Here is a 55835-nt window from a genome sequence, read left to right on the forward strand (position 1 = left end):
TATACAAAATAAATACGTTCTGAGCTGTTCCTTTGGTACCTAAAGAAGGTGTAAAGCCAAAACAAAATAAAAGTGCAAGCAACTTTCCAATATACGTTAATTATAAATGTAAATGGTATTGGAACAGCCTGGCATTGCTATTCTTTGCTCTGGTGGGTTCTGAATTTTGAAACAATGTAGCAGGGGACTGCTGATTAAAGGAACAGTAACACCAAAAAATGTTTGTTTTAAAGTAAATGAAATATAATGTACTGTTGCCCTGCACTGGTAAAAGTTGTGTGTTTGCTACAGTAACTCTACTGTAGTTTATATATAATAAGCTGCTGTGTAGCCCCGGGGGCAGCCATTCAATCTGGAAAAAAGGAGAAAAGGCACAGGTTACATAGCAGATAACTGATAAGCTCTGTTGAATACAATAGTGTTTTATCTGTTATCTGCTAAGTGCCTGTGCCTTTTCTCCTTTGAATGGCTGCCCCCATGGCTACATAGCTGCATTCTTTATATAAACCATAGTAGTGTTTCTGAGGCAAAACACCAGTTATACCAGTGAAGGGCAGCAGTACATTATATTGGAATTTCTTTCATACACTTTAATTTTTTGGTGTTACTGTTCCTTTAACAGACTGATGAAGAAGCATGCAAGGCTGATTTCTGCTACATTGTTTGGGAAGTTAGAACCAGCAGGGCAGAAAGGAATAGACAGATACTGATTTCAATAGCAATTACATTCACAATTAATGTTTAAACCATTGAAAAATATGAAATGAATGTATATTGAAGAGTTGTTTCAAATTACATCAAATGACGATTGCTCCCACTGGCCTCAGTAGGTGTCATTATTAAATCTCTGGCTCAGAGACAAGTTCTGGAAGCACAGAGACACAGTTTTACCCCAAGCAGAGCCCCCAGCAGGCCAGCAGCCCACATGGGGAAACCAAATAGCCAATCGCAGTCCTTATCTGGCACCCCCAAAGAACTTTTTCATGCTTGTGTGGCTCCCCAACACTTTTTACATCTGAGTGTTGCTCACGAGTAAAAAGGTGGTGGATCCCTGTATTAGAGGTTTAAAAACTGCTAAAATTAAAATTGCTAAAGTGCAGAGCATTTTAATTTCACATTTATGTGTCTTATGTTTCCTTTAAAGAAACACCCAGACACCCCCCCCCCCTTAAAATCCATCTCAAACCGGCCCAATCTAAATCTACTGGTATCAGTGATTTCAGGACTGTCCACCTATTGGAAGTATGTTGGGTTTTTCCCAATATACCACTTAATACCAACATCTGTTTGCCATGATAGTTTCTTTTAGTTTCTCTGTTCAGTGTTATGGTCTGATTTGTGCTCATTTCCCCCTTTTATGGAAACACAACTTACATGCTCCTTGCAAATGGCAAGATAGGGACTGGGTGCTTCAAGCCACCTTTCATAACTGCAGATCCGGAACAATGGTTCTGGTATTAACACTGCTGGAATGCTAATAATTTAACCTTAACGCTAGAACATTGCAATTCACTTGCTATATTTACAACTTACTTCTTTGGGATAAGCAAGAACTTTGATAACATTAGTGTTACGCGTAAAGCAATGTTGAACCCACCACAACTGCACCCAGTATGTCAAAATGGACACAATTATGTTTGGGTTCTGATGCGAATTGGGTAAATGTTGTATCTGGCATTTTCGGAGTGGGGGGTTACTCTTTTAAAGAATGAATTTCTCCTATTTACACTAAAAAAGAGCATCCATTAAATATTTGTTGAACTGTATCCTCTCCAGGTCAGTGAGTCTGAGCGCAGTCACAGCCTCGGTGCTTATTGCCATGACTCAGTGGGTCTTTAGTTTTATTCCTCAATCTGAGCAAACAAACACTGGAGAGACTTAATGAGGCATGGGTTAAGCAGCCAGTTAATGGGAGCCTCTGGCAGCACATTCATACTCATTCTGCTATCGAATATGTGACAGTTATCCTCACCCATTTTATTATCCTATATTTAAATAAAGGAATGGAGGATGTGGCAGAATTATTACACAACCCCAGGTAGCCAGGTGAAAATATACAATTTGTAAAGAAATAAACCTTCAAAGACGTCAAAGTCAGCCTGGTTCCAGCCTGCTCAACGTCAGCAAAACTAAGGAGCTCATTGTGGATTACAGGAGACTGCAGGGAGGAGGCCATACCCCCATTCACATTGAGGGAGCAGAGGTGGAGAGAGTCAGCGGCTTCAGATTCCTTGGCATCAATATCAGTGAGGATCTGAGTTGGTCTCACCATGTTGGTGTGATCACAAAAGCTGCAAGACAGCGGCTCTTCTTTCTGCGGCGCCTGCGAAGGTTCGGCATGGACTCCAGAATACTCACAAACTTCTATCGATGCACCATTGAGAGTATTCTGTCTGGCTGTATCATCACCTGGTATGGCAGCTGTAATGCCTTGGACCGCAAAGCTCTGCAGAGGGTGGTGAGATCAGCAGAGCGCATCACCAGGACTGAACTGCCGGCCATGCAGGACCTGTACAGACAGCGCTGTAGGAGGAAGATGCAGCGGATCCTCTCTGACCCCAGCCACAGACTTTTCACGCTCCTACCATCAGGCAGGCGGTACAGGAGCATCCAGACCCGCACCAGCAGATACAGAGACAGTTTCTACCCACAAGCCATCAGGCTTCTGAACTGCTGACATTCTACCCAAACCAACACACACTCCCCATAACTACTGGACTCTTCCCAGTGTCACTTTAAGCAAAGCCACTTTAAATCCTCACTGCACAATTTCAAATACTGCATTGCATTTTATTATTGTAAATACTTGTACCTTTATTGCACACTTTTATTATATTTAATATTTGTATTTTTTTTTTTTGTTTGTTTTGTTTGTCTATGTAAAGTTGGGAGGAACACGGGTCAAAAAAATTTCATTACAGTAATGATGCTTCATTGTTATTTGTATATGACAATAAACTTGAAACTTGAAACTTGAAAGAAAAGCAAAGTAACAATGTGTTGGTGGTGAAGGACATTACTGTGAGGGGCTAAATGGCTTTAGAGAAGGTGCAGAGAACATTGTGCAAACCAATTTCTAGTAACAAGCTTTATAAAGCTTATAGATAATAATCAAGGATATTCTTTTTCTTTATATAATAATGTGTAAATAACATAAGGCATGGCAGCGTCACTTTTTTTAGTTCAAGTTTCCCCAGAAGGTCCAACCCTCGGTCAGGGTTCCCCGTAGCAAATAAAAGATATAGGAAATAGTGGTGTAGTAGTCATATATATCCAGGACAGAAAATTCATAGTTAACCCATAGTTCACCATTACCTGACCTTAAAGATGGGCTTCCAGATGTATCTAGGAAAGCAAATGGCCATTTTCATCAACAAATCACAAAGCTGTTTCAAACCTCAGATATTAAATTCATTGGTACCAAGACCCTGGATACATCTGGGAACATATGAAGTAGTAAGATAAGAACAGACCACTCAACCGTGCAAGTGGTACAAACTGAACATTATCAGTTCAGCTTCACAACCCAAGCAAAGCATGATGTACATTGAAGTATTTCAGTACTTATAGTATTTATAGTTTTTAATAGTTTAGGATCCTCAGCCCACCAGCACTGTTTAACTGAACTTGGGCTTTTTCTAGAGGCCCCTGTCACTGCATATAAATCATCTGGGAACAAAGGTGCCTTTTCCCTTTAACCATTGATACCATCACTGATTATTATGTAATGTCGCAGAGGTACACAGAATATAAATAAATATTTATAGGACTATTTTTAAATCATGCTTGTGAGTAGTATTTTAATGAATAAAGGATTTTTTAAATGTCTTTTTTAATCTACACTATTGGTGCCACTATTGGCCAATTCACCTCGCCAAGTAGTTTTGACCCGGACAGCCCTACCTAAAAACTGGGCTGTCCAGGTCAATACTGGACAGGTTGCAACCCTAGTGCCACTTGTTTTTTTTTTTGTTTACTTTCTAGAAAACAGCTGAAAACCAAATTATGGATCTTGAAGGACAGAGGTGCTTGTAATGAGTGGATGTTCTGTATGGAAGCAATAATGGAGGGAACAAGCATATAGAGAGATGGAAACTGGAGTTCATGGGCATTATTAGGGTGAAAATAGTGGAAAGAGACATTTAAAATGTATAAGCACTTGACAATGATATAATACAAACAGACTGCATTGCTACAAAATGTCACAGTGGCCACAACAGTGAGGATGTGAATGCTGGATGATAACACTAACCCCATCAGACAGCCATAGCTGTAACTGCTACAAACTATACAAACTAGCAGTATATAGAAACACTGCTCCCCAGCATTACAATGGAGTGTTTATTCACTGTCGCAATGTCTCTGCCCTGACTGCATGCATATTTACAAAGCAACTTGAATCAGAAAAACTTGATAATTCCCCACATAAATCTCTACCACCACGAAAATCACATTGTTTTTTTTTAATTCTGCAGATGCTCGCTTTCGATGACCAAAAAAAGAAATATTTTTGAATTCAAGTATTCCAAAATAAAGTTTTAGATGCAAAATAACACATAAAAAAGGTCGCTGAACAGAAAGGCAAAGATTTATTTTTATATAAGGGCTAGAAACATGAGATTCCCAATAAACCAAGGCCAGGAGTTGCTAACATCACAAACAATGGCAGAGCTGTATCTGACTATGTCTATGGTTTACGTTTATGCATCTCTGGTTTCCATTTCAGCATTCAGTGATCTTGGGTCTCACTGGCTCACCCATCAAGTTGCACTTGTAAAGCCTTAGTCAACTGTCCTCGTCAAGAGGTTAAGGTGGCCATACACATTAAGATCCGCTCGCCTGGCGAAGTCACCAAGCGAGCGGATCTTCTCCCGATATCCGCCACCTACGGGTGGGCGATATCAGGTGAATTCATGAGCTGATGCGGTCCCCGATCCGACTACATTTTTTAACCTGTCCGATCGATATCTGCCTGATTTCAGGCCAGATGTCAGTCAGGCAGGCCCGTCGTTTGTGCCCATACATGGGCCGATAAGCTGCTAAATCGGTCTAAGGGGCTAATATTGGCAGCTTCAATCGGCCCCTGTATGGCCATCTTTACTCTGTATAAGTTACATTCAGCTGTCACGTATGGAAGTGAACAATTGGTAATAATTGTGGTGTGATCTTCCAATGACATTTTGCCATTTACACCCGCCATTCTTTGACTTTAACAGTTACCTTCAGCCCAGCTCATTGTGTAGTAGCCTTAGGCATAGTATCTATCTACTGTATCTATCTATCTTGCAACATCTTTCTTGTTATATAAATATATAGTGCTGCCTTAGACTGTAACCGTTATGGCACCCCTTCCAAAACGATGATGTTCTCACATCTAGCATCAACACTGCATATGAATAAATGATGACATTCATTAAGAACCAAGTGCATTCAAGTCTGCAAACAGTGAGGCTTTTGATAATGTTACGTAATGCCACCAGTTCTATTCTTTTATGTTTTTGCATTAGCAATTTCGCAGCCAGGCCTCTGGAGGAGCCGTCTAGTTCCAATGACCTACGTCATGGTTAGTTTTTAGACCAACATCAGCTTTTCCAGTAAATGCCTTTGTAAAGCAGAAGTGAAGTGCAAAATGCCAGCCTCCAAATGAACTAAGCATGCTGACATTTGCCGAGTGTATGTTTGGGGGGGTTGTACCCTGGCATGCCTAACAAAATGAGAAGCGCTACTATGCCGAGCTCATAAGGTTGGTTTATTTTTTTCAGGCTTTGAAATGTCACCACAGCTATGGCATGCACATTCAGTATAATTCATTGTAATTCAGTGTTGAAAGCTATGTGATTATTCCCTTCAACAAATTCCAACTTTGAAGTGTTTACCATAAAGCATTTAACTGTTTGCGCTTACAGATTCGACTGTATTTCAATGATTTTCTTTTCCATGTACATGATTTTATTTCTCCTCTGAATTGTGCTCCGCAAATGGACACGTACAAACTCAAGAGAGCATCACGGAGCTGGCTACATATGGGCATTTTTAAGCTGTCGATTTGCGAACTTCAGACCAACCTGTTTACCAAAAATCGAACAGATTTTTTGTAAATGACCCCCTAGAGAGTCAGCAACCCTAGGGTTAAATGATTAAGGAAATGCATAGATAGTTTGGGTTGCTGACACACTAACCTTCAAAGAGGTTAGCGGTCTAAAACTACTACTATCGCAGAAACCATTAAAACCAGAAACATTAAATTAACTTTTAGCATAATGTACAGATATCTATTGTGAGACAATTTGCAAGTGGTCTTCATTTTTTATGGTTTTTTAATTATTTAGATTTTTGTTCAGCAGCTCTTTCCGCAGCGATCTGGTTGCTAGGGTCCAATTTAACCTAGCAATCAGGCAGTGGCTTGAAAGAGAGACAGGAATATGAGAAGAGCTTAAATATAAACATAACTAATAAAAAGTAACATTAACAAAACAATTGTGGCCTCACAGAGGAATATTATTTTGGCTTCTGGGGTCAGTGAAGGCAAATAATTCAAAAACTATAACAAATAAAAAATAAAGACCAGTTGAAAAGTTGCTAAGAATAAGCCATTCTATAACATACTGAAAGTTAAATAAACTGAAGGGGAATTACCCCTTTAATGAAACTTGCTCAGAAAACCACATCAGTTTATTTATTTATCTTTTAATCACACCAACATTTCACTTGGGGGACTCGCTCCTGACTCGTTCACAAAGCTATTGGCACAAGAAGCCTGCAGCTAGCTGGCTTTTATATTTTATATATGTGCTTTCCAGCACAGCAAATAACACGGCTACTGTATAATTTATTAGTAAAGAGATGCAGACTGGGAACTTTTCTCTGCGTGTGAAAGTATCACTAAACATCATGAAATGATCTTGGTAGTCCTTGCTTGCAGAATTGACAGTCAGTGCTAATAAAAGCAGGCATGTCCATCATACAGTACATGTCCCTTAGCATGAAAGCCCCTGTTACCTTGTGGAATTGATATTGGAGTGACTGGTAGGAAGGTCAGTGTGGTCCTGTAAATAAACTGAGCTGTTCTGTTACTGCTGTACATGTATTATTACCTGCAATGATCACCGTTAATATAACACCTTATATACTATTATAGGCATATTCATGCCCCTGACCCATGCTGGGCACTGATCTTTGCCCTGAAGATGATTCCCACTGTGCTGCAGCTGATTTAACGTGACCATGAGCTTCTGACTACTGATGAAGACCATGCTGTATATTCTTTAAAAGGCATTCAGTTATTGGGCAGCCATATAAACTAAAGGGAAATGTGTTAGGATATACAGTATATTCAAGAACTGATGATGGCTCAAAGTCTTCATATCCAAACATGAAAGCTCAGCTATGTGTGTGTTGCTGCTGGCTGACCCGCTGCTGTAAATGCCATATATTAGTGATTGCATTTGACAGGTGACTATCTGAATCTGTTCATACAAAAAGAAATGCTCAGACGACTTTGACTGATCTATGGGACACTTTCGCAGTTTTTAAAGGGCTCTTGGCACCTGTCTGTATAAATCACAGCAAATGACATTACTGGATGGCACTGTGACTGTGTAGAAGGACTCTTCAGTAGATTTTCTTTACTCCAGTCTTTTAATTCCATAACAGGATTATGTGATTGTGGTCTAAATTATCCGGTTTAAAACATAGAGACACAAATTTATTTAAGATTAGTGTTCTAAAATGGATCTTGTATGTTAAGTCACATCATTTTCCCTGGGATTGCCTGCTCAACCAACACTGTTACTGGGCTTTTCTTCCCTCTAACAAAGATGCTTTTTATTCTCCAATTCCGTGTAAATGTCATTGGGGGGAGTGAGAGAGGGGACTTATTTCTTATTATTATCCTTGCACTCCAGTATTAATGGGCATAATGATAGCACAGTGTTCCCTAGACATCTGACTTAGGGGCCTATTCATGAAAGCACTAATTTCCGCTGGTTAAAAGCATGGTTGGAAAAAATTCGGAGTAACCACGATAATTTCTGGTGTGCGAAAATTGTGCGAAAATAGTTGTCACAGTCGTACGTAAATATCGTGGTTGCGATCTGAAAGTCACTAAATTTTCGAATCCGAACAATCGCAAACGGCGCGAAAACCTTTCTGGCTTTGAAACTTCAATGTATCATTTTGGAAGCCTTCCATAAGACTTAATGGCACTCTACAGATCCAACCTGGCCATGATACCAAAGCTTGAATGAATTCCGAAATGGTCATAGTGTTTGTGAAAAATATAACTTTTTTGTGGAAGTTAACGCAAACCATGAAAAAGACACGCAATTTTAACGATATTATTGTGGTCATTACGAAAAGTTCTATAAATTAGAAAAAATACGATTGGCCCTGAGTAGGACAACATTGTTAGACAATAGGAACTTCAGTAACCTGATTCACCTTGTCACATCTGTGGTTGAAAATAAAAGTCTAAAGGTGGCCAATACTGTAAGATCCGCTCTTTTGTCAAAGTCGCCACGGTTGAGTGGATCTTCTCCTGACATGCCCTCCTACGGGTGGGCGATATCAGGCTAATTCAGTCATTTGGCCATAGGGCTAAACGATCAATGCCTGTCAATTGAGCTACTGAAAGAAGGGCAGAAAAGTGGACAAGAGCCTAAGAGCCAAATAATTTGGTTTGATTGCAAGTTCCTATTCTCTAACATAGTGGGAGACGGGAGGCCTATGTGCCACCCCCCTGCCAAACGCAGGCAGCACTGTATTCAGGAGGGATCACAAGTCTCTGCACTCTGTTTTACTTCATGCAGGGCAGGGTGCAAAGTGTAATAAACATGACAGACTGGGCTCGTTACTGATACAGGAAGCATGGTCGTAACAGTCACACTTATCTAGCTCCAATCATTTAGCCTAATTGTCCTCCCAGCTGAGCCCCCCTGAAACTGATTTGACCCTCCTATTGGCGCAATGAGCAGTGGCTAAATGCTAATTAGTATATGAAAAATCCAAGCTCAAGGAAGCAGTAGGAACTCCTATAAGAGTTTATACTGGGTTAAAAAGGATAGAATAAAAGTAATTCCAATATAGATTCATTTCTTAATATAAATACACGCACATAGCCATCATGCAGCCAGCTGCTAAGGCGAAGGTGAAAATATAAAACATCAACATCTCACCAGGATAGAATATTCAGCTCAAGTTCATATTTCAATACAAATATGAAATAAAGTTCTTTGTGTGCATTAAACCATGGCCTAACTCAATGCTATTTGTATAAAATGAATTGAATATAAATTCCATATATAGATGGGTTACATAATCACAGTATAATATAAAAGAGGGAGCATTTTGATATGAAACACTTGGCTTAGATCTGACTGATTTAACAGATGAAAAGCCAATAAATGCATCAGCTTGGGCTGTTTCATCTCAGTTCATGGTTAAGCAGTAGTTCCCATTTGTTTTGTTTGTTCCTGGATCAGAATGAACAAGTACATACCAGGTATGTGAAGGTGCTCTAAGGGTGTGATACCAACCCTCTCATTTTGCACAGCACAACACCCAGCAGATGTCCACTAATTATATATGGGTGCCCAAGTATATATACTTTGTGTGTTTGCATGGCTATGATAAAAATGGAGACCAGCCCATGGTATGAGCAAATATAACACAGTAAGTAAGGAGACCAGTCAGTCAAAAGCATGGAGTGCACCTCTGCTTGTGCATAATGAACTACTGCACGTATACTAACTGGCTACCCCAACATTAATAGCTTAGCTGTTTCTAACTGGACACAACTTCAATACTGGCCTGACATTTGTGTGCAGGGTGCTGGCATTTATTTGGTCAATACTGTGTTGACAAGCTTTTGGTCGATACATTACCTGCCTATAAAACGATAAATTAACACACTAGGCCCTTTTTTTACCAAAAGCAGGGACAGGTTTCTGTGCCCTTACCCATAAATAGGACTTTAGTAAATGATTAGTCAACCTCCAGTTCTTCTCAAGGTCAACGGCACACATGGTAATACTTCCTTCAGGGTATCCAAGAAATCCTTGCCTGGCAGGGCCAGCATCTAATATAGGTGGTTTGTTTACTATTTTCTTGAATGGGAAGCCATTGTGGGTGCAATAAATCTAATAACGACACAATATGCAGGGGTTACAGGCGGTTCAAAATATCATTCCATTTATTTAAGAAAAAAAGTTGATGTATACCCTTGCAAGATACAAAGTGATATAATGTACTAATAAATGTAATAATAATAATCCAAGATATTAGATTTGTTATATGCAGATGTGCAACAGTACCAACCTCTATATCCCAGAAGTAGTAGGCCCTCAATGTTTACCTAAAAAAGGCTCAAAAATATATCTTACTTGATTGCAAACATGTCATATTTTATAGATGATGGATGATTTCATTATTTTTATATATAGATTGCATGTTGGTGATGAATAAATGTAGCTCATGATATCAATACCTATCATATGTGTAGCAGTCTGGGAAGCATGAAGGACACTCAGTAGTATATATACAGTTTTTGCCATGCCTGCAGGTGTAGTTTTGAGCAGAATAAGCACTTTGCTGTCCTTGTCTGTTGCTTATGGACCCTTTCTATTTACTCCCTGATGGACTTGTTTGCTATACATACTGACATACAGCATGCTTCAGTTGTTTGGGTATAACATTGTTAGGTTGAGGTGGCCAATACACTACTGTATATCTCAAGTGTAATGAACAAAAGTAAAACCTATTCGGCAAAAGGAACTATTAGGCATCAACACTTATATTAACGACAGTTCCATTTTAATAGAGCCATAAATACATTTGGTGCTTAATTGCATGTAAAGTTTTACAGAACAGGGAACTTCTTAATTTCTTTCTTGTTGAGTCTACATTTGACTAATGATGTTAATTTATTATTAATGTAACTCAATCCTCTTTCTCATTTGCTGTTAGAATGTATTCTTGGTATTGTCCCTGTAAAAATAAGCAGAAGCTGCAACTGTCCAGGATGGGGTAGAAGGTTGGGCATATATACTGAATATCATCCAGTACACGTCCATTTGTACTTCACTGGGCTTCATGTTTATTCCTTTTTTGAATAAAATTGCTATTTATAAAATTCTGTGACCCAGACCCTTGACTGATGGAAAAGTTACATTTTGTACATTTAGCTTTCGATTCAGACCCTCTGCTATTGAATTCAAACCACTGCCTTGTCGCTAAGTGGGAGCTGCAGAACAAAGAAATAATTCAAAACCATAACAAATAGACCAATTGCAACTTATCTTTGAATATCACCATCTACAGTTTGGTAACTAGATGAATGCTAACAAAGCAATGGTATTGGACAAACACCCCAGAGTGAGATGTATCAAAATTCAAATCTTTTTTAATTAAAAAAAAAAAAAAAAAAAATCCGGAATTTATCACAATTATTTATGAGAAAAATCAACCCCAAGGGGCAATTTTATTAAAGTATGAAATCAGAGCTCACTACAGAAAAACTGGCCCACTATTTTTTCATTTCTGTGGGATTTTTAGAAGCATATTTAGCAGTGGGTAAAAGTTTCATAATTATGCTTTTAAAAATCCCATAGGAATGAATAAAAGGTGGAATAAAGGTCCCCATACACGGGCCGATTATAGCTGCTGATATCGGTCCCTTGGACCGATTCGGCAGCTTATCGGCCCGTGTAGGGGCAGAACCGAGGGGCCTGGCCGACCGATGTCTGGCCTGAAATTGGCCAGATATCGATCGCTCGGGTAAAAAAATCCAGTCGGATCGGGACCGCATCGGCTCGTTGATGCGGCCCCCAAAGCGACTGCCCCATTGCCGCGTGTAGAATTCGATCGTTTGGCCGCAGGGCCAAACGATCAAATTTGCCTACATGCCTCCCCGATATCGCCCACCCGTAGGTGGGGATATCAGGTGAAGATCCGCTCGCTTGGCGACATCGCCAAGCGAGCGGATCTGCCTGTGTTTGGCCAGCTTTAGAGTTCTTTCTGTGGTGAGCTCTAATTTCACACTTTGATATATCTACCCCAAAGTCTTGATTACAGTGGCATAACTAAGCACAAGCGCCCCCCCCCTCCACTCCTCTTTGCTCTAGTCCCCCCTTCCCTCCGCTCCTGTACCGCTTCCCTCCACTCATCAGCCCCTAATTAAACTGCAAATGGCAGAGATGGGGAGAGGCGAGCTGCAGTAAGCCAACCATGAGAAGGCAGAGCCATATTAGAATTTATTTATAGGCACTATTTATAATAATACACAGTAAGTCATGTGACACAAATGACATCACTAAACACAGATGACATCACTAAGCAAGGTTTCGAAGGATATATTTCACACGATATTCATGGAGCAGCTCTTGAATATCTCAATGGTAAGCCAGATATCCAGATCTGTGAAGCTTAAGGATATGAGCACTTAAGCATGTGTAGTGCTCAGAGGTTGTGTGAAGGCTGCAAAAGGAGCAAGGCAAGGCCCAATGAATAACCAGCCACATCCAAATCAATGTACTTTAAAATAAAAAGTGCTATAAGCAGTAGCAGCTGTAGATAGAGAACTAGGATGCACCATGATACTCCCAGTTAACCTGGCAGGCCAGAACAACCCTGGATACAAAGGATAATTATATATTTGGTGTCCCCTTTGCAAACTGACTGCTTCTCCATTTATTTTATTTCTACAGGGCTGTCATCGATTATCTTTATTATTACTATTATTATTAAAATACCACATCCACTTTCTCCTGTCTGCTACACTGAAAAGGGCAAGCTCCGAAAGCCAAGTGATAATTAATTGAATGTCCTTTTTATGGGCAATTCAAAGCCAAAGGAACCCATAAATTAACTTTTACAACTTTCTGGATTTGCTTTTAATAATGGCTATAAAATTTAGGAATCAAGACTGGGAGTGTATCACAGACTGAAAATAAAGTGCAGAGAGATATAAAATATTTATCCCTCCCGCATCACCTCTGTTGAACTGCAACTCATGTCATATTCAGTCTGGGCATGTCTCCTGTCGGACAGTGCATAGAGTGATATATATTGCACCGGTTATGCAAAATATTTTCTCTCGACTACAAGAAGAAGCAGAGTTATCGAACGGTAATGGCACCCTGTCTCTTGAAGTGCTGCTATAAATATGATATGTGGATCTAGACCCCTCATCGAAATTCATCGCAGCATCTCTTTGATTTTCAATACATCCATTGTATGGGAACATTTCTTTGCAACAGACGGTAACAAGTTGTTGAATGTAGTTTAGAGAGTGCATAGAGGGGGGAAAAAAAAGAAAAATGTTCTGTCAAGGGTTTTCATTAGGATTTTTGCTGACGGTGGGGAACACAAGGCTGTATAGTATTATTACACAGCATCCCAGTCAGAGTTTGGCTTCCATTTTCTCTCTTTCTTTGTAGCCCTCTTATAATCAAGCCCTTCTAAATACAGACCATTCACCCCACTTACTGGATTTCTAGACTAATTGATTTACCTTTATAACATCGATGGCTATTAATGCGGTAGAATATTAGTACAACGTGGGCCCATAGTGCTTGTAAAGTCTGCAGGGAGATACCTTTTTATTCAAAGCCAGATGAGAACATTTATTAGAAAAATAACCTTTTTCCCCCTATGCATTTCAACTTAATTCTGTTAATAAACACCTGTACATGTACCCATTTCTTTGACTTGATTAGCTTTCTTATTGTAAGAGTGAAGACACACAGAGCTACTGGTAGCAGCTACTTGTCACGGCTACAAATATTGACAATGCTGATAATTACTGATAATTGTCTCTATAAAGTAGCTGCTACTAAGTAGCTCTGTGTGTCTTCACCCTAATAATTCTGCTAATCAGTAAAGTAAGGCCTAGTTAGGCACCCCTCAGTGATAATAATTAGTTGAGACCCCACTCTGATAGTCCGGTTAGCTGAAAACAGCACTGGGTTAATATTCTAGAAGCACCATGTTGTCATCTTCTGTCTCTTAGGGAACCTGGTATGGTCTGGGCTGGGTGTGTATGTGCGACAGAACAAAAATTCCTTCAAATGGAATACCTCTGTAAGGAGTCTTGGGTTGTAACCATGGTATTGTTCTCCTTTAATAATAAAGCTGGCCATACACAGGCAGAACTCCCTGAGATGAATTTGTCAGCTTTTCTGCCCATGTATGGCCCAATATACTGTATATCTGGCTGGAAATGGGGCAGATATCTATCAGGAAGATTTAAAAATCCCATTTGGGGAAGAAGGCCACCAGCGCGTTGATGCAGACCTTTACCAACAGCCTGCAGTGGCTTCTGTAATGATCCAAGGTCCAAGTGACTGAATTAGCCAGATATGGCTCAGCACATAGGTGGCCTTTTGAGTAACGGCCATTTTGCAAATAATATTTACCAGCATATTGTACTGGAAGGGCATAAAGAGTGCAAGGATTCCCTAGACATGCATATATTTTCTATTTGTTCAATACGGAAGGGCCCCATGTAGGAATAATTGTGTGATTTTCACACTGAGTTACATAAAATAGATGTCAAAAAATCAAATAAAGCCATAATGCTCTACAAGGCATTGGGACTTTGCATTTTTCATTTAGGTCAAGATAATTTACTTAGGAGACAACAACAAAGCATTGGCAATAAAAAGCAGGACTAAATTCTGTTACAAATGTACCACAGGGTGCACGGCAACCTTGTGACATTTCATTATTTCAGCTGCTAGAACATGTTATAAACATGAATAACTGATATTAGCCTCCTAAAGTATATAGCAAGGGCAAACCCAGCTTAGCTGCCAACCCCAATAAAATGAATATTTCAAGAAACATCGCTTTGTTTACCCTTTTCCATTACGTACTGCCTTCTGGAAACTCCAACCTGAGTTATAGTTTAAGATAACGTACCTCTGCCCATCTTGCTTTACAAAGGAAATTGACCACTAAAGCCATAAACATTAGGAAAGCATCTGATGGATGTAATGAGGTTTAATCCCAATAATATAAGAGATGTCAACCAGGTTAAAAAAAGAATGGAGAATAATCTAAAAAGCTCCCGAAAGCCTTAGGTCATTGTGAAACTGTTCTTTCCACAATTAGTAAACACACACAGGAAAATGATTTTCTACAGTTCTCCTTTTGTATTTTGAAATAATTAAAGAGACAATTCACAAGAGATCCAGGAGGTGCCTAATATGGAGTTATAAACAGATAAAATAAATTATTTCCGTGTAATTTTTTATTATTTATATATTACCATCTATCCAATAAAACTGTCACCTCCCAAAACATTTTTTTTAGTTGTCAGGGTCAGTGACCCCCATTTGAAAAGACAGAAGAAAGAGGAACAATGATTTCTTAATGCAGGTATGGGATCCGTTATCCAGAAAGCTTCAAAGCACAGACCCCATTTTAAACAAATGATTCAAGATTTTTAAAAATGGATTTCCTTTTCCTCTGTAATAATAAAACAGTACCTTGTACTTGATCCCAACTAAGATATAATTACCCTTTATTAGGGGGAGGAACATGCCTATTGGGTTTATTTCATGTTTAAATGATTCCCTTTTCTCTGTAATAATAAAACAGTACCTGTACTTGATCCCAACTAATATATAATTACCCCTTATTGGGGCAGAACAGTCCTATTGGGTTTATTTAATGGTTAAATGATTCCCTTTTCTCTGTAATAATAAAACAGTGTACCTTGTACTTGATCCCAACTAAGATATAATTACCCCTTATTGGGAGCAGAACAGCCCTATTGGGTTTATTTAATGGTTAAATGATTCCCTTTTCTCTGTAATAATAAAACAGTACCTGTACTTGATCCCAACTAAGATATAATTACCCCTTATTGAGGGCAGAACAGCCCTATTTGGTTTATTTAATGGTTAAATGATTCCCTTTTCTCTGTAATAATAAAACAGTACCTGTACTTGATCCCAACTAAGATATAATTACCCCTTATTGGGAGCAGAACAGCCCTATTGGGTTTATTTAATGGTTAAATGATTCCCTTTTCTCTGTAATAATAAAACAGTACCTGTACTTGATCCCAACTAAGATATAATTACCCCTTATTGGGGGCAGAACAGCCCTATTGGGTTTATTTAATGTTTAAATGATTCCCTTTTCTCTGTAATAATAAAACAGTACCTGTACTTGATCCCAACTAAGATATAATTACCCCTTATTGGGGGCAGAACAGCCCTATTGGGTTTATTTAATGGTTAAATGATTCCCTTTTCTCTGTAATAATAAAACAGTACCTGTACTTGATCCCAACTAAGATATAATTACCCCTTATTGGAGGCAAAACAATCCTATTGGGTTTAATTAATAGTTAATAGTTTTTTAGTAGACTTAATATTGAAAGGACCCTTGTCTACAAACCCAAGCTTTCTGGATAACAAAACAGGTCCCATACTTGTAAAATTCTTCCTTTTAACAAAAATTTGTGAAGAAAAAAAGGGAGAATATTGTAACACTCCCAAAACCCGTAGGTCATTATCAAACTGTATATTCTACAGTCTTTCTTTTGTATTCTGAAAGCAATTTAAATAGTACTGATAAGCAAAATTTTTCAGCGGCATGGATTCGCTGCGAATTTCTGCATTTCGCCATGGGAATATTTTTTTTGCGAAACAGGGGCAAATATTTGCAGCAGAGAAATTTGGCATGCGATAAAAGAAAAGTTGCGTGTGTCAAAAAAAATTACACATGTCAAAAAAAAAATCGAGGCACTCGTCATTTTCTGCATTTCACAAAATTTTTGGTGAAGCAAAATGGGACAGATTCACTCATCACTATTAAAGAGCAATTAACGAGGGATTTAGGAGGAGCCTAATATGGAGTAATAAACAGATAAAATAAATGTGTATTTACAAGTAATATTTAATACTTAGATTATATATCGACATCTATCCTGGCACATATATGTAAACTCTGTTAAATAAAACAAGGGATCCGTCAGAAACAAACTGTACGGTTGCAAGAAAAACACTGAAGTCCTAAATGTAAAGACAAAAGAAAATAGTGGCTGATTGCTATAAAAAACAAGAATTTAGGGCCTGCTCCTTCCCAGTATTCCATAAATACGACTGCTATATATCCAGGCTGTTCTGAATGTCTATGAAATGTAGGCAGCATATTACATATACAATACATCATCTATTTTTACCTACTGCTTCATCTTAAAGGGATTCTGTCATGATTTTTATGGTATACTTTTTATTTTTAAATTACACCATTTACATAGCAAATAATTCACTCTGCCATTTAAAATATTATTTTCAAACCTACAAATGTGTTTTTAGCTGTAATATTGGTGTGTAGGCGCCATCTCAGTGGATTGTGCCTGAGTCTGAGCTTTCAGCCAGCGCTACACATTAGAACTGCTTTCAGCTAACCTATTGTTTCTCCTACTCGCTGGAGGAGTCCCAAGCCGGACTTGGATTTCTTACTGTTGAGTGCTATTCTGATACCTACTGGTAGCTGCTATCTTGCTCCCTTCCCATTGTTCTGCTGATTGGCTGCTGGGGATGAGGGGGGGGGATATCACTCCAACTTGCAGTGCAGCAGTAAAGTGTGCCTGAGTCTGAGCTTTCAGAAGGAGCCAGCGCTACACATGAGAACTGCTTTCAAGTAGCCTATTGTTTCTCCTACTCCCATGTAACTGGAGGAGTCCCAAGCTGGACTTGGATTTCTTACTATTGAGTGCTATTTTGATACCTACTAGGAGCTGCTATCTTGCTCCCTTCCCATTGCTCTGCTGATCGGCTGCTGGGAGGGAAGGGATATCCCTCCAACTTGCAGCTCAGCAGTAAAGTGTGACTGAAGTTTATCAGAGCACAAGTCACATGGTCATGGGCACCTGGAAAACTAAAATTATGGCTAGCCTGATTTAAAATTTTAAAATGAAATATAAAAAAAATCTGTTTGCTCTTTTGAAAATGGATTTCAATGCAGGATTCTGTTGGAGAAGCTCTATTAACTGAAGCATTTTGTACAAAACCATGTTTCCCCAAGAACTTACTATATTAGTATTTTCCTGCTTTGCTTTACATAGGAACTACAGTTGCCATTGACTTTCTGCCAACCTTCCTTATTACCTCCTAGAGCAGTGCTGTCCAACTGGCGGCCCGCGGCCCTCTCTGTGGCCCCCCACCTGTCTGGCTGCTTTGATGGCTTACTCTTGTGTAAGCTTTAAATGGTATCAGTACTGTGATTAACTGCCCCCCTGCATGGTTCCACCTCAAATTCAGGCTGTAATCAGGCTGTATTGTTTAATTATGTAATCCCCTGTGTTGTTCACACTTTTTAATCCCTGCATTGTTTTCCCCCTGCAGTGTTCACACCTCAGGCTCAGGCTGTAATCACCCCCATTGTTCCCCTGTTCACACCTCAGAGCAGTAGAAACCCACAAATAATCCCTGCATACTACAAAAAGAACATATACTGAGGTGGTACTGCAATTAAAAAGTTTTTTAATATATAGTTATTGTGCAGACTGTAGGAGCAGTGCCAGCATTGTGTCACTGTATGCTGCCTGTGTGTGCCATACAGAGTATGGCACACACAGGCAGGGTAGGGAAGGCAGAGTATGGCACACACAGGCAGAGTAGGGCAGGCAGAGTATGGCACACACAGGCCAAGTTTGGCACAAACCAGCCAAGAATGGCACACACAGGCTGGGTAGGGAAGGCAGAGTATGGCACACACAGGCAGAGTAGGGCAGGCAGAGTATGGCACACACAGGCCAAGTATGGCACACACAGTGAAAGTATGGCACACAGGCAGGGTAGGGCAGGCAGAGTATGGCACACACAGGCAGGGTAGGGAAGGCAGAGTATGGCACACACAAAGGCAGGGTAGGGCAGGCAGAGTATGGCACACACAGGCAGGGTAGGGCAGGCAGAGTATGGCAGGTTTTTGCTGTACTACAACCATTAAAATGGGTATGGTCATGTGATAACATGGGTTTGGTTTCAAGTGGGTGCGGTTTCAAAAAGGGGAGTGGTCAAAACTGGCTTCCATTATCGGCCCTCCACCACGTAGGTCGGAAAAATTCCGGCCCTCGGTACAACAGAAGTTGGACAGCACTGTCCTAGAGGATCCTTTTTATTTCTAATCTATTAACAAGCAGCAAGCAAGGAGCCTGGCTTAGTGGGCAAGAAGGGGTGGTCAATATAACAGCAAAATATGAAAAGTTTAGCAATAGCAGGAATAAGTTGCACCTGATAGCTGATACAGAAAAAAACCTTAAGGGTGAAGACACGGAGCTACTTAGTAGCAGCTACTTGTCATGGCTACTAAATGCCAGAAAATCCCCTGCCATAGACAGTACTGAGAATTGCCTCTGGTAAAACAGAGACGATTATCAGTAAATGATCAGCATTGTCTATTTTAGTAGCTGTCTTCACCCTATTCCAGCACATATCCTAAGCACAATTGTTCAGGAAAAGTTAAGGAAATAATAGCCCTTTAATCCCTTAAACGACAATTACCCATGTCTAGGGACCTAGCTAAACAGCCATTCCTTCACTTTCTGCAAAGGGAATTCATGTGGGTCCTTCAGGACAAATCTGATGTTGTGTTATTTTAATTTTTGTATTATATAAATTTGGGCACCCTGTCATAAATAGTGTGAGTATGACAGCATTTTAAATTTAAACCAATGAAATTCAATTGATGAAATCTGATTGCCTGTTAGTGGCCCAACCTACTTTTCTTATTTTTGAACTTAGAAAAGCACAAGCAACCTGCTCCGCTATAGGGCGAAGAAGTGTGGGGAGTCTGGGTGTTGTACCCTTAAAACTGTAGGAGTAGCGTTTAGAAATTTTTTTTTTCAAACCAACATAATAAGTAAGGGCATCCCTTCAGTGGTCTTCAGTGGTCCCCAACCAGTGGCTCGGGGGCAACATGTTGCTCACCAACCCCTTGGGTGTTGCTCCCAGTGACCTCAAATGTGTTTATTTTTGTATTTCTGGCTTGGCTGCATAAACTTTCTACCCATGTGAACACTTTCAGGCAGCCATCATTGCAATAAATGGCATTAATAAAGGAGTAGATAGTGGCTTTTCCTCACTGAGAGAGACCATGTGTGATAATAGCCCCGCCCACTTATAGCCACTGAGGCCTCCAAATATTCATGTGTGGGTTGACCCAAAACCCACAGGTTTACCCTTAGGTTAGCGTTATAATTTGGGTGACCATTGTGGTTTCGGACTGGGGAAGTGAACTTTCCCTGTCTTGGAACCTAAGGACTTTTCTTCTCCTTTGAACTGATTCGAGTAGAAGGCGCAAATAATTTTACAGAAACTGGCCAACTGGGTTGCTTACCCTACCATCTACTTGTCTTAAATATATTTGTTCAAAGTGTTGATTCAAGTATAGGCCACGGTGACTAATTTTACATTGCGATAAGACAAAACAGAGGCGCCAAAAGGATAAAATTAGCTAAAAACACTTAAAAACCCAATGGGTAATTCAGAGGAGGTAGTAGTAAGCTTACCTCCTCCAGGCAGACACCAACAAAAGTGGTAATTTTCAGTAATAGTTTATTCACAACAATGTGAATTATATATAACTTTTACCGAGTCCACCCCGAGTGGAGGGGTGTCATCCCCATTTTTCTTCCGTCTACAGAGAGCGACTCCTTATTCCTGAGTGGGGTCAGGACAATCTCCCCACCTGCCTATACAGTGGTTGCCTATTGGTAACCCTGGCTTGTGAGTATTTATTTGTTTATTCTACCATTACTCCTTGTAAAAACATATTACACTATTGGGGCTCTTGGTGTTCCTTTTTGTCTTAATTTTACATTGCGTTTCTACTATTTTTTATTGTCTACACCTTCTGACAGTCACATGTGATTGGCAGTTGGTGGGTGTGCCCACTTTTCTAACCATAAATCAAAGTCACCCAGTAACAAACTGTGCAAAGTTTGGGCACCCTGGCTTAAATAGTGTGAGAATGGGAGTGTTTCAAATTTAAACCAATTCAATTTAATGGGGGGGAATCTGACAGGCTGTTGGTGGCTCTGCCCACTTTTTCTAACCTTGAACCATAGTTGCCCAGTGACTAACTCAGTTTGAGGACCCTGTGATAAATATTTAGACAATGGAAGCAGCTTCCAAGCAGCTTAAAACCAATGAAACCCAGTTGGTGAAATCCATTTTCCCTAACCATCAACTGGTGATTAACTGTTAGGTTTGGGGCCCCTGATGATAAACACGTGAGAAAGGCAGCAGTTAAAATTTCCCTACTGAAATCAATGACACAAATGTGATTTTCTAACCTTGAATACATAGTTACCCAGTGACTGACTGTGCAACATTTGGGCACCCTGGCATAAACAGTGTGAGAATGGGAGTGTTTCAAATTTAAACCAATTCAATTAAATGGGGGGGAATCGGACAGGCTGTTGGTGGCTCTGCCCACTTTTTCTAAACTTGAACCATAGTTGCCCAGTGACTAACTCAGTTTGAGGACCCTGTGATAAATATTTAGAGAATGGAAGCAGCTTCCAACAGCTGAAAACCAATGAAACCCAGTTGGTGAAATCCACTTTCCCTAACCATCAACTGGTGATTAACTGTGAGGTTTGGGGACCGTAATGATAAACACATGAGAATGGCAGCAGTTAAAATTTCCCTACTGAAATCAATGAAAGAAATGTGATTTTCTAACCCAGAACGTTTGGGCACCCTGGCATAAACAGTGTGAGAATGGGAGTGTTTTAAATGTAAAACAATGTATTTCAATAGATGAAATCTGATTAGCTGTTGGTGGCTCCCTCCACTTTTACTAACTTTGACCTGCAGATCACCAGTGACAAACCGTGATGAGTTTTGGGACCCTGGGGTTAATACTATGAAAATGGCAGCAGATTACATTCTCACATCTGATTGGCTGTTTGTAGCTCTGCCCATGTTTGGCCATCCAATAAATATCATCTTTTCATTCAGGCAGACCCCATGACTTAAGTTTGGTGAGGGCGGCCTCAAAGCTGTAAGATTGGCAGCAGTTTAAATTTCCCCATTGAAAGTCAATGGGTGAAATTTGATTGGCTGTTGTTGGCTCCTTCCACTTTTGGGTGTCCAACAAATATTGCCTTTCATTTGGGGTGACCCCATGATTATGTGATTCAAGTTTGGGGGGTGTAGCTTCAAAGCTGTAAGAGTAGCAGCAGTTTGAAAATTTTCCCTGTCAAAGTCAATGGGAAACTGGGGTGTTCGGAGCGGCGCCACAAAAAAACGGGGGGCGGGATCGCTTAGAAAAGAACAAGCAACCTGCTCCGCTATAGGGTGAAGAAGTGTGGGGAGTTTGGGTGTTGTACCCCTAAAACTGTAGGAGGAGAAGTGTTTAGAATATGGGGGGCGCTATATAAGAAAAAAAGATTAAGAAGTGGAAGAATAAGCTGAAGAACAGTAGGTTCGTTTTTCAAACCAATATAATATATTAGAAATATCTTGAATATACATTACAAATGTTTTAAAATAAATGGTTCAGATTTTGGTCAACTATAAATAGATTAAATCAGGGTAGGGAACCTGTGAGCTCTATGATGTCATAGCACTGCCAAGGGAAGGGAGTTGTGTCTCTATAGCAACCACTGGGCACTCATTGTGATGTCATGTTATGTTTAAGGGCATTGCTTTAGCCAAGTAAACACAAATCATTTTGCATTTCAACCTCAATGAGAATGGAGTGCAAAATGTTCCTTCGGTAAGTTAGTGCTATAGGGCCCCTTACCCTATATATCTATACTTTGTACATATATATGCATATATACATGTACTTTTTAAGCATTTAACTTTATTTAATGAAACCAATTTTGGGGCCTGTTAGATGTTTGCTCTGCAGGGCCAGAGCGGGTAGTATTATAAATTGCTACTTGACTATTATGGGTTCTTTCATGTATCTGAGGCCAAAGCTGTTATTTCTTGGCTAAATGGGTTATTCTGCTGGTGTGTACTAAATGGATTTAAGCAAAGCATGGCCTTTAGTTATTATTTTTAAGTCCTGAAAATTCATGTTGATATGAATTGAGTGGTCACATTAAAGGAAAACTATTCCCCCCGAATAATGTAGGTCTCTCTATATATAAAATAATATTGCATAAAACAGCTCATATGTAAAACCCGCACTTCACTGAAAAAAATAATTTTCATAGAAATATAGTTTTTTTATACTAGTATGTGCCATTGGGTAATGATAGAGAATTGCCATATTAACCAATATAACCCCAATTAACCAATACAGTGCTATTATACCATATCCCAAACATTGGCCTAAACACACCCTTATTACAAGCATACATTTCATTCTGTGGATGTAAGGGTTATGTATCAGTAGGGTTTCCTTTTTTTAGTGAAAATTATTTATTTCTAATATCACTTCTCTTATGTTTGCAGTTTTCTACAATTTTTACTTTACTTATTCACATATCCTTACTATGCTCTAAAAAGAATTATCAATGGTCCAGTAAACAAAGAGCATATTAATGATGATATTGATATTGAAAAAAACACTGAGAGACAAGAAGAAATAAAGGAAGAAAAGAACAACAAATACTGCGCTATCATAGTTATCATAGTTCTAGGAATCCTTATGATAGTTAATACGACCAGTGATGTCATCTTTATCGGTAAGGTTGAACTTAATTACAAACTACTTTTCCATCTAAGACTGGATATCATAGCGTAATCAGAAACTTTTTTCTAGAAATTTTTAGAAATGTCAGTGTATTTAAATCTTTCAAAATGTCTGTTACTTCTGCAATATATGAAAAATATTCACAATTGTAATTCTGAAAGGTAATTGAGCTGTTTAACTAACTATTATTTTTTCCATAGGTTTCTTACCCGAAATTAGAAATAACTCTGACATCAACACTCAAAAAGCATGGATATTCAACGGCAGTATGTATCATTTTTTTGCATTGTTTTTATTCTTTGCATGTCATTATCTGTCATTTAAAGGAAAACTATACCCTCCAAACAATGAACGTCTCTATAAAAATATATTGCATACACATATGTAAAACCCTGCTTCATCTAAACAAACCATTTGCATACAAATATTCATTTTTTTAGTAGTCCCATTACTAAATGGCGGCTCAAGGGAAAGGATGTAAAAGGGCAATATTTACTGATATATATATATATATATATATATTTCAGTTTGGCGAGATTCTTTAATAGGCCACTTAACATGATATAAACTATCTGTTGGTTAAGTATTCATTCTTGGGGTATAGTTTTTCTTTAAGTAGCTATAATAATATCTGCCTTTAGGGCAAGGGCACACAGGGCGGATTGTGCCGACAAGCACAGGCTGCCAATCCTCCCCTATGATTAAAAAGTCTTCTAGTTGGGCCTGTACCCAGAAGCACTGAATCTTCCCGGGTGCAGACACACCCAGCCAGTACCTACCAATGGTGGAGAGACTTGCCGTTTGTGGGCGGATATCGGCTGGGTATGCCTGTACCCCGGCAGATGCAGTGCTTCTGGGTGCAGGCACAACTAGAAGATTTTTTTAATCATAGGGAAGGATTGTCAGGCAGCGCTTATCCACACAACCCGCCCCGTGTGCCCTTGCCCTTATTTCTCACTGTTGATTAAATCAGGTTACCTTCTGTTCTTAACTGTTTTGTTAGTAACTAACAATTCGCCTCACAAACTTCTTTTTTTCTATCTCAACAGTATGTATTTTGCTCGGTATAGGAATTGCATCCCTGTTTGCATTTTTATGGGGTGCATACTCTAGTATACACATAATATGTGGAGCTGTTACTGCGCGGACGATATTCTCCACTGTCAGTTCATTACTGCCAGCAAAGGTAAAATTTTATTTCCTATTTGTTCTTTGAGCAAATGCCAGTAGTGCCATTTCCCTAATCTTATAATACCAGTAACCTGCACTACACTGAGTATTGTTCATTCTGAATCCTATCGATGCATTAAATGTTTGGTATCTTTCTGATCCTTTAGAGTTTCGGATTTTGGACCTTACTCTGCTTGCAAAGCTCATTAAACTCAGTAAGAACCAGTTATATAACTGCTGCTCCTCTGATGATCGCGGATCTTTTTGATAGCAGAGATCGGATTAAAATGCAGTGCATATTTTACATCCTTTATTCTATTGGATGGTAAGTTCCCATTCCTTTGTGTTAGTGTGATATGGTTCATTGTGTGTGTGTCTTCATATCAACATGGCAACTTGGAATTTCCAAATTGTAATATTAATTTGTTTGAAGCACATTTTCCGAGACCCATGTGTTTATTCCTTGCACTTATTTCTATTACAGTGTCGTGGGGACCATTTTTGGACCAATTCTGATTGGCTTTTACGGTTCCCTGTGGCGAATGGCACTACGGGTAAGTGAAACATATATGAAAATAATAAAGGCCGGTGGGAAGACAAAAGCATCACTTTCTGAAGTGGCTTGAAGTTGCCTAGAGAGGAAATTTCAGACTGCTAGACGCCGCATATGTCTTCCCATTGGTGATTTACATTCCTGCCAGTTGGAAGGAACATAGGGATATTTTGCTGCCCGAGGTAGCCCAGATTTACAACGGGTGACAAAACATCTTATGTGCCATCACCCTAATAGATTAAGGGGGCAGAGTATGAGCAGAGTATTCCTATACAACCACACCTTGTTGTGCTAGCTCTAGGTTCAATGGGAATATTACTGCTCATTGCTAAGGAAATACTTGCAATTAAGCCAGATAACTGACAGCTATCTTTTTTTGTGGAAACAGGTAGACACCGTGTTTGACCTGTTTGCACTGGTAGTCATTTTTAGAATGGCAAAGATACCAGGCGTAGGTGGCTTGGTATTTAATTCTAAAATTGACAAGAAGAAAAGAAGCCTTAAATTGGATATTTTGAGCATGATTTTCAAGTGAGTAGCTATCTTGTATAGTAGATTGCTAGACATGTTTTAACATTAGGGAACTTTAAAATTTGACAAAAGGGACTAGTAACACCCCCAAGATGGCAATGCTACATATGCACCTATGTACAGCTGTTATTTAGCCTTTATTGCCACAAACTAGGCATCATAGCTATGCATGATGAGAGATCCTTATTTCAATTAATCTCATTTTACTTACTGTTTAATTACTCCTGACCCCACTCATGGACATTAACTCAGTTATCCAATCAGTTATAATAATTACATTGCTATAAAGTGGGTTAAGAAATAGCTTTTGCAAGATATTAAAGGTTTTAGGATGCGTATAAGCAAACCAATGAAATTCGACTAAAGATTTCCATTTCGGAGGAAGCATTATTACACGTTCTAGATTGAAATAACTCAAAAGAGCCATCTTTAACATTGAAAGGGTTACTGGTCGTCTAATGAGAAACAAAAATCAAGAGAAAGAAATATGTTGTTTTATTCACACATTTGATTTATAATCTATCCTATTTCAGCCGTAGCTTGAATTTCTCTGTTATCGGATTTGGAGCTGCTTCTTTTGCTACTAAAGGTGTATTTCACTGGATTCCCACCCTAATGGAGAGAGTCAACACAGAGCAACAGCCAAATGGCATCCTTGGTATCAGTTTGGATCACAAGTAGGTCCCTATTTCATCCTCTACTTGGCTTATCCTTTCTCTTTTCACACTAAAGTATATGAAATTTGCTGATTATTCCTGTGTTTACAAGTACTGTATATACTCAAGTATAAGCCTAGTTTTTCAGCACCCAAAATGTGCTGAAAAAGTCCCCCTCGGCTTATACTCGAGTCGGTTGCCAAGGGTCCCTCCAAACTAGCACCCTCTGTCCTTTGTGTGCAAATTAGGCCACCCACAACCAGACCCTCCAGAGCCCTGGCCTAGGCTCCCACTAGCAATACTTATTCCCACTTACATCTCCTCCGGGACTGGGTCTGCTGCCAGTTTGCCAATGTGCAATGAGCGTGGGGTAGTACTCATATTGTTTTTGTTGACCCTCTTCTCCACTTACAGAGCTAGTTTACTGTATTTCTTTGAAATAAATATTTAAAAACATATACACCACTGATGCCTCAATTAATGTAATTTTATTGGTATTTATTTTGATTATTGAAACTTAGCAGTAGCGGCTGCATTTCCCACCCTAGGCTTATACTCGAGTCAATACGTTTTTCCAGTTTTCTTAGGTAAAATTAGGTACCTCGGCTTATATTCGGATCGGCTTATACTCGAGTATATACGGTAACTATTTATTATTGGGTGAAGCTTTCTTTAAATCATGGCTGACAAACCCTAAACATTTACTGATAATCAGAAAATACGCTCAGATGTATAACACAATAATTGTAACTTTATAAAAAATAAGTCTAATATTATTATCTGTCCATGATATTTCTAGTTAGTAGGTATATGTAAGAGCTAATTCTCACTACCTATTGACTTTTCCTCATAACCTTTAAAAAGAGCACAAAAACTGATTATAATTGTTACATGCTTAAACAATATATCAGATTGCACTTTATGTTTATTTCATCAATGTGTCTATTTAATCTCTATTGTTTTTTATAGCATGCTATATGAATTAGGCAAATGCCTGTCTGTTGTGATTGGAATTATGTTGGGCACAGTGATCTGTTCTAATCGTCGAAAAGCGAATCCACGAGCAGATCCGAAACTGTGCACCATTGTACTTCTGCTGGCTGTTCCCCTTCTCTACTTGAGCATTTTCCTTATAAGGATAAATCTCATTGCAGCCCAAGTGAGTATTATGCAATCAGGTTAATACTTTATAGAAAATTTTAGTACGTATGTAATAGTTTACCTCTATAAAACAAACATTATCTAACCCAACTGTTCTCCCATCTTTTTCTCCACAGGTTTTGCTCTTTTTAAGTGGGATTTGTCTGTCTGTGAACCAGGTCCCTATAAACGAAATCATACTGGTAACGTATTCAGCTTCCTTTCCTGTGCTTGTAATGTCTCATACAGATAGTTGCATAAGTTCCAGTGCTACTGCATTGGTTTTATATCTTATACCTTCGCCTTGACTTGAGTTCAATGAATTGGCTTGTGCTGGACATACTTTTTTTTAGTTTACAGTCTGTGTTGGTTCTTGGGGTGGGCATACGCTGTAAAGTTCGCTTGTTTGGCGAGGTCGCCAAGCAAGCGGATATTTTCCCGATAAGCCCACCTACAGGTGGGCGATATTAGACTACTTCAAAAACAGCTGTCCTAGGCACTGTCGGTTCGGGGGCCGCATTAACGTGCCGATGTGGTCCCTGATCCGATGGAAAAATCAAACCTGCCTGAACAAGATCCGGCTGATTTCAAGCCAGATGCTGGTTGGGTAGGCCCGTCACTGGTTCCCATACAGGGGCAGATAAGCTGCTGAATCTGTCTAAAGGTGGCCACACATGTGGCGATCTGACAATGTTTCAGATCCGCCACACACCGTTCAGGGCTGAAACAGCAGATAAGGAGGTAGAAACAATAGATTTCTACCTCCTTCTGCCGATTCAGCCCTGATGGCAGATTTTGGTCAGGCGCCTTCTATGGCGCCCGATCAAAATTTTCTAACCTGGGCGATCGGCGAGTCGACCGATTTCAGCAGCTTCCTGCGATATCGGTCGACTCGCCGACATGCCATACACGCACCGAATATCGTACGAAACAAGGTTTTGTACGATATTATCAGTGCGTGTATGGCCAGCTTTAAGGACTGTTATCGGCAGCTTAAATCAGCCTGTGTATGGCCACCTTAAGATACACAAACAAAGAGGAAAATTGGAGCTATTCTGTGTTAGGGTTTTGTGAAGTATTTGTGAGTTATTTACCCATTTCTGACACTGTTTAATAAGCAGGAGTCCATTATCTAGAGGGATTATTTGTGCAAGTGCACAGATCTAATCTAATGATCTACCTTCCAATAATTAAACACGAAGTAGCTTCAACAGAGTGTGAATAGTTATGGAATAGCAATAGCCATATATTGTGATTAAAACAATAGATAAAAAGTATGTTTTGTACAGGCCCTTTAGGCTAGTGCCACATGGGGCTGATTCTGAGATTTAGTCCCTACACTGGCACCAGGCTACCTTGGCTGCACGCGGAAGCACTGTCTCCACCCGGGTGCAGGCAGACATGGCGAATATCGGCTGTGAAATGCAAACTCACGCTTTTTTTGGCTGATATCTGCCACTTATGCCTGCACCCGGGTGGAGACAAAGTTTCTGCATGTAGGCAAGGTAGGAAACTGGTCCCAGCGTAGGGGCTGGTCCTCTGCATTTTTCAGCAGGCCGAGAATCAGCTGCGTGTGGCACTAGCCTTAGGGTACTGCTAAGTGGAAGATTTGTCCCTTGCTGTGGGCAAGGAATCTCCCCTTGTGCCAGTACCCTGTTGTGTGGACTTAATTAGAATGCCAATGCATGAAGCAACATTTTGCTACAGGGCTCCTGTACATGATAACATGCAGACCTTCATAGTTCCACATGTATATTGCAAAATATCTCAGATAGAACAGCCCCTAATTTAATTATAATTGCCAAAATCCTTACATCTCAAAATTCTGTTCTCTTTTTCCAGACGACAGCACTTCCAACCCGCTTTGGTTGGGCATTTTCTGAAAAGTCAACTGTGGAATCGGTAATGGCAGATAAAGGGGTTAAATACCTCATGCAATGGGTAAGTACTATCTTTTTACCTTTAGAAACTATACAATAAGGAGGGATAATGCATTTGACATTTGCTCTTTGTTGTAATGGGCCACAGTATTAACCTGTTTATGAAAAGGCAGTGTTTCATTTCTACTGTTTTCATTTGTCCAACAGATTTTTGAAAGACTAAATAGAGCCAGACCATACATGTCCCAGTACAGTACAGAGATAGTTCTCATGATTTGCTCATCCGTGGCTTTGATCGGAGTTGTCTTGTTTGTAATGACAACTAAATATATTGAAGAAGATGAGAAAAAAGTGAAGCAAATTATGGATACACCAAATCCTGTGCAACCTTAGAAGATACAATCTTATCTTAATCTTAGAAGATACAGAAGAAGTACAGGCTGATGGATACAGATATAGTTGACAGCACCTTCTCCTTCAACGTCAGATTGTATCCCGACAGCACAAATAATTCCCAGGTGCACCTTCTCCGCCAACGTCAGACTGTATCCCGACAGCACAAATAATTCCCAGGTGCACCTTCTCCGCCAACGTCAGATTGTATCCCGACAGCACAAATAATTCCCAGGTGCACCTTCTCCGCCAATGTCAGACTGTATCCCGACAGCACAAAAAAGTTGGCATCTCAAGAAGTTTCTATATATTGCCATGCAACTTGAAGCCTTCTCCCTGACCATGTGCTTTTGAAAAGTATTCAATAAATGATAATAATGGTTTTTATAAAAAATAATAATTATGTCTGGTGTAAAAGGTGGTGTAAAGGTGGCCACACACGTGGCAATTTCCGATCAATCGGCCACTAACCTTCAGGGCTGAAACGGCAGATAAGGAGGTAGAAACAATAGGATTTCTACCTCCTTCTCCCGATTTAGCCCTGACGGCAAAATTTTGATCAGGCGCCTTCTATGGCGCCCGATCAAAATCTTTTAACCTGGCCGATCAGCGAGTCGACCGATATCAGCAACCTCCTGCGATATTGGTCGACTCGCCGACTTGCTATACATGCACCGAATATCGGACGAAATAAGGTTTCGTACGATATTATCGGTGCGTGTATGGCCAGCTTGAGATCAATAGGCTCTTGGCTTCTGCGGTATAGTGACGGCTTAATTATACTGCATTTTGGTACAAAAACATGTATAAATTTATATCTACCTTTAACATCTTCCTCAATTGTAAGAAGTCCTTCTGCTGGGTTTCCGGGTAAAACTCATTGCTATTCTCAGTATTCTGCTCATTGAACCAAAAGACCTTATGATACACTGCAATGATGACATATAAGATTATTAATATATCTTTGCTAAATAAAGAAGCTTTTGAATATCATTGGAATATCTTGAAATACATCTCTGCATCTGGATAGCCACAATACTTTCTGGATAGCAAAATAGTAATGACAATCATGGCAGCAGCAGCAAATATGTCTCAAAATAAAACCCATTGTGCAAATGAAGTCTCTATAATGCAAGTGAAGGGCAGGAGATTCTATAATATACTCAAAGTTAAAGATGAACTACACCTTTGATAAGTCAATTCTGACATTAAGATTGATAAGTGATTACGCATGTTGCAACCAATAAATCTGACTAAGGGTGAAGGTGGAGCTATATTTGCAATTAGATTCTGCAGCCCCACTAGCAGCCGCGCCATCCACACCTACAGAGTATAGAGAATATTTGTAGAACTTACGGATAACCGTAGCCATGCCAGAAAGCAAAGAGGTGCAATACACGCGGAGGCTTATTAATCAAAATTAGTGTCATTTTTATATTAAATTTCAAATTTAAAAACTGCAAATGTTAACTTGTTTATTAAAAAATCAGAATTAAAAAAAAACCACTATTGATTAAACCAATTAAAAAACTGAATACCTCAAATTCATACACTTCTGCATACTTTCTAATTCAAATAAACATAGTAGTTCCCACTGACTTCCAACTGACCTTGCAGGCTTTTAGATGCCAAAGTTTTCTATTCACGTTTTTTCACTTATCAAAAATTTGCTGTTTTTTAAATAATGATTCAAATTCATGATTTTTTAACACAAATTTAAAAAAACTTGAATCACAGATAAAAACCCTGAACGTTGATAACTCGGCCCCTTAGGATTTGACGAGAATGATGATTAGGGTTAGAGAATTCATATCATTTGGTGCTGCAGCATGATGGTCATTATTGAATTGCTGAATCCTTGGTTGCGGGGGGTTGGGCATCCGAATAGATTTTCTAACCTGCCCGATCGAGATCTGGTCGATTTCAGGCCAGATATCGGTCGGGCAGGCCCATCGGTAGTGCCCCTACATGGGGCGATAATTGCCGAATCGGTCTAAGGGACTCAGATTTTTAACAATAGTAAAAAATCTTTTCACATGCACACTCAGGCCTCTCCTTTTTCCAACCGGTGCTCAGTAATTATGGGGGATGGCACCCCCAACCAATAGGGATTCACAACAAAATTACTGGCACAACATGGCGATTCTGTGCAGGGTAACCACCGTTGCAGCTTTATTGTAGAATAAATGTAACATTTTGGGGGTTGTCCCCCTTCGTCAGACATAACCATTCAGTGAAGCAGTGAATTAATTTACAACACACAGGTAGTGACATCACTAAAACAATTAGCATGTCACTACCTGTGTGTCATAAATTAATTTACTGCTTCACTGAATGGTTATGTCTGACGACAATTGGTGAATGTGGTAATTATTGGTGAATGTGGTTGCGTTACAGAAAAATTGTGTGCATTTTAATATTTAGAATTTGAATTCCTAAACTATCTAGATGAGGGCAAAGAGCATTAGGCTTGAAATATTATCTGACACTTGTTCTACAGTTAAAGGACAAGGAAAATGTAATAGACTGGGGCTGCCAATGTTAGGCACCCTCCAGTGTATCAAATCACTAACTGTCCCTTTCTTACCAAGCCCCAAAACCTTACCTATATTTTCCAAGACTTTCCGCAGCTTCCTTAGACCCCCATACTTGCACATGGCACAACAGTAACATTTCCAATATTACTAATACTACACATGACAAGAAAGCCATAAGGGAGCCTTGGAAAATTCTACATGAAGGCAACGCTATTGGCACAGTGGTGTGGGGTACAGTTTATTGCTGTAAATCAGGTATCTCTGAACTTTGAAGACCCATACACCCTCTTTATGCAGCCAACGATTGGTCAGACTCATAAGCAGGTTAAAAGTTATAAAGGTATGAGACTAGTTAACGGGAATGCTTGGGACCTGGGTCTTCCAGATAAGCCGTAATTTGGATCTCCATATCTCTACTAAAAAAAATCATTTAAACGTTAAATAAACCCAATAGGGCTGTTCTGCCCCCAATAAGGGGTAATTATATCTTAGTTGGGATCAAGTACAGGTACTGTTTTATTATTACAGAGAAAAGGGAATCATTTAACCATGAAATAAACCCAATAGGATTGTTCTGCCCCCAATAAGGGGTAATTATATCTTAGTTGGGATCAAGTACAGGTACTGTTTTATTATTACAGAGAAAAGGGAATCATTTAACCATTAAATAAACCCAATAGGGCTGTTCTGCCCCCAATAAGGGGTAATTATATCTTAGTAAGGGGTAATTATATCTTAGTTGGGATCAAGTACAGGTACTGTTTTATTATTACAGAGAAAAGGGAATCATTTAACCATTAAATAAACCCAATAGGGCTGTTCTGCCCCCAATAAGGGGTAATTATATCTTAGTTGGGATCAAGTACAGGTACTGTTTTATTATTACAGAGAAAAGGGAATCATTTAACCATGAAATAAACCCAATAGGGCTGTTCTGCCCCCAATAAGGGGTAATTATATCTTGGTTGGGATCAAGTACATGGTACCGGTTTATTTATTATTTGATTAAAATTATGCCTTTGGGGTATGTCCTTCCCATAATTCAAAGCTTTCTGGATAACAGATCCAAAACCTGTATTACACACTGTTGGGGGCCTCAACCCATTATAAACAGCAAATAAATCACATCCTTAACAACACGCTTAATACCGCTCAGGTTTTGCCACCCCATCCCATACCCATAGTTGTTAAACCTCAACCCTATTGGGTTTAGACACATTTTTGCCAAAGGAGTAAACTGCCAAGTGATTCTATATATGTCCAACAGGGCCTCCACTATTCCACCTTATTCTGTTTGAATGCACCAATCAGGAAGGACAAGACACCGCTATATAAGAGCACCTCATATAACTAGCATTGTAGAAAGGATTGGTTACACCAACACTACTAAAAACAATAAAAAATACAAGTATTGCCAAACAAGAGGATCTTCATATGTTTTAGTTATATAGAATCAAGACTTGCTGCAAGTTTTAATTATGGGAAATATTAATTGAAGGGAGTCATGGTACTGTGAGCACATTTAATGAAAGTTTTTAAAGGGATCCTCTCATGCTTTTTATGGTATACTTTTTATTTCTAAATTACACTGTTTACATAGCAAATAATTCACTCTGCCATTTAAAATTTTATTCTTGAACCAACAAATATATTTTTTTTTTTTTAGCTGTAATTAGAATTAGAACTGCTTTCAGGTAACCTATTGCTTCCTACTCCCATGTAACTGGAGGAGTCCCAAGCCAGACTTGGATTTCTTACTATTGAGTGCTATTCTGATACCTACTGGGAGCTGCTATCTTGCTCCCTTCTCATTGTTCTGCTGATCGGCTGCTGGGAGGGGGGGGATATCACTCCAACTTGCAGCGCAGCAGTAAAGTGAGACTGAAGTTTATCAGGGCACAGTTCCCATGGCTGTGGCACCCTGAGAAATGAAGAATATGGCTAGCCTCTTGTGAAATTTTAAATATATAAAAAAAAGTTTGGTTTTTTGAAAAACAGATTACAATGTAGGATTCTGCTGGAGAAGCTCTATTAACTGATGGGTTTTGAAACCCCATGACAGTATTCCTTTAAAATACTTTAATGATAAATTCTCGTCATAGATTGCTCAGGACGCACCCAGAAATGTTGGTGACAATCAGAACCAGATGAGCGCTAGACGACAGGAGGCCTGGACTGGGAGTCAAAATAGGCCCTTACATTTCAAGTACACAGAGGCCCAAACAGCCTCCCACAGGCCCAATAAATAGCAACTGTCTATGGCATCTTACAGCAGCCCCTCTGGCATTTGCCAGAAGCCACAGATTGCCAGTCCGGCTGGTGACAGAGCAATGAAGGGTCTCGGGGCTGCAAATCTATTTGGATTTGTGACTAAAGAAATATTGTGTTTGTTTCTCGACCCTGGGTTTTCTTTAAACTACTCAGGGACATGGCATATTACTGGCATCCAAACACTATTTTCTGCTGCCAAGTTAGGATGTCTTTTTTCATGGAAATCTGTGGCAGCTGCTGATGAATATAATACCACAGATCGTTCAATTTACAGGCTTAATTATTTAGTTGCTATGACAAGGAGTTCAAATTAAATATCCCTGTCCAAAAAAGTGGAAGATCTCCCATTAAAATGCAAGAGAATTTCAGCTGTAGTTCTTATTAAGGGCAAAGCCATTTAAAATATTAGATTAAATTAAACACACACAAATGATCTATAGTACTTTAATAAATACCCGAAGCTGCATACTAACAACAGTGCCCCTTTTTGTTTTGAAAACTGCACTGGCCTGGGGTACTATTGCACGCCATCTGGCTTCTGCTCCCTGTGATCCTCGCTGCTGCACTGGGCAGTGTGTGAGCACAATAGAGCATAATCAGGATATACAAACTAAAAGATTACTTATTTGCTTTATTACGTGTGCAGCAGTGTGTATGAAGAAGCCTGACTCTAGCGTGGCGCTCCCTACAATACTAGTACTAGTAATAGTATCTATGGGATCTGACTATTCATATGACATGGGATTAACCTTTTCTGGCAAACTGTACGGGCTGTTTGGGGCCTTTTTTAATTAATTTTAATTTATTTTTATTATAATCTAATTTGCTAAAAGTCACCACTATATTGTGCTCCTTCTGGTCCTTGCAGCTGCATGGACATAAAAAGGTGCACTCACTGCTGACAGTTGCGCTCCCGCCCTTTTCCCCGCAGTAAAATGCACAGTAAAAGGCAGGGGCGATTCTGGACATATCGCCGCCTGAGGCGGCTCCTGGATGCCCCCCCCCCCCGGGTAACTGGGGCGCTTCTGCCGCCTGAGGCGAGTTTCTCAATTCGCCTAATGGCAAAAGCGCCCCTGGCCTCAGGAGCAACAACCCCCTTGCAGTCTCAATGATGCTGGAATTCTGGGGAAAAATGCTGCAGTTAGATTCAGATGAGGGCAGGGTACTGTCTGCATGGGATCAGTATATGCTTCCCATGTACTTGGATTTTTACAAGGTACTCAGGTTTGTGCCCACAGGCCAAATGCTGGCATCTGATTCAATTGGCCCTAGGGAAATTAATGGGCAGGGACTAATGTGAATGATTCAGCACTTTTGGTACATATGTCTGCATGGCTTTCCCCAGGGTACTACCACAGGCAGGTTAATTGGCTCTTGAGAAAATTGACCCTAGTGTGTGTTTGAATGTGATAGGGACCCTAGGTTGTAAGCTCCACTGGGTCAGGGACTGATGTAAATGATGAGCAATCTCTTTAATATTAATAAATAACAGAATAAATAAAATAAGAAACAAAAGGCTGGGTAGCATGCTGCTGTTACATAAATAAGGGTAATAATAAAGTATGAATGATGGAGTCTGTTCTTCCATAGAACATACCTTTCAGCAGGGTCATTTTTTGCTTGTAATGGCAAGGCAGCTTTGTCACAGCTCCCCCTAGTGGGTATAATAAAAAGAGCTCAGCCAATTGACCACACCAAATAAAAGAGTTCTATTGCACAGATGCTATACAGATACATATATATCAGACTAACAATAGGTTAATAGCAAACTGGTTGCACTTTCATGTTCTGTCATTTACTATCATGACTGTAAAATGCAGTTCTGTCGATGGGCAATTATTACAGAATTTGACTAAATGCAATTTTCACAATGGCTTTAATCTGGCAGCTTCGCCCCATCAATACTATTGATATTAACAATCAATCGGAAACATCCCTTTCAGCTTGCGTGCTAATGAAGGTACCAATCTATCAGAGTTTGTGGGATAAGCCTGTGCACAGCAAAATGAGCGACTGTAAAAACAATCATGTTATAGTTAAACAGTATTTGCTTTCTAACCTTGGCTGCCACATAATTCTTAAATCATCCATTATCTGTCGTCCAAACTACCGAGCAATGTTACAATAGGGAGCACTGAAACTACGTATTGGTTTGTACTCATAGCATCATCATAATTATTTACTTATATAGGGTGAGCAAGTTACACAGCCCTTTACATTTATTTAACAACGGTTTTAAAATAATTAAGCAAACAAGGGTTTGAGAGACAGGAATAAGGAGAGGGTCTGAATAGAAAGATAAGGGGGGAAAGTTACAATAAAATTGAAGCCTCACAGGGCAATAGTTTGTAGCTGTTGGGGTCAGTGACCCCCTTTGAAAGCTGAAAAAAATAAATAATGAAGACCAGTTGAAAAGTTGCTTAGAACTGGCTATCTTATGACATACTAAAACTTAATTTAAAGGGACACTGTCATGATTCCTATGATATACTCTCTGTAAAGCACTGTGCAAATGTGTCAGCCCTATATAAATACCCCATAATAATACTTGATAGCGGCAGATGCAATTACACTGGAATTTTGCATTGTGGGCAAACACTGTGGCTACTTGCCCCAAGTTTTGCGCACTTTTCTTTAGTAAACAAGCTTTGTATACATGAACATGATTGCATACCATTATATTTGATACTTAACATTTGGCACTATATTTTTATGTTACTCTCTGTTAAAGATATATGGTGGAATAGATGCTAGATGTCTGCCTGTTTCAGGGGCTTCATTTTCTCATTTAATATGATCAAGCACAAAGTGAAGCCACACCTCCAAATCAAAAAATAAAATAAAATATATATATATAGAGAGAGAGCTTAAATTTAATGTTTATTTGTGGCTATTAAAATGTACCCAAGGAGTCAGGTGCATATTAGCCCAACGTGTTTCGGACCAACCTTTGCCCTTAGTCATAATGACTAAGGGCCAAGGTTGGTCTTAAGGACGGGAGCCCAAAACTGCACTGCATACGCAAGGTTACCAGAGAGGTTGGTTCGAAGCACGTCAGGCTGATATGCACCGGACTCCTTGGATACATTTTAATAGCCAAAAATAAAGATGAAGTTGTACATACATATTTTTGGAGGTGTGGCTTCACTTGATGGGATTATCTGTTTGCGGACAGCCATCACTGCTATGCAAAAAGATTTTACCAGAAGTGGGGTAGAGAGAGTCTGCATGGAAGGTGTGGCTGGAGCAGTCTGTTTGTTCTTATTTAATATGACCTGTTTCTGAGGTTGAATACACAGGCTGTAAGAGAACAACTGTATTGCTTTAAATTGAGTGACAAGAAAAAGCTCTGCTGGCTCAAGCCTGACCTCTGGTGGGCATATTCCTAGCCTGCATGTAAAATAGAATAAAAAAGTGACAATATGCCCATTGGGATATTTACATTGTGCACGACAGCCATTGTTTTCAGATTTTTCAGGGTATATGTGCACTTCCTTTGTGGTGCAGCATTTGGTCAAGGTCTCTTAATAAATATCATGGTTATGACTATATTAAAATATGGTGCATATTAGCGGCTCCATTTTTATATAGCATATTAAATATTCAGTGCAGCAGCTGTGAGGCCACAAATACAAATGAAGAAAGAAAAAATGTTATTTACATTTAAACCCATGGCACAATCAGCAATGTCTCTCAGCAGAGAAATGCCTCACACAACTTGCCCTGCGTGCTACAGATGGCAGCTGCCTGTCACCATGGTGCTTAGTGCGTCCACAATAAAAATGATTTCCTGGTTCTCATGGGGCCACCTCTACTTCCTTTCTAAATAAACAGATTATTGCCAAAAGAACATCGCCTTCCAAGCCACTATCCTTCTATTAAACTAACTGGAGGGATCCAGAATAAGAAGAGACCCATAAGTGCAACACAGAGTTTGCCCAAAGGTTTGACAGGCAGCTAATGAAGTGAGGAGTAACTAGTAAGAATATAATAGTAACGGCACACAGGGAGAGTTGACGCCTACAGTTAAACCTGGGATACTGTGGGCAACAAATCTCCCTTGAATGCTTTCCCCACAGGTGAAGAATAAATTGGTAAACTGGTTCCAAAAAACACACGTCACTTTGTTTCCAAAGTTTCCCTATATTTTCTTAATTTATGGCTGTGGGAAAACATTCAGGGGAGATCAGTTGCCTGCAATAGCCCAGATTTAGGGTGAAGACACACAGAGTTACTAGTAGCAGCTACTTGTCACCGCTACAGGAATAGACAATGCTGATTATTTACTGATAATTGTCTTTAGGCTGATGCCACACCAGGCGTAGGGCTGATTTTTTCGGCAAGCGGAAAAACGCTTGCCGAAAATTCAGCCCTACACCTGCTACTTGTGCCTGCACCCGAATGAATGAGATACGCTCGGGTGCAGGCACATGTAGCCGATATACGCATGAAAACGCGAGACTTTGCACTCTCACGCGTTTTCATGCGTATATCGGCTACATGTGCCTGCGCCCGAGCGTATCCCATTCATTCGGGTGCAGGCACAAGTAGCAGGCGTAGGGCTGAATTTTCGGCAAGCGTTTTTCCGCTTGCCGAAAAAAATCAGACCTACGCCTGGTGTGGCATCAGCCTTACATGTGTAGCAGAGGCAATTCTCACTATTGTCTATGGCAGGGGATTTTCTTAACTGTGTCTCCTCTGTGTGCCATTAACCTAACCCAGTGATCCCCAACCAGTGGCTCGTAAACATGTTGCTCACCAGTGGCCTCAAAGCAGGTGCTTATTTTTGAATTTCTGGTTTGGAGGCAAGTTTTGGTTGCATAAAAACCCAGTGTAATTGCCAAACGGAGCCTTCTGTAGGCTTTCAAGTCCACATAGGGGCTACCAAATAGCCAATTATAGCTCTCATTGGCACCTCCAGGAACTTTTTTCCTGCCCTAACTAAAAGCATGGTATCCAAAAAAGAGGGCGAGTCAGAGCCAAACAGGCTGGGTCAGAGGCAGACTCTAGATTAGGGGTGGCCAGACTTTTTTCGTCCGCGATCGACCGGACTGATGTGGAAGTGAGGCATGAATGCATACATACGCAATGCAGCTTCATCGCGATCCACCAGAAATCCCCGGGGGATCGACTGGTGGACCGTGATCGACGTATTGGCCACCCCTGCTCTAGATGCTAGTCTGTTTCAGGGGCTCCATTTTTTCCAAGGGTTCTTGGCCTTAACAAACACTACGATTTAATAGCTCAAATTCAGTTACATACACATTTATTGCTGAATCTTATTTAATATGTCCTGTTTTCTACAATTGCCAGTGGTGGATTAATGAGATGTGAGACCCCTAGGCCAGTGTTTTTCAACCTTTTTTGGGCAAAGGCACACTTGTTTCATGAAAAAAATCACGAGGCACACCACCATTAGAAAATGTTAAAAAATTTAACTCTGTGCCCAGCAGCAGTGCCCCCCTAGTACATTGGTGCCCAGCAGCAGTGCCCCCTAGTACATTGGTGCCAAGAGCAGTGCCCCCCTAGTACATTGGTGCCCAGCATCAGTGCCCCCCTAGTACATTGGTGCCAAGAGCAGTGCCCCCCTAGTACATTGGTGCCCTGCCTACGGCACACCAGGCAACATCTCGCGGCACACTAGTGTGCCGCGGAACAGTGGTTGAAAAACGCTGCCCTAGGCTACTTTTTTCCAAAGGGCCCCGTTCTAGGCTACTCCCCTTACTAAAAGTTTAGAAATATACAATTATCTTTCAAATTATTATTAGTAACAGTAAAATAATTTCTAAAAAGTCCATCAAAATATCATGCGGTATCAACCCACATCAGAAAAACAACCAAGCGGTAAGCTTATACTGCACATGCAACAAGAAAGACCTGGTTGAATGAATGCATATAAAAGCAGCAACCTTAAAACATTGTACTTTGACAGTGTGTCAACTGCACTATCACTGCACAAAAACAATAACAACTAGAGAGGTACATTTCCTGAAGAAAATGTGAGTGGTGCTTGCCGTGGCAAAACTCGTACCCCAATATTACAATGTTTCCTTCAGTTTGGTTAATTGCCCCCTGCTGGGGCAATTAACTGCCCACCCCTCAGAAAAGTCATAGCACCCCATTCCCGAATAAGCCGCACGGTTTGACACCTCATTCATGGGTCTATGACAAACGGTGGTTAATTGCCCCCTGCTGGGGCAATTAACTGCCCACCCCTCAGAAAAGTCATAGCACCCCATTCCCGAATAAGCCACACGGTTTGACACCTCATTCATGGGTCTATGACAAACGGTGGTTAATTGCCCCCTGCTGGGGCAATTAACCACCCACCCCCTAGAAAAGGCATAGCACCCCATTCCCGAATAGGCCGCACGATTTGACACCTCACTCATGGGGCTACGACAAACGGTGTGGGACTAGTTACGCGCTGAACTTTTGTACGGAAGAATAATAAAAATAAGCCTGTGAGTGACTCTTTGCTTCACAAGCCCCACTAATAATAAGAAGAAGAAGCGGAAGAATGAGCCAAAGTGGCAGAACAGTCTATGGGGTTTCAGCCCAACACAATAAGAAATCACATGACTGGCCGTATGGCCAACTGTCACTTATACTAACGGCTTTATCACTTCATTTCTGGGATCAGAGGTAAGTGCAGCGCTGGGGGGCAGGGGGGGCATTTACAGGAAAATAGTGGTATAAATGCTTCAAATCGCTATGTAATCGCGCCACTAGGGGGCGCCTGGGATACTGGCGTTGGTTTTGCACATATTCTGCCATGTTGCTAAATATAAAATGTGATTATGGGAGAGTTGGGCTCGGGGAGCAGGGAGGCTACGAGCCTCTCTGGGAAATACAAGTAACACATAATATTTGGGGCTCAGATTCATCTTCTAATATTAATATTCACATTTCCCTGGATTTTTATATGTATTTTATAAAGTTTAAAGCTTATTGGGGAAAAGTCTGAAATGTCCCATTTGTCCCAACGGTCGCTCTGGGTGACAGTTGGGCACTTGGTGTTTAGGTTTCTCTTCTAATGCTCTAATTAATGTTCATATTTCTCTCTGTATCTAACTTTATTTATAAAATTGCCGTATCTAAAAGCTTTTTATGGAAAAAATTGCCACTTCCCAGCTGCTAATGGGCTGCCTGAGGCTGGTGACAGTTACTGACAGGCAGCCATTGCTTTCCTCAGCATCTCCTATCAGAGCTGCAGCCTGTAGTCCTATAACTGTCACTGGCCTACATGTCCCAGCATCCCCTATCAGTGCTGCAGCCTGTAGTCCTATAACTGTCACTGGCCTACGTGTCCCAGCATCCCCTATCAGAGCTGCAGGCTGTAGTCCTATAACTGTCACTGGCCTACGTGTCCCAGCATCCCCTATCAGAGCTGCAGTCTGTAGTCCTATAACTGTCACTGGCCTACGTGTCCCAGCATCCCCTATCAGAGCTGCAGTCTGTAGTCCTATAACTGTCACTGGCCTACGTGTCCCAGCATCCCCTATCAGAGCTGCAGCCTCTAGTCCTATAACTGTCACTGGCCTACGTGTCCCAGCATCCCCTAACAGAGCTGCAGCCTCTAGTCCTATAACTGTCACTGGCCTACGTGTCCCAGCATCCCCTAACAGAGCTGCAGCCTGTAGTCCTATAACGGTCACTGGCCTACATGTCCCAGCATCCCCTATCAGAGCTGCAGCCTGTAGTCCTATAACTGTCACTGGCCTACGTGTCCCAGCATCCCCTATCAGAGCTGCAGCCTGTAGTCCTATAACTGTCACTGGCCTACATGTCCCAGCATCCCCTATCAGAGCTGCAGTCTGTAGTCCTATAACTGTCACTGGCCTACATGTCCCAGCATCCCCTATCAGAGCTGCAGTCTGTAGTCCTATAACTGTCACTGGCCTACATGTCCCAGCATCCCCTATCAGAGCTGCAGCCTCTAGTCCTATAACTGTCACTGGCCTACATGTCCCAGCATCCCCTATCAGATCTGCAGCCTGTAGTCCTATAACTGTCACTGGCCTACATGTCCCAGCATCCCCTATCAGAGCTGCAGCCTGTAGTCCTATAACTGTCACTGGCCTACATGTCCCAGCATCCCCTATCAGAGCTGCAGCCTGTAGTCCTATAACTGTCACTGGCCTACATGTCCCAGCATCCCCTATCAGAGCTGCAGCCTGTAGTCCTATAACTGTCACTGGCCTACGTGTCCCAGCATCCCCTATCAGAGCTGCAGCCTGTAGTCCTATAACTGTCACTGGCCTAGGTGTCCCAGCATCCCCTATCAGAGCTGCAGCCTGTAGTCCTATAACTGTCACTGGCCTACGTGTCCCAGCATCCCCTATCAGAGCTGCAGCCTGTAGTCCTATAACTGTCACTGGCCTACGTGTCCCAGCATCCCCTATCAGAGCTGCAGCCTGTAGTCCTATAACTGTCACTGGCCTACGTGTCCCAGCATCCCCTATCAGAGCTGCAGCCTGTAGTCCTATAACTGTCACTGGCCTACGTGTCCCAGCATCCCCTATCAAAGCTGCAGCCTGTAGTTCTATAACTGTCACTGGCCTACATTTCCCAGCATCCCCTATCAGAGCTGCAGTCTGTAGTCCTATAACTGTCACTGACCTACGTGTCCCAGCATCCCCTATCAGAGCTGCAGTCTGTAGTCCTATAACTGTCACTGGCCTACGTGTCCCAGCATCCCCTATCAGAGCTGCAGCCTGTAGTCCTATAACTGTCACTGGCCTACATGTCCCAGCATCCCCTATCAGAGCTGCAGTCTGTAGTCCTATAACTGTCACTGGCCTACATGTCCCAGCATCCCCTATCAGAGCTGCAGTCTGTAGTCCTATAACTGTCACTGGCCTACATGTCCCAGCATCCCCTATCAGAGCTGCAGTCTGTAGTCCTATAACTGTCACTGGCCTACATTTCCCAGCATCCCCTATCAAAGCTGCAGTCTGTAGTCCTATAACTGTCACTGGCCTACATGTCCCAGCATCCCCTATCAGAGCTGCAGCCTGTAGTCCTATAACTGTCACTGACCTACGTGTCCCAGCATCCCCTATTAGAGCTGCAGCCTGTAGTCCTATAACTGTCACTGGCCTACATGTCCCAGCATCCCCTATCAGAGCTGCAGTCTGTAGTCCTATAACTGTCACTGGCCTACGTGTCCCAGCATCCCCTATCAGAGCTGCAGTCTGTAGTCCTATAACTGTCACTGGCCTACATGTCCCAGCATCCCCTATCAGAGCTGCAGCCTGTAGTCCTATAACTGTCACTGGCCTACATGTCCCAGCATCCCCTATCAGAGCTGCAGCCTGTAGTCCTATAACTGTCACTGGCCTACGTGTCCCAGCATCCCCTATCAGAGCTGCAGCCTGTAGTCCTATAACTGTCACTGGCCTACGTGTCCCAGCATCCCCTATCAGAGCTGCAGCCTGTAGTCCTATAACTGTCACTGGCCTACGTGTCCCAGCATCCCCTATCAGAGCTGCAGCCTGTAGTCCTATAACTGTCACTGGCCTACGTGTCCCAGCATCACCTATCAGAGCTGCAGCCTGTAGTCCTATAACTGTCACTGGCCTACGTGTCCCACCATCCCCTATCAGAGCTGCAGCCTGTAGTCCTATAACTGTCACTGGCCTACGTGTCCCAGCATCCCCTATCAGAGCTGCAGCCTGTAGTCCTATAACTGTCACTGACCTACGTGTCCCAGCATCCCCTATCAGAGCTGCAGGCTGTAGTCCTATAACTGTCACTGGCCTACATGTCCCAGCATCCCCTATCAGAGCTGCAGTCTGTAGTCCTATAACTGTCACTGGCCTACGTGTCCCAGCATCCCCTATCAGAGCTGCAGTCTGTAGTCCTATAACTGTCACTGGCCTACGTGTCCCATCATCCCCTATCAGAGCTGCAGTCTGTAGTCCTATAACTGTCACTGGCCTACATTTCCCAGCATCCCCTATCAAAGCTGCAGCCTGTAGTCCTATAACTGTCACTGGCCTACGTGTCCCAGCATCCCCTATCAGAGCTGCAGCCTGTAGTCCTATAACTCTCACTGGCCTACGTGTCCCAGCATCCCCTATCAGAGCTGCAGCCTGTAGTCCTATAACTGTCACTGGCCTACGTGTCCCAGCATCCCCTATCAGAGCTGCAGTCTGTAGTCCTATAACTGTCACTGGCCTACATGTCCCAGCATCCCCTATCAGAGCTGCAGCCTGTAGTCCTATAACTGTCACTGGCCTACGTGTCCCAGCATCCCCTATCAGAGCTGCAGCCTGTAGTCCTATAACTGTCACTGGCCTACATGTCCCAGTATCCCCTATCAGAGCTGCAGTCTGTAGTCCTATAACTGTCACTGGCCTACATGTCCCAGCATCCCCTATCAGAGCTGCAGTCTGTAGTCCTATAACTGTCACTGGCCTACGTGTCCCAGCATCCCCTATCAGAGCTGCAGTCTGTAGTCCTATAACTGTCACTGGCCTACGTGTCCCAGCATCCCCTATCAGAGCTGCAGCCTGTAGTCCTATAACTGTCACTGGCCTACATGTCCCTTTATATTCCATGAAATCCAAATAAGTGCCTGTAACCCTCCCCTTGCTTTCTATGGGATCCCCTCTATTTGGGAGCTGCCATTCTTGCTACTCCCCCTATGTGCAGATTGATACCCCCCCCCGGCCCATGTATTGGTACATTCAGTCAGACTCTCAGTATCTCTTGCTAGTAATGATGGCATGGACTGGAGCAAGGGATTGTGGGAGTTCTAGTAACAGCTGAGCGCTTCATGTTATGTAGCCATGATCTGTAACAGGAGGGCCCCCACCAATCACAACTGGTATATACCAGTACCCAAAGGCTCGGCTTTATCTGTGCCCATTCTCATGGGAAACCCTAACAGCTGGGGGGGTTTAAAGGGGCAAATGATCAGATATTATTTTACAGACAGGTGAGATTTAGATGGGAACAGATCAGCAGGTCCCTCACTATCCGCCTTCAGTTTATAGGCCCGGCCATTGGTTCCCTAGAAGTTCTGCCCTGCCCAGAGATTTGCCCACAGTTATTTTGCGCCTATATATATATATATATATTAGGAAACATAGGTATGAGTCAGTACAAGATGGCACATCTGCCCCCATTGGCTGCTCCTGGGGTGCCATGTATAATGCCAGGCATGACAGGAGCGCATTGGAGTATAACAGTGTCAGTTCCCCAACCTGTGGCCCCCCAGCTGTTGCTGAACTACAGTTCCCAGCATCCCCCTCCAACCTATGGCGCTCAGTTGTTTGTGACCAATAAAGTTTGGTGGGGATATGGTGCTGCTGTGAGGCTGCTCCTCATCAGCAGGGACTGGGCCTCATGTTATAATAGAAGGGAGGAGGGATACAACCTGTTTCACTCTCATTTCAAGGGGAACTTCACCTTATATGCTGTTATTGCACAGATTTTGTTAAGATGCTAACCTGAGAAAAATCTCATTTCACAATTTTGACGGAACAACATATTCATTTAGGGTCTGTTTGTAACATGGGAGAACTGGTTGAGGGTGTGAATAATTATACAGGTATGGGATCCCTTATCCAGAAAGCTCTGAATTACGGAAAGCCTGTCACCCATAGACTCCATTTTACTCAAATAATTTAGAATTTTAAAACTGATTTCCTTTTTCTCTGTAGTAATAAAACAGTACCTTGTAATCCTTATTGGGTGCAAAACAATCCTATTGGGTTTAATTAACGTTTTGTTGATTTTTTAGTAGAGTTAAGGTATGGAGATCCAAATTACGGAAAGACCCCTTATCCGTAATACCCTTGGTCCCAAGCATTCTGAATAATGGGTCCTATACCTGTATAAGGAAATGTGTAGCAGAGAGGGCCGGCGCATGTGAGCTCACAGTTTCTTTTGTCCCTCTCCCCATAAAGTGAAATTTCCGAGCGATATTGAGCGATTACGAGAGATTCCGAGCGACTCAGAGCGAGAGAGAGAGATTTTTTTGAGATTTTTGAGATATTCAGCGAGTTTCCAACTCATTTTTGACGTTTCTTAGGAAATAACATCTTCCATAGACGTCTGCTGATATCTCTTTTTTTTTATACCCAACTGCTCTTTTAAGAGCAAGAAGATCGAGGCGCAATGCCATCCTGCGCCCCCTGGAGGAAGGTAAGGGAGCTGCTACGGTTCCATTTGAATGAAGGGTCTGGATGTACAGAGTATAGAACATAACAGAATCTTTCTCTTTTCCCTCAGCGAGAGGCAGGATCCAGACCCCTCTCCGAGATTTATAAGGTGAGTAGGAAAGAGGGTAAAACTGGGCCCCACTCACTGCTACTGCTGTAGGGGCTGCAGGTTTTGTACCCTGGGGAATATTATGTTATTGATAAAATCCCCCTTTTATTCTATTTTCCAGCCTCCTGATGGTCGGCTGACCAAGGGTGTGCTCCTCGGAAAGGGCGGCGCTGCAGCCGTTTATAAGGTAAGGGCCCCAGCAAATTCCTAGAGGGGTGAAAGTGCTGCCCCTGCTGTGCCCAGGATCCCATTCCCTAACACCGGCTCATCACACATTGGGCTGCTTTAGGCAGACATATCAGACTGCTGTTTTGGGGCCACATGGGGCCCTTTCTTTCCTACTTGAATGTAAGTGACAGCTTTGTGTCTGTGTTACAGGGTCTCCACCATCGCAGAGGAGTGGTTGCAGTGAAGATGGCGAACATCACCTGGGTAGGGTATCTTTCTAGTTCCATTCTCCATATCATTCCTATTGGTGGGGTTGCCTATGTGAGCTGAAGGGTTTCTATTATTCCACCCCAGAGTGAGGAGTCGGTGCGCAGGGAGCTGAAGTTCCTCCAGCAGTTCGGCGGCCACAAGAACGTCGCCGATTTCTACGGAGCCTATTACCGGGCTCCACTGAAGAAGAACTCATCGGAGCTCCTGGAAGTAAGGAATTATTTGCTGTATCTTGTTTCTCCCTCTTGTGCCAAAGAGATCTCCATCGGAGGAGATATAATCCCCGGCCTGACACCATTTCTTTCTATTGCAGATTGTTCTTGAGATCTGTGACGGCGGCTGCCTCCAGGACCTCATCAAGAGCAACAGCCAATCCCTGAAGGAGCCCTGGATTGGCTACATCTGCAGGGAAGTATTAAAGGTAAGGCCACAATAACCCCTTATGGAGTCCTCTATGATTTTGCATTACATATATATATATATTTATTATAGATCATCATTCTGCTAAAATGTGTTACACTCTTGGGAATATTTAGACTTATGTCTGTTTTTATTCTTATAACCTACATCTCAATCCCCCCAGGGGCTCCACCACATCCACCAGCACCGGGCCGTACATAGGGACATCAAGAGCCCAAACATCATGCTGACAAAGGAGGGGAGAGTGAAGCTGAGTGAGTAAAACTTCATCATTCAGGTTTTTATTGTATTGCATTTAAAAAGTCATTTTTCATTGATAAATATAATCTGGCATTTCAGTCGACTTTGGACTCTGCTGGGACTTGGACCCAAAGACTGGACTGTGCAAGGAGCCTGAAGGGACTCCACACTGGATGGCACCCGAGGCCATAAGGAGGAAGGACAAGGATCCGGCGTATGACACCAAAGTGAGTTGTACTTATAATACTTGGCACAACAGGGTGCATTTACCTATCAATGTTAATGGGACATAGAAGCAGTGGGGGGAGCCGATGGCACTTTTCTTCAGCCTCTCCCATCCTCTCTACACAAATGGGTGCTGCATTCAGTTAGGGGGAGTTCAGGTTGCAAGGGAACTAAACATAAAGCCATCGGGGCCATTTCTTCCATCAGTGCTAAGCAGGCCCTGACGGGGGTTCACAATAGGCCCTGGTATTCCAAGGGCACAGGGGTCCAAACAGCCCCCCAGCAGCCCAATAAATAGTGACTGTCTATGGCATCTTACAGCAGCCCCTCTGGTATTTGCCAGAACCCACAGATTGCCAGTCTGGGCCTGGTGCTAAGTGGCCCAGTTCTAATAGATTCTATATTTTCCATTCATTGTATGCAGGCACTGATGGAAGAACCACCCCAGTAACAACTGAATCACCCACTAACCCAGTTCCCTCCTTCTAATGCTCTTTGGTGTCTCTTTTCCAGTGTGACATCTGGTCGCTGGGGATAACCGCCATCGAAATGGCCGAGGGAGAGCCACGTAAGTAAATCTCAACAATTTGTGGATATTTATTCTATACTTTGGAGCAGCAGATATTCTGTAGCAGAATGGGAAGAACTGGGACTTATTTGCTATTTTCAGCAAAAAAATACCCACTTTTTTCTTTAGATGAAATAAATAGTACAGTATATAGACATGGATGGATCTGATATATGTGTTTTTGTCTTTCAGCCTACTACAAGGAAAAACGGGTGGAGGACATCATAATCCAGAGCCCACCACCGAAGCTTCATGCCAACACCTGGTGAGTCCTTCCCAGCTCGTGTCACTAGATGCTCCCACAGCTCAGAGCTGAACTGAATGAAATGGGCTCTATTTTCACCAAATAATGCTAAAAGCTCTTTTTCCTTTTTTTCCAGGTCACAACAATTCCATTCCTTCTTGGAGTTGTGTCTGAAGAAGGATCCTGCGGAGCGATGGAGCGCCAAGGAACTCCTGCAGCACCCCTTCATCGCTGGACTGCCGCCCAAGAAGATCATCAGGGCTGAGATTCAAAAACACCTTCAGGCTCAGCAGAGGCAGCCGGCCAAGAGAGGTGAGGGGATCCATTGTATCTGGTACGACTGCGCCATCATGAACACTAAACTGAGAAGCTGTTGGGCTTATTATAGTGGCGCTAGGGATAATGAACATATTTTGAGGGCTACATCACCTTAATATTACATTTTAGTATAATAGTAACAATTTAGGATAGGAAAAAATAGGAATTAAATTTCACTTCTGATTTTGTTTATCTACACAGGAGTGAAGGAAGCAGCTCTCTGGGCCAGGGAACGGCTGCATCGCGGCGCTTGTGCCTTCTGCCGCTGCGTACACAAGACCTCAGCAGAAGAAACAGCGGCTCAGCAAATGGCACTGGAGGGCTTTCCTTGTTATTGATCCTGTGGCCAATAACATCTAAAGCCCAGGATGAGTCTCCGCAATAACATCCTAGGAGAAACACCCACAGGGAAAGGTACGGTCTCCATTAAATATCCCTATACATTGGGCCTACAGAGCCTTAGGCCAACACTTTTTTACAGTATATATCTCAAATGGTTCATTTTAGGCCCTCCTGTCCTATAATTAATTTAAATGCTGATTGTATACACAGTTGAAATAAGACACTTAGGCTTAGACATACACATGAATCTGTGTTATAATTTTTTCCCTGCCTGCACCCCTTGTACTGTTCAATGCAAAGGAGAATTCAGTGTGAGCATAAAATCCTTTGTAATGCCATTGTTCTTAATGAATACTCATAATGACACATTACTTATTGGTTTTCATTCTATTTTACAGCTCCACCAGCAGAACCTGCGCCTCCATCTGAAACTCCAGGAGAATCCGCTTTTCAGACACCCATAACTCCACCAGTGGCGTCTCCTCTCCCAATTACAGCTACACCCCCAGCATTGCAGGTAACACTCTATACACAACCTCCACCCACCATCTTTATCTCCCCTTCAGCCATAGTTCCACCAGTGGCCCTTTTTCTCCAACATCTACACCAGCACAGACTTTACATTCCAATAGTGGGATCCAGTTTTAATATGTGCAGCTCCACCAGTTGGATTCCTGCTTTTAGAGAGCCCAATTCCAGCAGTGGCACCTCACTCTGTAGCTCTCATTCTCTGTTTCTTTCTTTGGCTCCACCACCAGCCCCTCTTTCTTTTCCTGCTGCTCCTCTACCAACAGACCACCATACTAATACATCATACAGTATTTGCACTTTCACCAACCTCATCACAAACAGTGCATCCACTGCCATCAGTCTTAGCCTCCAACATCTACATTTCAGACAAGCACAGCTCCAACACCCCCTTACAGCACCCTACAGAGGCTTCTCCCTTCATAATCCACTAAAAATACTGCCCGTACATTAGATAGCTTTAACAAAGGGTTACATGCCTTTTAGCAAGGTAAAAATACAGGGACACTGACATAAACCCTTAGTAGAAGTTGATCCAGGGACTTGTCCGATTGCCCTTTGGGAGTCAGGAAGGAATTTTTTCCCCCTGAGGCAAATTGGCTCCGGCTTCAGATGGGGTTTTCGCCTTCCTCTGGATCAACTATTAAATAGGAACCTTCCAGCTACACTAAAACTTAATGTAAATGAGAACTTTCATATATATCATATCTAAATTATAAATAAATATTTTAATACATATTTGAATGGTGTTTTGCATTTTTATAGTATTGCCAGGGAAGTTTACAGAGGGTGGAGACCTGTGGTGCAAGGGAAAAGGGTAACTAAGAAGAGAAGGTGGAATCAGGGGGCAGGGGTGGGAGAAATGGGTGAGGGGAGATCAGACCTATAAACATGTCTCTGCCAATAGAACCCTTTGGGCCTAGGAAAAAGAACCCAGAAAAAGTATCAAGCTCAGGTGTATAGTAAAATCAAAATTATTTTATTAACATATACACATAAATGCTATAAAGCATTTATGTGGGGGGGTCATGTCCTTGATCTGCATTGGCTTTCCATCATTAGCAGTCACCCCATAAATTTTAATGTAGAGTCTGGAGACTGTTAGTGGTATTGCATTAATGGATAAAAGGGTGTTGGGGCAATTTGTTAGGCACCATTTTTGAATGCAAAAGTGTCATTGGTTGGAAAGGCAATTGGGCCTGTTTCCTGTGTTGGCTGGTAAACCAATCAGGTCTGCAGGCAAACTAAGCTCAGCACCCTTAAGAATCACTATGGACGTTATATGGTCTCTCCTTTGTAACAATAGGCTGCTAAATAGTTGTACGATGCTATGGTATTATTATTATTATTATTATTATTATTATTATTATTAACATTTATTTATAAAGCGCCAACATATCCCGCAGCGCTTTACAATAAGGGTTTCATACATTGGACATACAGAGTAACATATAAAGCAATCAATAACCAATACAAGAGGTGAAGAGGGCCCTGCCCAAAAGAGCTTACAATCTTAGCACAATCTCATTGGTAAGGTGGCAGGTGTGTAATTTGGGGGTAAAGAGATGAAAGAATGAAACTTTTAATTCATAATCCCACCCAACAGTACTCAGAATGATTGGCCTAAAAATGCAAATGTTTAGCTAAATATTACAGTAAAAAACCCTTTTATAAAATGAGGCTTGATTGGTTGCCTGGACATCAACTGGGCATATTGTTGTATAATGGGCAACTGGGGTGGATCAGGGGGTGTGACCATGCTTCCTTCTGAAGGTCACTTTATTTTCACTGGGGCCCAATTATTCTTGCTAGCAGGGTGCAAGGGCCACAGGTGACCAATGGGTTGATAGTTGGGCCCTCTTGGTGGGGATGGTCCTATTTACTTAGTAGAATAGGGACACATGATTGCTGATAGAAGCCATGGTCCCAGTAATGATGGGCCATCAACAGCTAGAGAAGAACGTATCCTCTGTGGCCCATCTCTCATTGCGGCCCTCTCCTCCTCTCCTGGCTGTCAAAGCAAAGGTAAAAAAAAAAAAGCAAAATTACACACTAACCTGGAAGCAAATAGGGGTAGGAAGCAGAAGCAGCTTTATTAAGATCACTGCAGCTGTTGGGACTGGGAATACTCCGCCAGGAACAGGATGGAGTCCAGGTGCTACAGAACAGAAAAATATTGTTTTTAGTGGTTATTACATGCAGCTGTTCTGCAAGCCAACACTATCAGCTCTTGAAATTATGCAGTCGCCTTTGGTTTTCATGCACATTTAAGAGTAAAGGACATTTTCCTTTAGTCACAGAAATATATCTGCAGGTTATTTCTATGCAGCCCTATAAAAAGGAAAGGGAGTGCGATTACTAAAGTGACCAATGGCAGCGGGCCAATGTGCAGCACTCCCAGGCAGATAACATGGTGTGCATGGAGGCATGGCACCCCCAGGAATGGATTAGTTGATAAAGAAGCAACTAGTTACAATCAGCAAATAAAAGTGCTCAAAAGATTTTCCTAGTTGAAGCAATCAGTTTGCTTTACAAAAGCTTATGAGCTAAATGTCGCGGCTGGAAAGGGATCATCTGGGACGTGTCAGGTTTGGGATACTCTACCACAGGGTCTGGGATTAGTGCTGCCAGTTTGGCTCTCGGTACATCCTAGAAATAAGAATGAGACATTACTGGCAATAAGTTAGGAGTGAGGCAAAGACACATTTCCTTGTGCTAATTGACAATACTGCAAGCTGCCAATAGCAACCAGCCATATCTGTTCCTTTATTGGTTAATCAAGCAGCAGTTTGCTGTTGCCTGAGAATCTTGAAAAAGAGAAGCAAACGTGAAGGGAGAGAAAGAAATAAATGTGTCTCTGCTAGGTATAAAGGCATGGGAGCGGTAAGGGACAGCAGCTGCTGGCACATATACTAGAGCCCAAAGATAAGCCTAAGCACCACGTTAATATATGAATTTAACATCATTCCCATAATGGAGAAAAGGCGGGATAGCTATATACAGGTACAAACCCTGATCCCGACATAACTTGTATCCCAAAGCTTTCAGTTCACTTGTGGAGCAGGGGTACAGGTCCATAAATGTGTATCTATCCACAAGGAGTGCCGTCTCCTTCCCTTCATACCCCTCCTTGAATGCAGTGTATCTCCTTTTTCCCACTTTCAGTATACTAGCTAAATCTCCAATGTTACTTTCCAAGGCCAGGAAGCGTGCCCAAATCTCACTGCAGAAATCAAGGGGGAAAAGAAGGAAATTCAGTTTTCCCAAATAGGGACAAAGTGAGGCTTCCAGTTTGTCAGACATTGTATAAAGGCCACATTCAGCATATAACAGCAGCATTGTGCAGCTTCGCTTTAGCTGTTCTTCCCTCTTCACTTTCCCCTTCCCCTGTGCTGTCCTTGTACACTTGCACAGGGATGAAGCCTGAGCAATGAGCAGGCAGGATTTAATCTGAGCAGGGGAATGGCATTGCTGTTGCACGAGCAGCAAAACTTGCACAGGGGCAGCGTATGAACCGAATAGAGTTTTATAGGAATTCTACCATATAAATATATGATGTTTCCCATGATACAGTTGAGGGTACAGGCCTGCTTAGGGCTCCACTGGGTAAAGCTTTTATGCTGCACTGGGAAAAGAATCATAAAATAAACCCTGCAGTCTGTGTTACATGACAGTGTAGAGCAAAAGGCTTAAGGCTGCGCAGGGGAAGGCCCTTGACTTGAGACCCTCATCTCTCACTGCAGTTTCTATGTCTGGCCGTCCATATACCAAGTCAACTTTATATTCGGACTCACCCTGATTTTTCGGGAGGCAAACTTCCTGATGTTAAAACTCGTTCAAATAATACTCTTATTGGTGTCATTGTCCTCTGCAAAAAAAATATTTAGGATATTTAGGATCCGGTTAATATTATTTTACTTATCATATAACCGCACCTAAATAACTAAACATGTACATATAACATACTATTTCACACATGTTGGTAAGTAAATGTGACCTGTCACATACCTACAAGGAAGCTACAGGCAGTAGCTCCAAAACTCTAAAGGGGCAGTAAAATATTTTTTTTCACCTAAGGCTACAAACATTTAGGTTAGTCATATAAACACCCTACTTAAACCATATATTTACTGGGAACTGAGCGCTGGGCATGCCCAATCGGTTGATGGCGTTAGAGAGTTTAGTACAGCAAACTTACGCATTATAAGCTGAGTCTTAGTTGCTCTTTTAGAGAAAATAAACTGAACAGAGAGGATGAGTTACCCTTTATTTGAAAAGCACATTTACTACAGTGGTGTATAGAGAGGCCTGTGTTTAATGCAATTATAGAAAGTGATAAGAATTGCCCTATTTATGAACAGTATATAATAGTATGTAAGCCCATATAGCTAGATATTCTTTTGGGGGCTATTTGCTGATCACAAGTCTATCCGTTCTTCTTCAGTCGCAGTTGCTGGTAATGTATAGTTGTGATATATAGTTTTGCTTGTATGTCATTTACATTGTTAGGTAATCAGTATATATATATCTAATATCAAATCAAATTCCCAGCAGTGCAGAGAAGGGAAAGGGAAAGACACAGTGACAGTTACACATAACTATAAACCCAGTGAGAATGAGGAATGAATGGATATTGGGGAGTTGTATCAGGAGTCAGAACCAGCAGTGCAGAGAAGGGAAAGGGACAGACACAGTGACAGTTACACATAACTATAAACCCAGTGAGAATGAAGAATGAATGGCTATTGGGGAGTTGTATCAGGAGTCAGAACCAGCAGTGCAGAGAAGGGAAAGGGACAGACAGACACAGATATGGGATCCCTTGTCCGGAAAACTGTTATCCAGAAAGTTCCAAATTATGGAAAGGCCATCTGCCATAATTCTAAGTTCTAAAAATGATTCCCTTTTCTCTGTAATAATAAAACAGTACCTGTACTTGATCCCAACTAAGATATAATTACCCCTTATTGGGGCAGAACAGCCCTATTGGGTTTATTTAATGGTTAAATGATTCCCTTTCTCTGTAATAATAAAACAGTACCTGTACTTGATCCCAACTAGGATATAATTACCCCTTATTGGGGGCAGAACAGCCCTATTGGGTTTATTTAATGGTTAAATGATTCCCTTTTCTCTGTAATAATAAAACAGTACCTGTACTTGATCCCAACTAAGATATAATTACCCCTTATTGGGGGCAGAACAGCCCTATTGGGTTTATTTAATGGTTAAATGATTTCCTTTTCTCTGTAATAATAAAACAGTACCTGTAATTGATCCCAACTAAGATATAATTACCCCTTATTGGGGGCAGAACAGTCCTATTGGGTTTATTTAATGGGGATGTTGTTTTTTCCCATAAAAACAATCAGAGCACCAGAGGCCCCCCCTTTAGATTAGAGGAACAGAACTTTAATTTGAAGCAGCGT

At 41.4% G+C, this 55835-nt stretch overlaps 2 protein-coding genes and 1 long non-coding RNA gene across 3 annotated transcripts; 2 read left to right on the plus strand and 1 right to left on the minus strand.

Annotated features, from left to right (window-relative positions):
- Positions 1-24722: 24722 nt before the first annotated feature.
- On the plus strand, positions 24723-25546 carry LOC116410799. Its single transcript, XR_004222637.1, has 3 exons — positions 24723-24856; positions 25008-25165; positions 25325-25546. It is a non-coding gene; the product is annotated as an uncharacterized LOC116410799 (long non-coding RNA).
- Positions 25547-25916: 370 nt separating this feature from the next.
- Positions 25917-30381, plus strand: LOC116410798 (protein spinster homolog 1-like). The gene is made up of 5 exons (XM_031901856.1): positions 25917-26601; positions 27550-27739; positions 27858-27923; positions 29563-29661; positions 29808-30381. The coding sequence occupies exons 1-5, from the start codon at positions 26540-26542 to the stop codon at positions 29991-29993; spliced, it is 603 nt and encodes a 200-aa protein (XP_031757716.1). The 5' UTR covers positions 25917-26539; the 3' UTR covers positions 29994-30381.
- A 19511-nt stretch (positions 30382-49892) lies between these two features.
- LOC105947458 (cleavage stimulation factor subunit 3-like) lies at positions 49893-54273 on the minus strand. Its single transcript, XM_031902257.1, has 5 exons — positions 54201-54273; positions 53434-53629; positions 52950-53055; positions 52464-52564; positions 49893-49925 (listed from the first exon to the last, which is right to left on the minus strand). The coding sequence occupies exons 1-5, from the start codon at positions 54266-54268 to the stop codon at positions 49893-49895; spliced, it is 504 nt and encodes a 167-aa protein (XP_031758117.1). The 5' UTR covers positions 54269-54273.
- Positions 54274-55835: the final 1562 nt, after the last annotated feature.

The sequence above is a fragment of the Xenopus tropicalis genome, chromosome 5, assembly GCF_000004195.4.
Source record: "Xenopus tropicalis strain Nigerian chromosome 5, UCB_Xtro_10.0, whole genome shotgun sequence".
Lineage (NCBI taxonomy): Eukaryota > Metazoa > Chordata > Amphibia > Anura > Pipidae > Xenopus > Xenopus tropicalis.

What these genes read in the sequence shown, in the direction of transcription:
- LOC116410798 (XM_031901856.1), top strand. Translation starts at nt 26,540, where the DNA reads ATGGAGAGAGTCAACACAGAGCAACAGCCAAATGGCATCCTTGGTATC. An exon ending in GGTATCAGTTTGGATCACAA is followed by an intron (nt 26,602 to 27,549) that starts GTAGGTCCCTAT and finishes TGTTTTTTATAG; the next exon opens with CATGCTATATGAATTAGGCA. An exon ending in TTAAATACCTCATGCAATGG is followed by an intron (nt 29,662 to 29,807) that starts GTAAGTACTATC and finishes TTTGTCCAACAG; the next exon opens with ATTTTTGAAAGACTAAATAG.
- LOC105947458 (XM_031902257.1), bottom strand. Translation starts at nt 54,268, where the DNA reads ATGACACCAATAAGAGTATTATTTGAACGAGTTTTAACATCAGGAAGT. An exon ending in CCAGCCGCGACATTTAGCTC is followed by an intron (nt 52,565 to 52,949) that starts ATAAGCTTTTGT and finishes TCTGTTCTGTAG; the next exon opens with CACCTGGACTCCATCCTGTT. An exon ending in CTACCCCTATTTGCTTCCAG is followed by an intron (nt 49,926 to 52,463) that starts GTTAGTGTGTAA and finishes TGTTTCTCCTAG; the next exon opens with GATGTTATTGCGGAGACTCA.